Raw genomic sequence first — 72,089 nt, 5'->3', positions numbered from 1 at the left:
GACTACTACGGGGTAGGGTGAGGCTGAGGTGCCAGGGGGAATGGGACCCGGGGGAGGACTGGTGGCTTCTGGGAAGGGAACATGGGGCTTCTGAGGCCGGGGGAAGAACAGCAGCCAACAAAACACAGCGGCATGGTAGGGTGCTGGGGATGACCTCCGTGTCTCTACCCCTGGTGTCTCAGGGATGAGGAGGCCACTAGGATGGGGCCTCCAGGGGTTGCGATGTGAGCTGATCCCCAAAGGGGTGACGGACGGCACCCTGAAAACCAGGTGCCTGGGTGGGGGCCATGGGGGCATTAAGGGGACCTGGGGGCAGGTTGCATGGCTGTGACTGGAGGAGGACACACATTGATCCGATGAGGGTCTGAAGGGTCAGAGTGACACCCACCCTCGGTGCTTTATATATTTCTAAATTCTATGCATTTAATTTGAGACAACTTGCAATTTGTAAACATACATAGTATGATGACCCCCAGATAATGCGCCCAGTCCAGCCAGGGCCCTGAACTGACCACACGGGGCCCCTGAGGCAGGTGTCACAATAAACCTAAGACTGTGGTCGCCTTTATCTGTAGATGTCTTGGTGTGCATCTTAGAGAAAGGGGATGCCCTGTGTCTGCAGGCCCCCCACGCCATCCCCTTCATTCCCCACCCACACACTATCCCCCTACATCATTATCCCTCATGGCATCCCCCCTACACCATCCCCCTCAAACCCACACACCCCCACACAAACCCCACCCACACTATACCCCAACACCATCCCCCATACACCATCCCCCTCAATCCACCACCATCATACCCCTGCCCACACACCATCCACTCACACACCATCGCCCCTCAGCAAGGACCCGGTGCAGCTGCCCCCTGTGGGACATGGTCAGCCTCCCCATGGTTCTCTGGACAGCCTGCTACCATCAGAAGCCCGGTGTCCCATAGTGTATCCAGGGGTTGCAGGGAGGAGGAAAGACAGGGAGCCCCCGACAGGGTGGGTGCAGGTGCATGGAGCAGAGGAAGCACTGTGCCCTGCCTCCTCCTACTCTTCCTCCTGGAGGGCGGCACAACCTGCACAGGACACCAGCCCCTAACCCAGAGGGACCTGGGCTGACTTGGGCCTAGGCTCTTTGGGGGCTGGGTTGATTTGAGCCCACACCAGTCCCAACTCAAAGACTAATGGAATCAGGCCCCCATGGCCCTGGCCAGCCCTGGATTCTGGCCCTGGGCTGAGTGAGCCCTCTCAGAGCTGGATGTGGCCTCCTGGGCCCTGGGCGTGCCCCACAGATCCAGGTCGCTGATCTAGGGCAGCCCTGGGGATCCCAGGACCCACCAGTGTGGGGAGAGGAAGGGTAAGCCGGTGGGGCCCACCCACACCCACACCAGGAGGCAGACTCCTCCAGGTGCTCCAGCCCCAGAGAGCCTGAAGCCGGGGTCCTGATGCCCTGCAGGGACCCAGAGCAGGAGGCCATGAGCGACAGATCCAGGTCAGCTCTGCTATCCTCAGAACCGTCAATCAGGGTGAAACCTCAGGACACTTGCCCCCACCCGGAGTCCACACATTCTCCCAGGTGGGGGACTCCAGCACCCGCCCCCCCACCCCGTGTGATTCTTGCCCCCCCTTAAAGGACAGAAAGGTCTCCTTCCCCAGGGGAAGGCACGAACTCATGGCTCTGAGCCTTTGCTGTAGAAAGCCAATAAAGTGTTGTGGTGTGAAAATTCAGAGCCAACCCATTTCTGTGTCTCCCAGAACTATGTGCACGGGGCATGGAGAGACCCCCAGAAAGGAGGAGGGAGCACCACCTAGGCGCTAACCAGCCCCTGCAAGGGCACCTCCAGGCACACACAGCTGACCTCCCCACGTGCCTTCTAGGGGAGGCCGTACCCACTGCTGTACATGGGAATGTGGCTGAGCCGGAACTTCCAGCTCTGCTGACCTTCCAGCTGAAAGTTCCTGCATGAGTGAGCCCCATCATGGCAACAGAGCCCAGCTAGCTGCCCAGCGCCAGCACCAGAAATGATGTTCTGCCAACAATTTCGGGGTTTTGGGTGACCCAGCCAGAGGATCTGATGGCTGCATGGGATAGCTGCATGTGATAGACACACACGCAGCTCAAAACCACAAAAGTCGGAATCCCCCCAATGTTGTCAAACAGCAGCCAGATGGTTACATACACTACAATGTTGTCCCCAATAGGATATTTGGAAAACGCTATAAGTCATGACTGCAGAGGTGTTGGAGGTACGGAGATGTCTTTGCTGTGTTCCAGAAAGGAGGACAGAGGGGCAGGAAGCATCCTCCGGAGGCGGGGGGCCCTCCTAGGAAAGGAAACCAGGTCCCTATGAAGGCTACGGAGGGTGAAATCTTTCCTCCTCTCTTTCAGCTTCTGCTTTTTCAACCTAAATGCCATTTTCCTCAATCATAATAGCAAAAATTTATTTTATGTTTTTAAATTTCTTTTTATTGGAGTCCAATTTGTATGAATTCTTTCTTCAGCAAGGGTGTCATACAGGAGAGAAGGAGGGAGAAAGATTTTCCCAGACAGGCAACATATAAAGGAGTTCATGACCAATTAACCAGTCCAGTACGGAATTTTAAGATGGACTCTTCTAGTGGGGGAAAAAAAGAGACCAAAAGCAACAAAGACGAGAAAGGCCCAGAGAACGTCACCAGAAACACCAACTCTTCCGGTAACACAAATGCACAAAGTTCATATCTTTGAATAATCACTCTGAATGCTGATAGACTAAATGCTCCAATAAAAAGATATATGGTATCAGAGGGGCTTAAAAAACAGGATCCGGGATGTCTGGGTTGCTCAGGGGTTGAGCCTCTGTCTTTGAATCAGGGTGTGATCCTGGAGTCTTGGAACGAGTCCCATATTGGGCTCCTGGTGGGGAGCCTGTTTCTCTCTCTGCCTAATTTTCTGCCTCTCTCTCTCTCTCTCTCTCTCTCTCTCTCGCTCTCTCTCACACTATCATAAATAAAATTATTATTAAAAAAACAACATCCATCTGTACGCTGACTACAAGATGCTCACCTTAGACCTATAGACACCAACAGATTGAAAGTCAGGGGATAGAAAATAATCTATGATGCTAATGGATATCAAAAGAAAGCTGGAGGACCCATACTTATATCAGACAAATGAGATTTGAAACCAAACCCTGGGGGACACCTGGTGGCTCAGTGGTTGAGCATCTGCTTTCGGCTCAGGTGTGATTCTGGGATCCAAGGATCAAGTCCCACATCAGCCTCCCTTTGGGGAGCCTGCCTCTCACTCTATGTTCCTTCCTCTGCTTCTCTGTGTAATTCTCATGAATAAATAAATAAATATTTTAAATTTCAAAAAAGAAAGAACAAATACTGTAAAAGAGATGAAGAAGGGCATTATTTCATAATTAAAAAGACTCTCTATCATGATCAAACAACAAAATATTTATGCTGCCAACATGGGAGTACCTAAATATAGAAACCACTGTTGGTGGGAATGTGAACTGGTGTAGCCACTCTGGAAAACTCTGTGGAGGTTCCTCAATGAGATAAAAATAGAATGGCACAACGACCCAGAAATTGCACTGTTGGGGATTTACCGCAAAGATTCACATGCAATGAAACGCCGGGACACCGGCACCTCGATGTTTATATTAGGAATGTCCACAATAACCAAGCTGTGGAAGTAGCCTCGGTGTCCATTGAAAATTGAATGGATAAAGAAGATGTGGTTTATGTATACAATGGAATATTACTCAGCCATTAGAAAAGACAGATACCCACCATTTAATTCAACATGGATGGAACTGGAAGGTATTATGCTGAGTGAAGTAAGTCAATCGGAAAAGGACAAACAGTGTATGTTCTCATTCATTTGGGGAATATAAATAATAGTGAAAGGCAATATAAGGGAATGGAGAAGAATTGTGTAGGAAATATCAGAAAGGGAGACAGAACATAAAGACTCCTACTCTGAGAAATGAACTAGGGGTGCTAGAAGGGGAGGAGGGCGGGAAGTGGGGGTGAATGGGTGATGGGCACTGAGGGGGACACTTGATGGGATGAGCACTGGGTGTTATTCGGTATGTTGGTCAATTCAACACCAATAAAAAAAAATTTATTTAAAACAAAGATCCAACAACTAAATATTTATGCTGCCAACATGGGAGTACCTAAATAATAAAAACCAATTAACAACAAACGTACAGGAACTCACTGATAATAATACAATGACAGGGGATTTTAACACCCACTTATTGTAATGGACCGATCGTCTATGCAGAAAATCAACAGGTGAACAATAGCCTTGACACACTGGACCACAGGGACTCAACACATATAGTCTGAATATTTTTTCCTAAAGCAGAATACACATTCCTTTCAAGTGCACATGGGACATTCTCCAGAACAGATCATATCATGGCCCACAAATCAGCCCTCAACAGGTACAAGAAGGTTGATATCACACTCTGTATATTTTCGGACCACGACGCTATAAGACTTGAAGCCAAAAGTAAGAAAAAAAATTGGACAGACCAAAAATACGTGGAGATTATGAACATCCTACTAGAGAATGAATGGATCAACCAGGAAATTAAAGAGGAAATTTAAAACAAATGAAAATGTAAACATGTTTCTCCAAAACTCTGGGATTTAGCAAAGGCAGTCCTAACTGGGAAGTACAAAGCAATACAGGCCTACCTCAAGAAACAAGAAGTCTCCAAAACACAACCTAACCCTATACCTAAAGGAGCTGGTAAAGGAATAGCAAACAAAGCCTAAAGCCTACAGAAGAAGGGAAAAAATAAAGATGAGAGCAGAAATAAACAATACAGAAACAACAAAACAGTAGAATGGAATAACGAATCTAAGAGCTGGTTATTCAAAATAATTAATAAAATGGATCAAACCATAGCCAGCCTTATCAATGAGAAAAGAGAAAAGACCTAAATAAATAAAATCACAAATGAGATAAGAGAGATCTCAATCAACAGCAGAAAAATTAGACAATTATAAGGGAATACTATGAAATTATATGCAAACAAATTGGGAGACCTGGAAGAAATGGACAAATCCCTTGAAATGTGCAAATGAGCAAAACTGAAATAGGAAGAAATAGGAAATGTGAACAGACCCATAACTAGCAAAGGAATTGCTAGCTAGGAATTGCACCTAGTCACCTAGGTGCCTCAGTGGTTGAGCATCTTCTTTGGCTCAGGTCATGTTCCCAGGGTCCTAGGGGATCACATCACACATCAGGCTCCCTGCATGGAGCCTCATTTTCCCTCTACATATACCTCTGCCTCTCTGTGTTTCTCATGAATAGATAAATAAAATCTTTAAAAAAGAAAAAAGATAAAAAGATGAGAAAGGACCCAAATAAAATCACAAATGAGAAAAGAGAAATATCAACCAACACTACAGAAAAACAAACGATTATAAGAGAACATTAAGAAAAATTATATGCCAGCAACCTAGAATCTGGAAGAAATAGATCAATTCCTGGAAATATATAACATAGCAAAAATGAAAAAGGAAGAAATAAGAAACTTGAACCGACATATAACCAGCAGAGAAATTGAATTAGCAATCAAGAATCTCCCAACAGGAGACACTTAGATCAATAGAACAGAATGGAAAGCCGAAACAAGATACAAACCTGTAACTCTATGATCCATTAATCGACAACGAGGCAGGAAGGAATATCCAAAGGCACAAAGACAGTCTCTTCAAGAAACCCTAACCCTGACCCCAGGAAAAGAACAAATAGTGTTGGGAAAACCAGGCAGCCACATGCAGAAGAATCAAAGTGGACCACTTTCTTACACCATATATATAAAAAATAAATTCAAAATGGATGAAAGACCTAAATGTGAGACCTGAAACCATACAAAGAAGAAAAGATAGGCAGCAACGTCGTTGACATTGGCCATTGGATCATCTTTCTAGATATGCCTCTGAGGTGAGGGAAACAAAAGCAAAAATACTATTGGGACTTCATCAAATTGAAAAGCTTCTGCAAAGTGAAAGAAACAACCAAAGCTAAAAGGTAACATACAGGAGGAGGGGCAAGATGGCGGAAGAGAAGTGTCCCCAAGTCACCTGTCCCCACTAAATTACCTAGATAACCTTCAAATCATCCTGAAAATCTAGGAATTTGACCTGAGATTTAAACATATGCCAGCTGGAATGCTACAGTGAGAAAAGTTTGTGCTTCTATGAAGGTAGGAAGATGGGAAAAAGAAATAAACAAAAGGCATCTAAGGGGGAGAGGCCACCGAGGAGCCGGGCTAAGGCCAGGGCAAGTGTCCCCCGGTCAGGAGAGCTCTGTCCCAGAGAATCAGGAGCTGCACCAATCTTCCAGGGTGGAATGGCGCTCGCAACAATTCAGAGCAGGACCCCAGGAGGGTGGGGAACCCTTGGGGCTCCCTGGGACACTAACAGAGACCTGCACTCCCAGGAGAGTGCACCGAGCTCCCTAAGGGCTGCAGGGCACATGCATTGACCAGGGAGTAGCACTGAGGGGCTCCGGTGGTGGCTCTGCGTGTAGGAGTTTGAGCGGCCCCGGGAGCACCTTGGCGGTGGCGCCACCTGCAAAGGAAGAGGCGCCGTGTGGAGGGGGCTGCGCAGCTCCAGGAGGAACTCGGAGGGGCTCGGGCGGTGGCTCTGCAGTGAGGCAGCTGTATGGCCAGGAGCGAGAATCCAACAGCGCAGGCCCCGGAGCACAGGGCGCCAGGACACAACCCAGGATTTGGCCTCTGCTGGGACAGGCAGAGGCACGGAGGGCCCAGGATAGCAAGGACGCTCCTGCTCAGAGCTGAGCAGATCAGCGGCCCTGCCCAAGAGCCTCCAGGCCCTGCAGATGGACTGCTCCTGAGTTACTGCGGGGGCTGAATAGAGGTTTCCAGAGCTGACCGCTGCCACTGGGGTTGTTCCTCCTGGGGCCTCACGGGGTAAACTAACTGCACTGAGCCCTGCACCAGGCAGGGGACAGAGCAGCTCCCCCACGTGCTAACACCTGAAAATCAGCACAACAGGACCCTCCCCCAGAAGACCAGCTAGACGGACAAGTCCAAGGGAGGTCAAGGGACTTAAAGTATACAGAATCAGAAGATACTCCCCCATGTTTTTTTTTTATTTCTGATTGCTTCCCCCACCCTCTTTCTCCACTTTCTTTCTTTTCTTTCTCTTTTTTCCTTCTTTCTTCATTTATTCTTTTTCCTTTTTCTCTTTTCTTTCCTTCTTTCTCTCCTCTCTTTTTGTCCTTTTCCCAATTCAATTTGTTTTTGGCCACTCTGCACTCAGCAAAATGACTAGAAGGAAAACCTCACCTCAAAAGAAAGAATCAGAAACAGTCGTCTCTCCCACAGAGTTACAAAATCTGGATTACAATTCAATGTCAGAAAGCAAATTCAGAAGCACTATAATACAGCTACTGGTGGCTCTAGAAAAAAGCATAAAGGACTCAAGAGACTTCATGACTGCAGAATTTAGATCCAATCAGGCCGAAATTAAAAATCAATTGAATGATATGCAATCCAAACTAGAAGTCTAAAGGACGAGGGATAACGAGGTGGAAGAACGAGTGAGTGACATAGAAGACAAGTTGATGGCAAAGAGAGAAACTGAGGAAAAAAGAGACAGACAATTAAAAGACCATGAAGATAGATTAAGGGAAATAAACGACAGCCTGAGGAAGAAAAACCTATGTGTAAATGGGTTTCCTGAGGGCGCTGAAAGGGACAGCGGGTCGGAATGTGTATTTGAACAAATCATACCTGAAAACTTTCCTAATCTTGGAAGGGAAACAGGCATTCAGATCCAGGAAATAGAGAGATCCCCCCCTAAAATCAATAAAAACCATCCAACACCTCGACATTTAATAGTGAAGCTTGCAAAATCCAAGGATAAAGAGAAGATCCTTAAAGCAGCAAGAGACAAGAAAATCCTGAACTTTATGGGGAGGAGCATTAGGGTATCAGGAGATGTCTCCAAAGTGACCTGGCAGGGCAGAAAGGGCTGGCAGGATATATTCAGGGTCCTCCATGAGAAGAACATGCAACCAATAATACTTTATCCAGCAAGGCTCTCATTCAAAATGGAAGGAGAGATAAAGAGCTTCCAAGAAGGGCAGGAACTGAAAGAATATGTGACCTCCAAACCAGCTCTGCAAGAAATTTTAAGGGGGACTCTTAAAATTCTCCTTTAAGAAGAAGCTCAGTGGAACAATCCACAAAAACAAGAGCTGAAAAGATATCATGATGACACTAAACTCATATCTGTCGATAGTAACTCGAAACGTGAATGGGCTTAATGACCCCTTCAAAGGCGCAGGGTTTCAGACTGGATAAAAAAGTAGGACCCAACTATTTGCTGTCTACAAGAGACTCATATTAGACAGAAGGACACCTACAATCTGAAAATAATGTGTTGGAGAACCATTTACCATTCAAATGGTCCTCAAAAGAGAGCAGGGTTAGCCATCCTTATATCAGGTAAACTAAAATTTACCCCGAAGACTGTAGTGAGAGATCAAGATGGACACTAAATCATACTTAAGGATCTATCCAACAAGAGGACCTACCAATCCTCAATATATACGCCCCGATGTGGGACTGCCAAATATTTAAACCAAATAATAATGAAAGTGAAGAAATATTTAGATAATTATTATCTTATACTTGGTGACTTCAATCTAGGTCTTTCTACCCTCAATACGTCTTCTAAGCACAACATCTCCAAAGAAACGAGATCTTTAAATGATACACTGGAGCAAATAGATTTCACAGATATCTACAGAACTTTACATCCAAACTGAATTGAATAAACATTCTTCTCAAGTGCACATGGAACTTTCTCCAGAATAGACTACATCCTGGGTCACAAATCGCATCTGAACCGATACCAAAAGATTCAGATCGTCCCCTGCACATTCTCAGACCATAATGCCTTAAAATTAGAACTAAATCACAACAAGAAGTTTGGAAGGACTTCACACACTGGAGGTTAAGGACCATCCTGCTTAAAGATGAAAGGGTCAACCAGGAAATTGAGGAAGAATTAAAAAGATTCATGGAAACTAATGAGAATGAAGACACAAACGTTCAAAATCTTTGGCATGCAGCAAAAGCAGTCCTAAGGAGGAAATACATCACAAAACAAGCATCCATTCAAAAACTGGAAAGAACTCAAATACAAAATCTCACCTTACTCATAAAGGAGCTAGAGAAAAAAACAGCAGCTAGATCCTACACCCAACAGAATAAGAGAGTTAATGAAAATTTGAGCAGACCTCAAGGAAATCGAGACCAGAAGAAATGTGGAACAGATCAACAAAACCAGGAGTTGGTACTTTGAAAGAATTAATAACATACATAAACCATTAGCCAGTCTTATTAAAAAGAATAGAGAGAAGACTCAAATTAATAAAATCATGAATGAGAAAGGAGAGATAACTACCACCACCAAGGAAATACAATCGATTTTAAAAACATATTATGAACAGCCATACGCCAATAAATTAGGCAATCTAGAAGAAATGGACGCATTCCTGGAAAGCCCCAAACAACAAAAACTGGAACAGGAAGAAATAGAAAACCTAAACAGGCCAATACCCAGGAAGGAAATTGAAGCAGTCATCAAAAACCTCCCAAGACACAAAAGTCCAGGGCCAGATGGCTTCCCAGGGGTATTCTATCAAATGTTTAAAGAAGAAACCATACCTATCCTACTAAAGCTGTTTGGAAAGATAGAAAGAGATGGAGTCCTTCCAAATTCGTTCTATGAAGCCAGCATCACCTTAATTCCAAAACCAGACAAAGACCCCACCAAAAAGGAGAATTACAGACCAATAGCCCTGATGAACATGGATGCAAAAATTCTCGACAAGATCCTAGCCAATAGGATCCAACAATAAATTAAGAAAATTATTCACCATGACCTAGTAGGATTTATCCCCGGGACACAAGACTGGCTCAACACTCGTAAAACAATCAATGTGATTCATCATATCAGCAAGAGAAAAACCAAGAACCATATGATCATCTCATTAGATGCAGAGAAAGCATGTGACAAAATAGAGCATCCATTCCTGATCAAAACACTTCAGAGCGTAGGGTAGAGGGAACAATCCTCGACATCTTAAAAGCCATCTAGGAAAAGCCCACTACAAATATCATTCTCAATGGGGCAGCACTGGGAGCCTTTCCCCTAAGATCAGGAACAAGACAGGGATGTCCACTCTCACCATTGCTATTCAACGTAGTATTGGAAGTCGTAGCCTCAGCAATCAGACAACAAAAGGACATTAAAGGCATTCAAATTGGCAAAGAAGTCAAACTCTCCCTCTTCGCCGATGACATGATACTCTACCTAGAAAACCCGAAGCCCTCCCCCGCAAGATTGCTATAACTCATAGCAATTTGGTAGCGTTGCAGGATACAAAAATCACTGCCCAGAAATCAATGGCATTTCTATACACTAACAATGAGACTGAAGAAAGAGAAATTAAGGAGTCAATCTCATTTACAATTGCACCCAAACCATAAGATACCTAGGAATATACCTAACCAAGGAGGTAAATGATCTATACCCTAAAAACTATAGAAAACTTCTGAAAGAAATTGAGGAAGACACAAAGAGATGGAAAAATATTCCATGCTCATGGATTGGCAGAATTAATATTGTGAAAATATCAATGTTACCCAGGCAATTTACACGTTTAATGCAATCTCTATCAAAATACCATGGACTTTCTTCAGAGAGTTAGAACAAATTATTTTAAGATTTCTGTGGAATCAGAAAGGACCCCGAATATTCAGTGGGATTTTATTTTATTTTTTTAAGATTTATTTATTTATGATAGACATAGAGAGAGAGAGGCAGAGACACAGGAGGAGGGAGAAGCAGGCTCCATGCAGGAGCCTGATGTGGGACTCGATCCCAGGTCTCCAGGATCATGCCCTGGGCTGCAGGCAGCACTAAACTGTTGCGCCACTGGGGCTGCCCAGTCAGTGGGTTTTTAAAAAAGAAAACCATATCTGGGGGCATCACAATGCCAGATTTCAGGATGTACTACAAAGCTGTGGTCATCAAGACAGTGTGGTACTGGCACAAAAACACACATAGATCAATGGAACAGAATAGAGAACCCAGAAGTGGACCTTGAACTTTATGGTTAACTAATATTCGATAAAGGAGGAAAGACTATCCGTTGGAAGAAAGACAGTCTCTTCAATAGATGGTGCTTGGAAAATTGGACTTCCACCTTCAGAAGAATGAAACTAGACCACTCTCTTTCACCATAAACAAAGATAAACTCAAAATGGATGAAAGATCTAAATGTGAGACAAGAGTCCATCAAAATCCTAGAGGAGAACACAGGCAACACCCGGTTTGAACTTGGCCACAGCAAGTTTATGCAAGGTACATCCATGAAGGCAAAAGAAACAAAAGCAAAAATGAACTATTTGGACTTCATCAAGATAAGAAACTTTTGCACAGCAAACGATACAGTCACCAAAACTAAAAACAACCTTCAGCATGGGAGAAGATATATGCAAAAGACGTATCAGATAAAGGGCTAGTTTCCAAGATCAATAAAGAACTTCTTAAAATCAACACCAAAGAGACAAACAATCCAATCATGAAATGGGCAAAAGACATGAAGAGAAATCTCACAGAGGAAGACATTGACATGGCCAAAATGCACATGAAAAATGCTCTGCCTCACTTGCCATTAGGGAACTACAAATCAAAAACCACAATGAGATAGCACCTCACACCAGTGAGAATGGAGAGAGAAAATTAACAAGGCAGGAAACCGCAAATGTTGGGAGAGGATGCGGAGAAGAAAAGGGAACCCTCTTACATGTTTGGTGGGAATGTGCCACTGGTGCAGCCACTCTGGAAAACTGTGTGGAGGTTCCTCAAAGAGTTAAAAATAGACCTGTCCCTAGACCCAAAAATTGCAGTGTTGGGATTTTATCCAAATATTCAGATGCAATGAAACGCGGGGACACCTGCACCCGATGTTATAGCAGAATGTCCACAATAGCCAAACTGAGGATGGAGCCATGGTGTCCATCGAAAGATGAATGGATAAAGAAGATGTGGTTTTATGTATACAATGGAATATACTCAGCCATTAGAAACGACAAATACCCACATTTGCTTCAACGTGGATGGAACTGGAGGGTAGTATGCTGAGTTGCAGTAAGTCAATCGGAGAAGGACAAACTGTATGTTCTCATTAATTTGGGGAATATAAATACTAGTGAAAGGGAATATACGGAAGGGAGAAGAAACTGTGTGGGAATATCAGAAAGGGAGACAGATCATAAAGACTCCTACTCCTGGGAAATGAACTAGGGGTGATGGAAAGGGAGGAGGGGCTGGGGTGGGGGTGATGACGGGTGATGGGCACTGAGGGGGGCACTTGATGGGATGAGCACTGGGTGTTTATTCTGTATGTGGGCAAATTGAACACACACAGTCAAAAATAAATTTATTATGAAAAAAAAGAGAGAGAAAAAAGTGTGTCGACCTCGGGTGGCTCAGTCAGTTAAGCTTCTGACTTAGGCTCAGATCATGATCCAGGTCCCAGGAGACTCCCTATTCAGCAGGGAACCTTGCTTCTCACTTCTTCCTCTGCCCCTCTCACTCATGGTTTTCTCTCCTCTCTCTCTCAATTAATTAAATAGCGTCTTTGAAAAAGACACAAACAAACCCAGAATGAAGAGAAATCTCCCATGTAGAAGAATTTCAAACAATTTGTGCAGACATTCCACCCTCAAGTTCATGAGCATACCTTCCCACTCTTATGTGTGCAATACACATAGTAACTTCCTTCTATAAAATATATTATGAAAAACCTTAAAAATAATAATATAATATTAATAATAATAATAACAATAACAATAAAGAATCACTTTACTACGGAGAAAGCTGACAAACACTACATCAGCAAGATGATCAGATGGATACCAAGACTGATAAATTATGTTGATAGTATCTATCCTTTATATGATAATAATAAAAAATCAGTATATCTCTGTATATAATCCACAAAAACAGTTCAATCATGAGATAACAGACATGTCCCACTGAGGGAAATTTTACAAAATACTCTACTTCTCAAAGCATTCCAGTTCAAAGACAACAAGGAAAGACTGAAAGACTGTCACAATCCAGAGGAGACTAAGAAAACATGAGGACAAATGGAGTGTGATATGAGGAATGGTAACTTAGCAAAAACTAAGGAAATCTGAATAAAGCATTGTCCTTGGTTAATGCAAATATTTTAATATTGATTCATTAGCTAATATTTGAACCATACTAATATATCAATAATTGGAAAAATTGAGTGCAAGTGAATGAGAATTCTCTTACTATCTTCTCAATTTCCCTATAAATCTTTGTTTTTATTCCAATAAACAAGATTTATTTTGAAAATTGAGTTAAATAAATCAGGCTCCAAGTGTGAAGACATTTCAAGAATAGTTGAAGTAACTTTTGCCTTATTCTTAGAGAGTTCCTTCATTGGGAACAAAGTAAAAATTTTATATCAGAAGGAAAGAAAAACACTTATGAACACGTACAATGCATTCTCAACCTGAAAAGCAGGAAAGGATAATAAATAGCAAAAATCAGATTAAAAAACTTCTATTATAATAGACACCAATTTGCAAGTGCATTTAAAATTAGCAAGGCATAACATTTATCTCCTTGACATTTGTCTTCCAAAGAGTTCACAGTGTTTCAGTGTCAGTTGAAACAGGGGGAAGAATTTCAGGGAAGAATCCTTCACATAATAATAGGACCATTGGTAATAATGTCTCTCAGTTATTTCCAAATCCATAAAGATGCATTTTCTGATGAGTGACTGAGCTGTGAAGAAATAGTTGAGAAAGCCTCATCCCTCTGAATTACTAGTGTCAGAATATATTAACAATACTACTACGGATAGTACATTATCCATATTAAAAGTCAATACGTCTCAGATTGGAATCTGAGCAATCAGATGGGCAGAGAAAAAATGCTTTGACTTGCTCCTCATCTTTTAAAGGCAAAGGAGAACTTTTCTATGTACAAAGTCAGTTGTCAAGATAGCCTTAGGGAATAAGAGTCTGCAGCATCAAATCACGCTGCATAGCTGATACGCCGATCTCCAGGTCTTCCTGATCGCAAATCCGGGGCTTGTCCCCCAACACAGGCTGCCACGTTGAGGTCATTTGCAATTGCTCTCTTAGGAGCTCTGGGGAGGGCGGGCAGGAGCTAGAGAGTATGGGACGGGACGTGGGGAGGCCGAGAACATTACGGCCATTCCACTTTAAGTTCAGCATTTGCACACAGCCAGCAATCCCAGGCCCCTGTGAAGAAGAGCTGAAATTTACATTACTTCAGATACAGGAAAAAAAACAAAAATTTACAGCTAATGTCCAGAATGCCCCAGAATAGAATAAAAACTGAGCCGAATCCAAGGGCTGGAAGCCCCTATTAGAATGAGAAGAGTGCTCAATGCCCTTGAAGGCCCCATATCAAAAAGTGAACAGAACTTGAGGAATTGCTCCAGCCCTTCTGGATTCCCCAAGACCAGGCCCTTAAAACTAAGTTAAAACCGTCCTCGGTGTCCAACTCCCTGCTCTACTCTGTGGGGTACACTTGGACCCATGCTCGAGTTTGTAAAACAACTCTCATTTGTTTGCATCAGTGTCGGCTCCTTAGTGGTTTTTCGGATTCGCCATCTTGTGCACAACACCCCCATGTCCCCTTCCCACCTGGACTGACCTCCTGTCCCCTCCCACCCAGGCTGAACCTCAGTCACCTCCCCGCCCACAACAGCTGGGCACAGGCCCTCACACAGGTCCATGGGCATGCTGGGCACTCCCGCCGTCCCCAACTTCCCAGGGGAAGGAAGGAGGATTCCGCAGGACACAATCCCATGGTGGCCCCTGGGCTCCCTGCCCAGGATGGCACCTGGTGACATGTCAGGGTCTGAGTCCCTGACGCTGGCTCCTCCTCCATGGTATTCACACAGGAAATGAAATAAGAGGCCCTGGTCTCCTCCAGGGACATCAAGCAGGTGGACCTGGACATCAACATGACGTTCAGCAGTCACATCATGTTTTGGGACTACTACGGGGTAGGGTGAGGCTGAGGTTCCAGGGGAATGGGACCCGGGGGAGGACTGGTGGCTTCTGGGAAGGGAACATGGGGCTTCTGAGGCCGGGGGAAGAACAGCAGCCAACAAAACACAGCGGCATGGTAGGGTGCTGGGGATGACCTCCGTGTCTCTACCCCTGGTGTCTCAGGGATGAGGAGGCCACTAGGATGGGGCCTCCAGGGGTTGCGATGTGAGCTGATCCCCAAAGGGGTGACGGACGGCACCCTGAAACCAGGTGCCTGGGTGGAGGCCATGGGGGCATTAAGGGGACCTGGGGGCAGGTTGCATGGCTGTGACTGGAGGAGGACACACATTGATCCGATGAGGGTCTGAAGGGTCAGAGTGACACCCACCCTCGGTGCTTTATATATTTCTAAATTCTATGCATTTAATTTGAGACAACTTGCAATTTGTAAACATACATAGTATGATGACCCCCAGATAATGCGCCCAGTCCAGCCAGGGCCCTGAACTGACCACACGGGGCCCCTGAGGCAGGTGTCACAATAAACCCCAGACTGTGGTCGCCTTTATCTGTAGATGTCTTGGTGTGCATCTTAGAGAAAGGGGATGCCCTGTGTCTGCAGGCCCCCCACGCCATCCCCTTCATTCCCCACCCACACACTATCCCCCTACATCATTATCCCTCATGGCATCCCCCCTACACCATCCCCCTCAAACCCACACACCCCCACACAAACCCCACCCACACTATACCCCAACACCATCCCCCATACACCATCCCCCTCAATCCACCACCATCATACCCCTGCCCACACACCATCCACTCACACACCATCGCCCCTCAGCAAGGACCCGGTGCAGCTGCCCCCTGTGGGACATGGTCAGCCTCCCCATGGTTCTCTGGACAGCCTGCTACCATCAGAAGCCCGGTGTCCCATAGTGTATCCAGGGGTTGCAAGGAGGAGGAAAGACAGGGAGCCCCCGACAGGGTGGGTGCAGGTGCATGGAGCAGAGGAAGCACTGTGCCCTGCCTCCTCCTACTCTTCCTCCTGGAGGGCGGCACAACCTGCACAGGACACCAGCCCCTAACCCAGAGGGACCTGGGCTGACTTGGGCCTAGGCTCTTTGGGGGCTGGGTTGATTTGAGCCCACACCAGTCCCAACTCAAAGACTAATGGAATCAGGCCCCCATGGCCCTGGCCAGCCCTGGATTCTGGCCCTGGGCTGAGTGAGCCCTCTCAGAGCTGGATGTGGCCTCCTGGGCCCTGGGCGTGCCCCACAGATCCAGGTCGCTGATCTAGGGCAGCCCTGGGGATCCCAGGACCCACCAGTGTGGGGAGAGGAAGGGTAAGCCGGTGGGGCCCACCCACACCCACACCAGGAGGCAGACTCCTCCAGGTGCTCCAGCCCCAGAGAGCCTGAAGCCGGGGTCCTGATGCCCTGCAGGGACCCAGAGCAGGAGGCCATGAGCGACAGATCCAGGTCAGCTCTGCTATCCTCAGAACCGTCAATCAGGGTGAAACCTCAGGACACTTGCCCCCACCCGGAGTCCACACATTCTCCCGGGTGGGGGACTCCAGCACCCGCCCCCCCCACCCCGTGTGATTCTTGCCCCCCCTTAAAGGACAGAAAGGTCTCCTTCCCCAGGGGAAGGCACGAACTCATGGCTCTGAGCCTTTGCATGTAGAAAGCCAATAAAGTGTTGTGGTGTGAAAATTCAGAGCCAACCCATTTCTGTGTCTCCCAGAACTATGTGCACGGGGCATGGAGAGACCCCCAGAAAGGAGGAGGGAGCACCACCTAGGCGCTAACCAGCCCCTGCAAGGGCACCTCCAGGCACACACAGCTGACCTCCCCACGTGCCTTCTAGGGGAGGCCGTACCCACTGCTGTACATGGGAATGTGGCTGAGCCGGAACTTCCAGCTCTGCTGACCTTCCAGCTGAAAGTTCCTGCATGAGTGAGCCCCATCATGGCAACAGAGCCCAGCTAGCTGCCCAGCGCCAGCACCAGAAATGATGTTCTGCCAACAATTTCGGGGTTTTGGGTGACCCAGCCAGAGGATCTGATGGCTGCATGGGATAGCTGCATGTGATAGACACACACGCAGCTCAAAACCACAAAAGTCGGAATCCCCCCAATGTTGTCAAACAGCAGCCAGATGGCTACATACACTACAATGTTGTCCCCAATAGGATATTTGGAAAACGCTATAAGTCATGACTGCAGAGGTGTTGGAGGTACGGAGATGTCTTTGCTGTGTTCCAGAAAGGAGGACAGAGAGGCAGGAAGCATCCTCCGGAGGCGGGGGGCCCTCCTAGGAAAGGAAACCAGGTCCCTGTGAAGGCTACGGAGGGTGAAATCTGTCCTCCTCTCTTTCAGCTTCTGCTTTTTCAACCTAAATGCCATTTTCCTCAATCATAATAGCAAAAATTTATTTTATGTTTTTAAATTTCTTTTTATTGGAGTCCAATTTGTATGAATTCTTTCTTCAGCAAGGGTGTCATACAGGAGAGAAGGAGGGAGAAAGATTTTCCCAGACAGGCAACATATAAAGGAGTTCATGACCAATTAACCAGTCCAGTACGGAATTTTAAGATGGACTCTTCTAGTGGGGGAAAAAAAGAGACCAAAAGCAACAAAGACGAGAAAGGCCCAGAGAACGTCACCAGAAACACCAACTCTTCCGGTAACACAAATGCACAAAGTTCATATCTTTGAATAATCACTCTGAATGCTGATAGACTAAATGCTCCAATAAAAAGATATATGGTATCAGAGGGGCTTAAAAAACAGGATCCGGGATGTCTGGGTTGCTCAGGGGTTGAGCCTCTGTCTTTGAATCAGGGTGTGATCCTGGAGTCTTGGAACGAGTCCCATATTGGGCTCCTGGTGGGGAGCCTGTTTCTCTCTCTGCCTAATTTTCTGCCTCTCTCTCTCTCTCTCTCTCTCTCTCTCGCTCTCTCTCACACTATCATAAATAAAATTATTATTAAAAAAACATCCACCTGTACGCTGACTACAAGATGCTCACCTTAGACCTATAGACACCAACAGATTGAAAGTCAGGGGATAGAAAATAATCTATGATGCTAATGGATATCAAAAGAAAGCTGGAGGACCCATACTTATATCAGACAAATGAGATTTGAAACCAAACCCTGGGGGACACCTGGTGGCTCAGTGGTTGAGCATCTGCTTTCGGCTCAGGTGTGATTCTGGGATCCAAGGATCAAGTCCCACATCAGCCTCCCTTTGGGGAGCCTGCCTCTCACTCTATGTTCCTTCCTCTGCTTCTCTGTGTAATTCTCATGAATAAATAAATAAATATTTTAAATTTCAAAAAAGAAAGAACAAATACTGTAAAAGAGATGAAGAAGGGCATTATTTCATAATTAAAAAGACTCTCTATCATGATCAAACAACAAAATATTTATGCTGCCAACATGGGAGTACCTAAATATAGAAACCACTGTTGGTGGGAATGTGAACTGGTGTAGCCACTCTGGAAAACTCTGTGGAGGTTCCTCAATGAGATAAAAATAGAATGGCACAACGACCCAGAAATTGCACTGTTGGGGATTTACCGCAAAGATTCACATGCAATGAAACGCCGGGACACCGGCACCTCGATGTTTATATTAGGAATGTCCACAATAACCAAGCTGTGGAAGTAGCCTCGGTGTCCATTGAAAATTGAATGGATAAAGAAGATGTGGTTTATGTATACAATGGAATATTACTCAGCCATTAGAAAAGACAGATACCCACCATTTAATTCAACATGGATGGAACTGGAAGGTATTATGCTGAGTGAAGTAAGTCAATCGGAAAAGGACAAACCGTGTATGTTCTCATTCATTTGGGGAATATAAATAATAGTGAAAGGCAATATAAGGGAATGGAGAAGAATTGTGTAGGAAATATCAGAAAGGGAGACAGAACATAAAGACTCCTACTCTGAGAAATGAACTAGGGGTGCTAGAAGGGGAGGAGGGCGGGAAGTGGGGGTGAATGGGTGATGGGCACTGAGGGGGACACTTGATGGGATGAGCACTGGGTGTTATTCGGTATGTTGGTCAATTCAACACCAATAAAAAAAATTTATTTAAAACAAAGATCCAACAACTAAATATTTATGCTGCCAACATGGGAGTACCTAAATAATAAAAACCAATTAACAACAAACGTACAGGAACTCACTGATAATAATACAATGACAGGGGATTTTAACACCCACTTATTGTAATGGACCGATCGTCTATGCAGAAAATCAACAGGTGAACAATAGCCTTGACACACTGGACCACAGGGACTCAACACATATAGTCTGAATATTTTTTCCTAAAGCAGAATACACATTCCTTTCAAGTGCACATGGGACATTCTCCAGAACAGATCATATCAGGGCCCACAAATCAGCCCTCAACAGGTACAAGAAGGTTGATATCACACTCTGTATATTTTCGGACCACGACGCTATAAGACTTGAAGCCAAAAGTAAGAAAAAAAATTGGACAGACCAAAAATACGTGGAGATTATGAACATCCTACTAGAGAATGAATGGATCAACCAGGAAATTAAAGAGGAAATTTAAAACAAATGAAAATGTAAACATGTTTCTCCAAAACTCTGGGATTTAGCAAAGGCAGTCCTAACTGGGAAGTACAAAGCAATACAGGCCTACTTCAAGAAACAAGAAGTCTCCAAAACACAACCTAACCCTATACCTAAAGGAGCTGGTAAAGGAATAGCAAACAAAGCCTAAAGCCTACAGAAGAAGGGAAAAAATAAAGATGAGAGCAGAAATAAACAATACAGAAACAACAAAACAGTAGAATGGAATAACGAATCTAAGAGCTGGTTATTCAAAATAATTAATAAAATGGATCAAACCATAGCCAGCCTTATCAATGAGAAAAGAGAAAAGACCTAAATAAATAAAATCACAAATGAGATAAGAGAGATCTCAATCAACAGCAGAAAAATTAGACAATTATAAGGGAATACTATGAAATTATATGCAAACAAATTGGGAGACCTGGAAGAAATGGACAAATCCCTTGAAATGTGCAAATGAGCAAAACTGAAATAGGAAGAAATAGGAAATGTGAACAGACCCATAACTAGCAAAGGAATTGCTAGCTAGGAATTGCACCTAGTCACCTAGGTGCCTCAGTGGTTGAGCATCTTCTTTGGCTCAGGTCATGTTCCCAGGGTCCTAGGGGATCACATCACACATCAGGCTCCCTGCATGGAGCCTCATTTTCCCTCTACATATACCTCTGCCTCTCTGTGTTTCTCATGAATAGATAAATAAAATCTTTAAAAAAGAAAAAAGATAAAAAGATGAGAAAGGACCCAAATAAAATCACAAATGAGAAAAGAGAAATATCAACCAACACTACAGAAAAACAAACGATTATAAGAGAACATTAAGAAAAATTATATGCCAGCAACCTAGAATCTGGAAGAAATAGATCAATTCCTGGAAATATATAACATAGCAAAAATGAAAAAGGAAGAAATAAGAAACTTGAACCGACATATAACCAGCAGAGAAATTGAATTAGCAATCAAGAATCTCCCAACAGGAGACACTTAGATCAATAGAACAGAATGGAAAGCCGAAACAAGATACAAACCTGTAACTCTATGATCCATTAATCGACAACGAGGCAGGAAGGAATATCCAAAGGCACAAAGACAGTCTCTTCAAGAAACCCTAACCCTGACCCCAGGAAAAGAACAAATAGTGTTGGGAAAACCAGGCAGCCACATGCCCAAGAAGGAAACTGGACCACTTTCTTACACCATCTATATAAAAAATGAATTCAAAATGGATGAAAGACCTAAATGTGAGACCTGAAACCATACAAAGAAGAAAAGATAGGCAGCAACGTCGTTGACATTGGCCATTGGATCATCTTTCTAGATATGCCTCTGAGGTGAGGGAAACAAAAGCAAAAATACTATTGGGACTTCATCAAATTGAAAAGCTTCTGCAAAGTGAAAGAAACAACCAAAGCTAAAAGGTAACATACAGGAGGAGGGGCAAGATGGCGGAAGAGAAGTGTCCCCAAGTCACCTGTCCCCACTAAATTACCTAGATAACCTTCAAATCATCCTGAAAATCTAGGAATTTGACCTGAGATTTAAACATATGCCAGCTGGAATGCTACAGTGAGAAAAGTTTGTGCTTCTATGAAGGTAGGAAGATGGGAAAAAGAAATAAACAAAAGGCATCTAAGGGGGAGAGGCCACCGAGGAGCCGGGCTAAGGCCAGGGCAAGTGTCCCCCGGTCAGGAGAGCTCTGTCCCAGAGAATCAGGAGCTGCACCAATCTTCCAGGGTGGAATGGCGCTCGCAACAATTCAGAGCAGGACCCCAGGAGGGTGGGGAACCCTTGGGGTCCATGGAACACTAACAGACACCTGCACTCCCAGGAGAGTGCACCGAGCTCCCTAAGGGCTGCAGGGCACATGCATTGACCCAGGAGCAGCTCTGAGGGGCTCGGGTGGCGGCTCTGTGCGGAGGGGGCTGTGGGTCCCTGGAAGGAGCTAGGTGGCAGCACCTAGGACAAAGGAAGAGGCTCTGTGTGGAGGGGGCTGCGCGGCTCCTGGAGCAGCTCAGAGGGGTTAGGGCGGCGGCTCTGTGGAGAGGTGGCTGCACGGCGGGGAGCGAGAATCCAACAGCGCTGGCCCCAGAGCACAGGGCGCCGAGACACAGCCCAGGATTCGGCCTCCCCCGGTACAGGCAGAGGCCCGGAGGGCCCAGGACAGCAAGGACGCTCCTGCCAAGAGCTCAGCAGACCAGCAGCCCCACCCCGGAGCCTCCAGGCCCTGCAGATGGATTTCTCCGGAGTTACTGCAGGGCTGAATACCGGTTTTCAGACCTGGCCACTGCCACTGGGGTCGTTCCTCCTTGGGCTTCACGGGGTAAACAACCTCCACTGAGCGCTTCACCAGGCAGGGGGAGAGGAGCTCCCCCAAGGGCTAACACCTGAAAATCAGCACAACAGGCCCCTCCCCCAGAAGACCAGCTAGACGTACAACTTCCAGGGGAAGTCAAGGGACTTAAAGTATACAGAATCAGAAGATACTCCCCCACGTTTTTTTTTATTTCTGATTGCTTCCCCCACCCTTTTTCTCCCCTTTTCTTTCTATAATTTCTCCTTTTATTCTTTTTAGCTTTTTTTCTTCCTTTTTACTTTTTTCTTTTTCTCTTCTCTTTCCTTCTTTCTCTCCTCTCTTTTTTTCTTAAGCCCAACAACTTGTTTTTGGCCACTGTGCACCGAGCAAAATGACTAGAAGGAAATGCTCACCTCAAAAGAAAGAAACAGTCCTCTCTCCCACAGAGTTACAAATCAGGATTACAATTCAATGTCAGAAAACCAATTCAGAAGCACTATTATACAGCTACTGGTGGCTCTAGGAAAAAGCATAAAGGACTCAAGAGACTTCAGGACTGCAGAATTTTGATCCAATCAGGCCGAAATTAAAAATCAATTGAATGAGATGCAATCCAAACTAGAAGTCCTAATGACGAGGGATAAGGAGGTGGAAGAACGAGTGAGTGACATAGAAGACAAGTTGATGGCAAAGAGAGAAACTGAGGAAAAAAGAGACAGACAATTAAAAGACCATGAAGATAGATTAAGGGAAATAAACGACAGCCTGAGGAAGAAAAACCTATGTGTAAATGGGTTTCCTGAGGGCGCTGAAAGGGACAGCGGGTCGGAATGTGTATTTGAACAAATCATACCTGAAAACTTTCCTAATCTTGGAAGGGAAACAGGCATTCAGATCCAGGAAATAGAGAGATCCCCCCCTAAAATCAATAAAAACCATCCAACACCTCGACATTTAATAGTGAAGCTTGCAAAATCCAAGGATAAAGAGAAGATCCTTAAAGCAGCAAGAGACAAGAAAATCCTGAACTTTATGGGGAGGAGCATTAGGGTATCAGGAGATGTCTCCAAAGCGACCTGGCAGGGCAGAAAGGGCTGGCAGGATATATTCAGGGTCCTCCATGAGAAGAACATGCAACCAATAATACTTTATCCAGCAAGGCTCTCATTCAAAATGGAAGGAGAGATAAAGAGCTTCCAAAAGGGCAGGAACTGAAAGAATATGTGACCTCCAAACCAGCTCTGCAAGAAATTTTAAGGGGGACTCTTAAAATTCTCCTTTAAGAAGAAGCTCAGTGGAACAATCCACAAAAACAAGAGCTGAAAAGATATCATGATGACACTAAACTCATATCTGTCGATAGTAACTCGAAACGTGAATGGGCTTAATGACCCCTTCAAAGGCGCAGGGTTTCAGACTGGATAAAAAAGTAGGACCCAACTATTTGCTGTCTACAAGAGACTCATATTAGACAGAAGGACACCTACAATCTGAAAATAATGTGTTGGAGAACCATTTACCATTCAAATGGTCCTCAAAGAGAGCAGGGTTAGCCATCCTTATATCAGGTAAACTAAAATTTACCCCGAAGACTGTAGTGAGAGATCAAGATGGACACTAAATCATACTTAAGGATCTATCCAACAAGAGGACCTACCAATCCTCAATATATACGCCCCGATGTGGGACTGCCAAATATTTAAACCAAATAATAATGAAAAGTGAAGAGAAATATTTAGATAATTATTATCTTATACTTGGTGACTTCAATCTAGGTCTTTCTACCCTCATACGTCTTCGAAGCACAACATCTCCAAGAAGAAACGAGATCTTTAAATGATACACTGGAGCCAATAGTTTCACAGATATCTACAGAACTTTACCTCCAAACTGAATGAAATAAACATTCTTCTCAAGTGCACATGGAACTTTCTCCAGAATAGACTACATCCTGGGTCACAAATCGCATCTGAACCGATACCAAAAGATTCCAGATGGCCTGTTAGCTTCGGAAACATCTCACTGAAATGGAGCCCAACCCCCGGATTCCCCAGAAATACTAAAGATAAGGAATTGTAGCCACAGGACACGAAATGAAATGTGGACCAGACTTTTACCACGTCCTGCAAAACTCACTCAACCCTCTTCCACTGTGGGTGGGACTGCGGGCTAGTGTAGCCGCCCTGGACAGTGTGGAGGCTCCTCAGGAAGTTACAAATAGAGCCGCCCTGCGACCAGCAGGTGAAAGGCCTGGAGCTCACTCCGAAGATACAGATGCAGTGAGACTCGGGACACCTGCACCCCAATTTCCACTGCAGCCGGGTCCACAGTAGCCACACTGTGGGAGGAGACTTGGTGCCATCGGGCAGATGATGGATAAAGAGGACAGGAGATAGATGATGGTCATAGAGAGAGGAATGGTACTCAGCTATCAAAGAGAAGGAAATCTTGCCATTTGCAATGATGTGGATAGAACTAGAGAAATCATGTTAAGTGAAATAAATCAGTCGGGAAAGAGAATGACCGTGTGGTGTCATTCATAGGTGGAATTAAAGAAGCAAAGCAGATAACAACTGTAAAGGGAAGGAAAAACAAATATGATAAAAACAGATGCAGGAAATACAGACTCTTAATGATAGGAACAAACTGAGGGCCGCTGGAGGTTGGGATAACAGGGGACCAGCATGAAGGAGGGCACATGATGTCATGAGCACTGCTGTTATCTCCAACTGGTGAATCCCTGAATTCTTCCTCTGAAAGTATAATACACTATACATTAATTAATTGGGTTTAAATTAAATTAAGTTAAAAAATCATTTGTATCAGAGCACATTTCCTTCTAGACTCTCAGTTTTGCTCATTCAGCTTATACCGGGACCACCCACCGTGGGTCCTGTTTGTCTAAATAGGCTCCATGCCTCATCCATGGCCCAGCCCAGGGCTAGAACTCATGACCCCTGAGATCAGGACCAGAGGTGAGGTCAGGAGTCGGATGCTTAACCAACAGAGCCAGCTGGGGCCCGAGAACCACACTGCTTTATCCTGTGTCTCTGTGACATCATTTGAAATAGGGAAAGTGCTGCGTTCTGCTCTCTCCTGCTTCTCCAATACTGATTTGCTGTCCTGGGTCATTTGTGGGGGCAGATGGATGTTATGGGTTTTTTTTTTTACTATTTCGAAGATCTGCCACCATGATTTTGATAGGAGTGACATTGAATCTGAGGGTGGATTCAGGAACTGCGGACATTTTCACAAGATGAGGCTCTCACCCAACGAGCCCAGGATGGCCTCCCAGAGCCTGGTATGGCTCAGTGCAGAAGTCTTGTGCTCCTTTGGTTCAGTCTCATTATTAATTCTCCTTGATGCTCCTGAGAAGGGAGTCACAACTTCATTTTTTTCCTGAGTGCTCATTGTCGGGACACAGCAAGGCTACTCTGCTCTAGGGTCAGTTTGTGTCGTGACTTTACTGAACTCACTCCTTAGTTCTAAAAGGTTTTGGTAGAGGCTCTCGGGTTTCCTTCTTCTAGCACCGCATCTTCAGCATATAGGGACAGTGTACGTCCCCCTTCCAGGTGTGGAACCTTTGCTGTTTACAGTTTAATGACCTAGAAAGCTCCACAATAGAATCAAAAACTGAGCCCAGGACAAGGACAGGAAGGCCTATTAGAATGAGAACAGAACTCAATGCCCTTGAAGGCCCCATATCAAAATGTAAACAGAAGTTGAGGAATTGCTCCAGCCCTTCTGGAGGTCCCCAAGACCAGCCCTTAAAACTAAGCAAAAACCCACATCGGGGTCCAAGTCCCTGCTCCACTCTGTCGGGTATACTAGGACACTATCTTGATCTTGTAAATAAACCCTCATGTGTTTGCATTCGTGTCGGCTTCTCAGTGATTTCTCGAATTCGCAATCTTGGGCACAACAGACTGAGATAAAAAACAAAACCAAAAGAAACTCGGATGAGGGCAGAGTGAAAGCAGGATTCTGAGAGAAGCAGCAGAGACCCGGGGGCTTGGCGGCTCTTCTGTGGTGGGCCTGCAGACTGGGGGGCGGGATGCTCAGCCCCAGAGCTAGAGGACCCAGCGTCCCCACCCGCATCCCTCCCATTAGCACGGAGTCTCAGGGAGGCAGCACAGTGCCACCCGCTGGAGGCCGAGGCGCTGAAGCCCACCCCACCTCTGACCCCACAGGTGCATCTCCCAGGCAGATGTGCACCTGACAATCAGCGCCATGGGCCATTCCCAGACCACGCACAGACCACTTGCTGCCACCAAGTTGTTGGACCGCAGAGGCTGCAGAGCTTCAGCTCTGCCTGGAAAGTAGGGTCTAGCTTCCTTTGTACTTTGTGCTTTATTTTCATGTATTTTCTTTGATTCTAGTTTATAAATTGCCTTATTTTAAATTTTATGTATGTACCTTATATATTTCTTATGTTTAGTTTCATGGTACTTTAATTGTGTTTCTTATTTTGGGATTTAGAATCTTTTAACAAGCAGGCCAAAATAATCTGGTGTTCTTTTAGGAGGGCAAATTTATTGTTTTTCTTGGTTTTCTTTTTTCTTCCTTCTTTTTTTTTTTTTGGAAAAAAATAATGAGATGGAGAAATTCACCTTCATAAAATAACATGAGGTAGTACTCACAGCCAGGAAGTTCATCCATTCACATATATGATGTCTAAATACAGTTTAAAAACAATGATTATAAAGACAGCAGCTGGGCTGGAAAAAGAGCACAGAAGAAAACTGGAGAATCCCTTCCTGTAGAAATAAAAGAACTAAATCTAGTCAAGCCAACATTAAAAATGCTATAACTGAGATGCAGTCCCAAGTGGAAGCCTTAAAAACAAGGAAGGTTTATGGACCACAGAGGCAGACATAGGGAACTCAGCCACTTATTAAAGCAATAACATTCATATCATAGGAGACTCAGAAGATGAAGAGAGAGAAAAGGTGGGCCTTGATCAGCCATTATAAATGGCAAATACCCACCATTTGCTTCAACGTGGATGTAACTGGAAGGCATTATGCTGAGTGAAATAACTCAATCGGAGAAGGACAAACATTGTATGTTCTCATTCACTTGGGGAATATAAATAATAGTGAGAGGTAATATAAGGGAAGGGAGAAGGAATGTGTGGGAAATATCAGAAAGGGAGACAGAACATAAAGACTCCTAACTCTGGGAAACGAACTAGGGGTGATGGTAGGGGAGGAGGGCTGGGGTGGGGGTGAATGTGTGATGGGCACTGAGGGGGGCACTTGATGGGATGAGCACTGGGTGTTATTCTGTATGTGGGCAAATTGAACACACACACAAAAATAAATTTATTATTAAGAAAAAAAAAAGAAGGAAGAAAAAGTGGCACCTGGGTGGCTCAGTCAGTTAAGCTTCTGACTTAGGCTCAGATCATGATCCAGGTCCCAAGGAAGACTCCCTATTCAGCAGGGAACCTGCTTCTCCTTCTTCCTCTGCCCCTCTCACTCATGGTTTTCTCTCCTCTCTCTCTCAATTAATTAAATAGCGTCTTGAAAAAGACACAACAAACCCAGAATGAAGAGAAATCTCCATGTAGAAGAATTTCAAACAATTTGTGCAGACATTCCACCCTCAAGTTCATGAGCATACCTTCCCACTCTTATGTGTGCAATACACATAGTAAACTTCCTTCTATAAAATATATTATGAAAACCTTAAAAAATAATGATAATATAATATTAATAATAATAATAACAATAACAATAAGAATCACTTTACTACGGAGAAAGCTGACAAACACTACATCAGCAAGATGATCAGATGGATACCAAGACTGATAAATTATGTTGATAGTATCTATCCTTTATATGATAATAATAAAAAATCAGTATATCTCTGTATATAATCCACAAAAACAGTTCAATCATGAGATAACAGACATGTCCACTGAGGGAAAATTTTACAAAATACTCTACTTCTCAAAGCATTCCAGTTCAAAGACAACAAGGAAAGACTGAAAGACTGTCACAATCCAGAGGAGCCTAAGAAAACATGAGGACAAATGGAGTGTGATATGAGGAATGGTAACTTAGCAAAAACTAGGAAATCTGAATAAAGCATTGTCCTTGGTTAATGCAAATATTTTAATATTGATTTATTAGCTAATATTTGAACCATACTAATATATCAATAATTGGAAAAATTGAGTGCAAGTGAATGAGAATTCTCTTACTATCTTCTCAATTTCCCTATAAATCTTTGTTTTTATTCAATAAACAAGATTTATTTTGAAAATTGAGTTAAATAAATCAGGCTCCAAGTGTGAGACATTTCAAGAATAGTTGAAGTAACTTTTGCCTTATTCTTAGAGAGTTCCTTCATTGGGAACAAAGTAAAAATTTTATATCAGAAGGAAAGAAAAACAGTTATGAACACGTACAATGCCTTCTCAACCTGAAAAGCAGGAAAGGATAATAAATAGCAAAAATCAGATTAAAAAACTTCTATTATAATAGACACCATATTGCAAGTGCATTTAAAATTAGCAAGGCATAACATTTATCTCCTTGACATTTGTCTTCCAAAGAGTTCACAGTGTTTCAGTGTCAGTTGAAACAGGGGAAGAATTTCAGGGAAGAATCCTTCACATAATAATAGGACCATTGGTAATAATGTCTCTCAGTTATTTCCAAATCCATAAAGATGCATTTTCTGATGAGTGACTGAGCTGCTGAAGAAATAGTTGAGAAAGCCTCATCCCTCTGAATTACTAGTGTCAGAATATATTAACAATACTACCTACGGATAGTACATTATCCATATTAAAAGTCAATACGTCTCAGATTGGAATCTGAGCAATCAGATGGCAGAGAAAAAATGCTTTGACTTGCTCCTCATCTTTTAAAGGCAAAGGAGAACTTTTCTATGTACAAAGTCAGTTGTCAAGATAGCCTTAGGGAATAAGAGTCTGCAGCATCAAATCACGCTGCATAGCCGATACGCCGATCTCCAGGTCTTCCTGATCGCAAATCCCGGGCTTGTCCCCCAACACAGGCTGCCACGTTGAGGTCATTTGCAATTGCTCTCTTAGGAGCTCATGGGAGGGCGGCAGGAGCTAGAGAGTATGGGACGGGACGTGGGGAGGCCGAGAACATTACGGCCATTCCACTTTAAGTTCAGCATTTGCACACGTCCAGCAATCCCAGGCCCCTGTGAAGAAGAGCTGAAATTTACATTACTTCAGATACAGGAAAAAAACAAAAATTTACAGCTTAAAATCCAGAATGCCCCAGAATAGAATAAAAACTGAGCCGAATCCAAGGGCTGGAAGCCCTTTTAGAATGAGAAGAGTGCTCAATGCCCTTGAAGGCCCCATATCAAAAAGTGAACAGAACTTGAGGAATTGCTCCAGCCCTTCTTGAGGTCCCCGAGACCAGGCCCTTAAAAGTAAGTTAAAACCGTCCTCGGGGTCCAACTCCCTGCTCTACTCTGTGGGGTATACTTGGACCCATGCTCCAGTTTGTAAAACACCCCTCGTTTGTTTGCATCAGTGTCGGCTCCTTAGTGGTTTTTCGGATTCGCCATCTTGTGCACAATACCCCCATGTCCCCTTCCCACCTGGACTGACCCCCTGTCCCCTCCCACCCAGGCTGACCCTCAGTCACCTCCCCGCCCACAACAGCTGGGCACAGGCCTTCACACAGGTCCATGGGCATGCTGGGCACTCCCGCCGTCCCCAGCTTCCCAGAGGAAGGAAGGAGGATTCGGCAGGACACAATCCCATGGTGGCCCCTGAGCTCCCTGCCCAGGATGGCACCTGGTGACATGTCGGGGTCTGAGTCCCTGACGCTGGCTCCTCCTCCATGGTATTCACACAGGAAATGAAATAAGAGGCCCTGGTCTCCTCCAGGGACATCAAGCAGGTGGACCTGGACATCAACATGATGTTCAGCAGTCACATCATGTTTTGGGACTACTACGGGGTAGGGTGAGGCTGAGGGGCCAGGGGGGATTGGGACCCGGGGGAGGACTGGTGGCTTCTGGGAAGGGAACATGGGGCTTCTGAGGCCAGGGGAAGAACAGCAGCCAACAAAACACAGCGGCATGTTAGGGTGCTGGGGATGACCTCCGTGTCTCTACCCCTGGTGTCTCAGGGATGAGGAGGCCACTAGGATGGGGCCTCCAGGGGTTGCCATGTGAGCTGATCCCCAAAGGGGTGACGGATGGCACCCTGAAAACCAGGTGCCTGGGTGGGGGCCATGGGGGGCATTAAGGGGACCTGGGGGCAGGTTGCATGGCTGTGACTGGAGGAGGACACACATTGATCCGATGAGGGTCTGAAGGGTCAGAGTGACACCCACCCTCGGTGCTTTATATATTTCGAAATTCTATGCATTTAATTTGAGACAACTTGCAATTTGTAAACATACATAGTATGATGACCCCCAGATAATGTGCCCAGTCCAGCCAGGGCCCTGAACTGACCACACGGGGCCCCTGAGGCAGGTGTCACAATAAACCTAAGACTGTGGTCGCCTTTATCTGTAAATGTCTCGGTGTGCATCTTAGAGAAAGGGGATGCCCTGTGTCTGCAGGCCCCCCACGCCATCCCCTTCATTCCCCACCCACACACTAACCCCCTACATCATTATCCCTCATGGCATCCCCCCTACACCATCCCCCTCAAACCCACACACCCCCACACAAACCCCACCCACACTATACCCCAACACCATCCCCCCTACATCATCCCCCTCAATCCACCACCATCATACCCCTGCCCCCACACCATCCACTCACACACCATCACCCCTCAGCAAGGACCCGGTGCAGCTGCCCCCTGTGGGACATGGTCAGCCTCCCCATGGTTCTCTGGACAGCCTGCTACCATCAGAAGCCCGGTATCCCATAGAGTGTCCAGGGGTTGCAGGGAGGAGGAAAGACAGGGAGCCCCCGACAGGGTGGATGCAGGTGCATGGAGCAGAGGAAGCACTGTGCCCTGCCTCCTCCTACTCTTCCTCCAGGAGGGCGGCACAACCTGCACAGGACACCAGCCCCTAACCCAGAGGGACCTGGGCTGACTTGGGCCCAGGCTCTTGGGGGCTGGGTTGATTTGAGCCCACACCAGTCCCAACTCAAAGACTAATGGAATCAGGCCCCCATGGCCCTGGCCAGCCCTGGATTCTGGCCCTGGGCTGAGTGAGCCCTCTCAGAGCTGGATGTGGCCTCCTGGGCCCTGGGCGTGCCCCACAGATCCAGGTCGCTGATCTAGGGCAGCCCTGGGGATCCCAGGACATACAAGTGTGGGGAGAGGAGGGGTAAGCCGGTGGGGCCCACCCACACCCACACCAGGAGGCAGACTCCTCCAGGTGCTCCAGCCCCAGAGAGCCTGAAGCCGGGGTCCTGATGCCCTGCGGGGACCCAGAGCAGGAGGCCATGAGCGACAGGTCCATGTCAGCTCTGCTGTCCTCAGAACCGTCAATCAGGGTGAAACCTCAGGATACTTGCCCCCACCCGGAGTCTACACATTCTCCCAGGTGGGGGACTCCAGCACCAGCCCACCCCCCCCGTGTGATTCTTGCCCCCCCTTAAAGGACAGAAAGGTCTCCTTCCCCAGGGGAAGGCACGAAATCATGGCTCTGAGCCTTTGCTGTAGAAAGTCAATAAAGTGTTGTGGTGTGAAAATTCAGAGCCAACCCATTTCTGTGTCTCCCAGAACTATGTGCACGGGGCATGGAGAGACCCCAGAAAGGAGGAGGGAGCACCACCTAGGCGCCAACCAGCCCCTGCTGGGGCACCTCCAGGCACACACAGCTGACCTCCCCACGTGCCTTCTAGGGGAGGCCGGACCCACTGCTGTACATGGGAATGTGGCTGAGCCAGAACTTCCAGCTCTGCTGACCCTCCAGCTGAAAGTTCCTGCACGAGTGAGCCCCAGCATGGCCAGGAGAGCCCAGCTAGCCGTCCAGCGCCAGCACCAGAAATGATGTTCTGCCAACAATTTCGGGGTTTTGGGTGACACAGCCAGAGGATCTGATGGCTGCACGGGATAGCTGCATGTGATAGACACACACGCAGCTCAAAACCACAAAAGTCGGAATCCCCCCAATGTTGTCAAACAGCAGCCAGATGGTTACATACACTACAATGTTGTCCCCAATAGGATATTTGGAAAACGCTATAAGCCATGACTGCAGAGGTGTTGGAGGTACAGAGATGTCTTTGCTGTGTTCCAAAAAGGAGGACAGAGGGGCAGGAAGCATCCTCCGGAGGCGGGGGGCCCTCCTAGGAAAGGAAACCAGGTCCCTATGAAGGCTACGGAGGGTGAAATCTTTCCTCCTCTCTTTCAGCTTCTGCTTTTCCTCCTAAATGCCATTTTCCTCAATCATAATAACAAAAATTTATTTTATGTTTTTAAATTTCTTTTTATTGGAGTCCAATTTGTATGAATTCTTTCTTCAGCAAGGGTGTCATACAGGAGAGAAGGAGGGAGAAAGATTAACCCAGACAGGCAACATATAAAGGAGTTCATGACCAATTAACCAGTCCAGTACGGAATTTTAAGATGGACTCTTCTAGTGGGGGAAAAAAAGAGACCAAAAGCAACAAAGACGAGAAAGGCCCAGAGAACGTCACCAGAAACACCAACTCTTCCGGTAACACAAATGCACAAAGTTCATATCTTTGAATAATCACTCTGAATGCTGATAGACTAAATCCTCCAATAAAAAGATATATGGTATCAGAGGGGCTTAAAAAACAGGATCCGGGATGTCTGGGTGGCTCAGGGGTTGAGCCTCTGTCTTTGAATCAGGGTGTGATCCTGGAGTCTTGGAACGAGTCCCATATTGGGCTCCTGGTGGGGAGCCTGTTTCTCTCTCTGCCTAATTTTCTGCCCCCCTCTCTCTCTCTCTCTTGCTCTCTCTCACACTATCATAAAGAAAATTATTATTAAAAAAACAACATCCATCTGTACGCTGACTACAAGATGCTCACCTTAGACCTATAGACACCAACAGATTGAAAGTCAGCGGATAGAAAAGAATCTATGACGCTAATGGATATCAAAAGAAAGCTGGAGGACCCATACTTATATCAGACAAATGAGATTTGAAACCAAACCCTGGGGGACACCTGGTGGCTCAGTGGTTGAGCATCTGCCTTCGGCTCAGGGTGTGATTCTGGGATCCCAGGATCAAGTCCCACATCAGCCTCCCTTTGGGGAGCCTGCCTCTCACTCTATGTTCCTTCCTCTGCTTCTCTGTGTAATTCTCATGAATAAATAAATAAATATTTTAAATTTCAAAAAAGAAAGAACAAATACTGTAAGAAGAGATGAAGAAGGGCATTATTTCATAATTAAAAAGACTCTCTATCATGATCAAACAACAAAATATTTATGCTGCCAACATGGGAGTACCTAAATATAGATACCACTGTTGGTGGGAATGTGAACTGGTGTAGCCACTCTGGAAAACTCTGTGGAGGTTCCTCAATGAGATAAAAATAGAATGGCACAACGACCCAGAAATTGCACTGTTGGGGATTTACCCCAAAGATTCAGATGCAATGAAATGCCGGGACACCGGCACCTCGTTGTTTATATTAGGAATGTCCACAATAACCAAACTGTGGAAGGAGCCTCGGTGTCCATTGAAAATTGAATGGATAAAGAAGATGTGGTTTATGTATACAATGGAATATTACTCAGCCATTAGAAATGACAGATACCCACCATTTAATTCAACATGGATGGAACTGGAAGGTATTATGCTGAGTGAAGTAAGTCAATCGGAAAAGGACAAACAGTGTATGTTCTCATTCATTTGGTGAATATAAATAACAGTGAAGGGGAATATAAGGGAATGGAGAAGAATTGTGTAGGAAATATCAGAGAGGGAGAGAGAACATAAAGACTCCTAACTCTGAGAAATGAACTAGGGGTGCTAGAAGAGGAGGAGGGCGGGAAGTGGGGGTGAATGGGTGATGGGCACTGAGGGGGACACTTTATGGGATGAGCACTGGGTGTTATTCGGTATGTTGGTAAATTCAACACCAATAAAAAATAAATTTATTTAAAACAAAGATCCAACAAATAAATATTTATGCTGCCAACCTGGGAGTACCTAAATATAAAAACCAATTAACAACAAACGTACAGGAACTCACTGATAATAATACAATGACAGGGGATTTTAACACCCACTTATGGTAATGGACCGATCGTCTATGCAGAAAACCAACAGGTGAACAATAGCCTTGACACACTGGACCACAGGGACTCAACACATATAGTCTGAATATTTTTTCCTAAAGCAGAATACACATTCCTTTCAAGTGCACATGGGACATTCTCCAGAACAGATCAAATCATGGCCCACAAATCAGCCCTCAACAGGTACAAGAAGGTTGATATCACACGCTGTACATTTTCGGACCACGACGCTATAAGACTTGAAGCCAACAGTAAGAAAAAAAATTGGACAGACCAAAAATACGTGGAGATTATGAACATCCTACTAGAGAATGAATGGAGCAACCAGGAAATTAAAGAGGAAATTTAAAACAAATGAAAATGTAAACATGTTTCTCCAAAACTCTGGGATTTAGCAAAGGCAGTCCTAACTGGGAAGTACAAAGCAATACAGGCCTACCTCAAGAAACAAGAAGTCTCCAAAACACAACCTAACCCGATACCTAAAGGAGCTGGTAAAGGAATAGCAAACAAAGCCTAAAGCCTACAGAAGAAGGGAAAAAATAAAGATGAGAGCAGAAATAAACAATACAGAAACAACAAATCAGTAGAATGGAATAACGAATCTAAGAGCTGGTTCTTCAAAATAATTAATAAAATGGATCTAACCATAGCCAGCCTTATCAATGAGAAAAGAGAAAAGACCTAAACAAATAAAATCACAAATGAGAGAAGAGAGATCTCAATCAACAGCAGAAAAATTAGACAATTATGAGGGAATACTATGAAATTATACGCAAAGAATGTGGGAGACCTGGAAGAAATGGACAAATCCCTAGAAATGTGCAAATGAGCAAAACTGAAATAGGAAGAAATAGAAAATGTGAACAGACCCATAACTAGCAAAGGAATTGCTAGCTAGGAATTGCACCTAGTTACCTAGGTGCCTCAGTGGTTGAGCATCTTCTTTGGCTCAGGTCATGATCCCAGGGTACTAGGGGATCACATCACACATCAGGCTCCCTGCATGGAGCCTCATTTTCCCTCTACCTATACCTCTGCCTCTCTGTGTTTCTCATGAATAGATAAATAAAATCTTTAAAAAAGAAAAAAGATAAAAAGATGAGAAAGGACTCAAATAAAATCACAAATGAGAAAAGAGAAATATCAACCAACACTACAGAAAAACAAACGATTATAAGAGAACATTAAGAAAAATTATATGCCAGCAACCCAAAATCTGGAAGAAATAGATCAATTCCTGGAAATATATAACATAGCAAAAATGAAAAAGGAAGAAATAAGAAACTTGAACTGACATATAACCAGCAGAGAAATTGAATTAGCAATCAAAAATCTCCCAACAGGAGACACTTAGATCAATAGAACAGAATGGAAAGCCGAAACAAGATAGAAACCTGTAACTCTATGATCCATTAATCGACAACGAGGCAGGAAGGAATATACAAAGGCACAAAGACAGTCTCTTCAAGAAACCCTAAACCTGACCCCAGGATAAGAACAAATGGTGTTGGGAAAACCAGGCAGCCACATGCAGAAGAATGAAACTGGACCACTTTCTTACACCATCTATATAAAAAATAAATTCAAAATGGATGAAAGACCTAAATGTGAGACCTGAAACCATACAAAGAAGAAAAGATAGGCAGCAACGTCTTTGACACTGGCCATTGGATCTTCTTTCTAGATATTCCTCTGAGGTGAGGGAAACAAAGCAAAAATACTATTGGGACTTCATCAAATTGAAAAGCTTCTGCAAAGTGAAGGAAACAAGCAAAGCTAAAAGGCAACATACAGGAGGAGGGGCAAGATGGCGGAAGTGTAGAGTCCCCAAATCACCTGTCCACACCAAATTACCTAGATAACCTTCAAATCATCCTGAAAATCTACGAATTTGGCCTGAGATTTAAACAGAGCCCAGATCGAATGCTACAGTGACAAAAGTTCGTGATTCTATCAAGGTAGGAAGACGGGAAAAAGAAATAAAGAAACAAAGGCATCCAAGTGTGAAGGGCCCTGAGAGGAGCCCGGCTAAGGCCGGGGTGAGTGTCCACAGGACAGAAGAGCTCTGTCCTGGGAGAAGGAGGAGCTGCACCAATCTTTCAGGGTGGAATGGCACCTTCAAGGAGTCAGAGAAGAACCCCAGGAGGGCGGGGATGCTGTAGAGCTCCCTGGGACACTAACAGAGACCTGCACTCCAGGAGAGTGCACCGAGCTCCCTAATGGCTGCAGGGCACATGCATTGACCAGGGAGTAGCACTGAGGGGCTCCGGCGGTGGCTCTGCGTGTAGGGGTTTGAGCGGCCCCGGAAGCACCTTGGCGGTGGCGCCTCCTGCAAAGGAAGAAGCGCCGTGTGGAGGGGGCTGCGCGGCTCCAGGAGGAAATCAGAGGGGCTCGGGCGGTGGCTGTGCAGTGAGGCAGCTGTATGGCCAGGAGCGAGAATCCAACAGCGCAGGCCCCGGAGCACAGGGCGCCAGGACACAGCCCAGGATTTGGCCTCTGCTGGGACAGGCAGAGGCACGGAGGGCCCAGGATAGCAAGGACGCTCCTGCTCAGAGCTGAGCAGATCAGCGGCCCTGCCCAAGAGCCTCCAGGCCCTGCAGATGGACTGCTCCTGAGTTACTGCGGGGGCTGAATAGAGGTTTCCAGAGCTGACCGCTGCCACTGGCGTTGTTCCTCCTGGGGCCTCACGGGGTAAACTAACTGCACTGAGCCCTGCACCAGGCAGGGGACAGAGCAGCTCCTCCACGTGCTAACACCTGAAAATCAGCACAACAGGCCCCTCCCCCAGAACACCAGCTAGACGGACAAGTCCAAGGGAGGTCAAGGGACTTAAAGTATACAGAATCAGAAGATACTCCCCCATGTTTTTTTTTTATTTCTGATTGCTTCCCCCACCCTCTTTCTCCACTTTCTTTCTTTTCTTTCTCTTTTTATTCTCTTTTTTCCTTCTTTCTTCCTTTATTCTTTTTCCTTTTTCTCTTTTCTTTCCTTCTTTCTCTCCTCTCTTTTTGTCCTTTTCCCAATTCAATTTGTTTTTGGCCACTCTGCACTCAGCAAAATGACTAGAAGGAAAACCTCACCTCAAAATAAAGAATCAGAAACAGTCGTCTCTCCCACAGAGTTACAAAATCTGGATTACAATTCAATGTCAGAAAGCAAATTCAGAAGCACTACTATACAGCTACTGGTGGCTCTAGAAAAAAGCATAAAGGACTCAAGAGACTTCATGACTGCAGAATTTAGATCCAATCAGGCCGAAATTAAAAATCAATTCAATGAGATGCAATCCAAACTGGAAGTCCTAACGACGAGGGATAACGAGTTGGAAGAACGAGTGAGTGACATAGAACACAAGTTGATGGCAAAGAAGGAAACTGAGGAAAAAAGAGACAGACAATTAAAAGACAAGGAAGACAGATTAAGGGAAATAAACGACAGCCTGAGGAAGAAAAACCTACGTGTAATTGGGGTTCCCGAGGGTGCCAAAATGGACAGAGGGCCAGAATATGTATTTGAACAAATCCTAGCTGAAAACATTCCTAATCTGGGAAGGCAAACAGGCATTCAGATCCAGGAAATAGAGAGATCCCCCCTAAAATCAATGAAAACTGTCCAACACCTCGACATTTAATAGTGAAGCTTGCAAATTCCAAAGATAAAGAGAAGATCCTTAAAGCAGCAAGAGACAAGAAAATCCTGACCTTTATGGGGAGGAGCATTAGGGTAACAGCAGACCTCTCCACAGTGACCTGGCAGCCCAGAAAGGGCTGGCAGGATATATTCAGGGTCCTCCATGAGAAGAACATGCAACCGAGAATACTTTATCCAGCAAGGCTCTCATTCAAAATGGAAGGAGAGATAAAGAGCTTCCAAGATAGGCAGGAACTGAAAGAATATGTGACCTCCAAGCCAGCTCTGCAAGAAATTTTATGGGGGACTCTTAAAATTCCCCTTTAAGAAGAAGTTCAGTGGAACAATCCACAAAACAAGAGCTGAAAAGATATCATGATGACACTAAACTCATATCTGTCGATAGTAACTCTGAACGTGAACAGGCTTAATGACCCCATCAAAAGGCGAAGGGTTTCAGACTGGATAAAAAAGCAGGACCCATCTATTTGCTGTCTACAAGAGACTTATATTAGACAGAAGGACACCTACAACCTGAAAATGAAATGTTGGAGAAAAATTTACCATTCAAAGGGTCCTCAAAAGAGAGCCAGGGTAGCCATCCTTATATCAGATAAACTAAAATTTACCCAGAAGACTGTAGAGAGAGATGGAGACGGACACTAAATCATACTTAAGGGATCTATCCAACAAGAGGACTTTACAATCCTCAATATATGCCCAGAATGTGGGAGCTGCCAAATATTTAAACCAAGTAATAACCAAAGTGAAGAAATACTTAGATAATAATACACTTATACTTGGTGACTTCAATCTAGCTCTTTCTACCCTCGATAGGTCTCTAAGGACAACATTTCCAAAGAAAGAAGAGCTTTAAATGATACACTGGAGCAGATGGATTTCATAGAAATCTACAGAACTTTACATCCAGACTCAACTGAATACACATTCTTCTCAAGTGCACATGGAACTTTCTCCAGAATAGACCACATACTGGGTCACAAATAGGGTCTGAACCAATACCAAGGGATTGGGATCATCCCCTGCATATTCTCAGACCATAATGCATTGAAATTAGAACTAAATCACAACAAGAAGTTTGGAAGGACCTCAAACATGTGGAGGTGAAGGATCATCCTGCTAAAAGACGAAAGGTTCAACCAGGAAATGAAGGAAGAATTAAAAAGATACATGGAAACTAATGAGAATGAACATACAACCGTTCAAAATTTTTGGGATGCAGCAAAAGCAGTCCTAAGGGGGAAATACATCACAATACAAGAATCCATTCAGAAACAGGAAACTACTCAAATACAAAAGCTAACCTTATACATAAAAGGGCTAGAGGAAGAAAAAGCAGATAGATCCTACACCCAACAGAAGAAGAGAGTTAATTAAAATTCGAGCAGAACTCAAGGAAATCGAGACCAGAAGAACTGTGGAACAGATCAACGGAATGAGTAGTTGGTTCTTTGAACGAATTAAGAAGATAGATAAACCATTAGCCAACCTTATTAAAAAGAAGAGAGAGAAGACTCAAATTAATAAAATCATGAATGAGAAAGGAGAGGTCACTACCAACACCAACGAAATACAATTGATTTTAAAAACATTATGAACAGCCATACGCCAATAAATTAGGCAATCTAGAAGAAATGGACGCATTCCTGGAAAGACACAAACTACCAACTGGAACAGGAAGAAATAGAAAACATGAACAGGCCAATAACCAGGGAGGAAATTGAAGCAGTCATCCAAAACGTCCCAAGACACAAAAGTCCAGGGCCAGATGGCTTCCCAGGGGAATTCTATCAAACGTTTAAAGAAGAAACCATACCTATCCTACTAAAGCTGTTTGGAAAGATAGAAAGAGATGGAGTCCTTCCAAATTCGTTCTATGAAGCCAGCATCACCTTAATTCCAAAACCAGACAAAGACCCCACCAAAAAGAATTATAGATCAATAGCCCTGATGAACATGGAGCAAAAATTCTCAACAAGATACTAGCCAATAGGATCCAACAGTACATTAAGAAAATTATTCACCATGACCTAGTAGGATTTATCCCCGGGACACAAGGCTGGTTCAACACTCGTAAAACAATCAATGTGATTCATCATATCAGCAAGAGAAAAACCAAGAACCATGTGATCATCTCATTAGATACAGAGAAAGCATTTGACAAAATAGAGCATCCATTCCTGGTCAAAACACTTCAGAGCATAGGGATAGAGGGAACATTCCTCGACATCTTAAAAGCCATCTATGAAAAGCCGACTACAAATATCATTCTCAATGGGGCAGCACTGGGAGCCTTTCCCCTAAGATCTGGAACAATACACGGATGTCCACTCTCACCACGGCTATTCAACATAGTACTGGAAGTCCTGTCTCAGCAATCAGACAACAAAAAGAAATAAAGGCATTCAAATTGGCAAAGAAGAAGTTAAACTCTCCCTCTTCACCGATGACATGATATTCTACATAGAAAACCCAAAAGCCTCCACCCCAAGGTTGCTAGAACTCATACAGCAATTTAGTAGCATTCAAGGATACAAAATCAATGCCTGGAAATCAATGGCATTTCTATACACTAACAATGAGACTGAAGAAAGAGAAATTAAGGAGTCAATCTCATTTAAAATTGCACCCAAAAGCATAAGATACCTAGGAATAAACCTAACGATGGAGTTAAAGGATCTATACCCTAAAAACTGTAGAACACTTCTGAAACAAATTGAGGAAGACACAAAGAGATGGAAAAATATTCCATTCTCATGGATTGGCAGAATTAACATTGTGAAAATGTCAATTTTACCAAGGCAATGTTCACCTTTAATGCAAACCCTATCAAAATACCATGGACTTTCTTCAGAGAGTTTGAACTAATTATTTTAATATTTGTGTGTAATCAGGATCCCTGGGTGGCGCAGCCATTTGGCACCTGCTTTTGGCCCAGGGCACGATCATGGAGACCTGGGATAGAATCCCATGTCAGGCTCCTGGTGCATGGAGCCTGCTTCTCCCTCTGACTGTGTCTCTGCCTCTGTGTGTGTGTGTTGTGTGTGACTATCATAATAAAAAAAGATTGTGTGGAATCAGAAAAGACCCTGAATAGCGAGGCGAATTTTAAAAAAGACAGCCATATCTGGGGCTTCACAATGCCAGATTTCGGGGTGTACGACAAAGCTGTGGTTCAAGACAGTGTGGTACTGGCACAAAAACAGACTCATAGATCAATGGAACAGAAGAGAGAACCCAGAAGTGGAACCTGAACTTTATGGTCAACTAATATTCAATAAAGGTGAAAGACTATCGATTGGAAGAAAGACAGTCTCTTCAATAAATGGTGCTGGGAAAATGGATATACACATGCAGAAGAATGAAACTAGACCACTCTATTTCAGCATACACAAAGATAATCGCAAAATGGATGAAAGATCTAAATGTGAGACAAGAGTCCATCAAAATCCTAGAGAAGAACACAGGCAACATGTTTTTTGAACTTGGCCACAGTAACTTCTTGGAGATACATCCACAAAGGCAAAAGAAACAAAAGCAAAAATGAACTATTGTGATTTCATCAAGATAAGAAGCTTTTGCATAGCAAAGGATACAGTCAACAGAACTAAAAGACAACCTAAAGAATGGAGAAGATATTTGCAAATGACGTATCAGATAAAGGGCTAGTTTCAAAGATCGATAAAGAACTTCTTAAAATCAACAACAAAGAGACAAAGAATCCAATCATGAAATGGGCAAAAGACATGAAGAGAAATCTCACAGAGGAAGACATTGCCATGGCCAACATGAACATGAAAAAGTGCTCTGCATCACTTGCCATTAGGGAAATACATATCAAAACCACAATGAGAACCACCTCACACCACTGAATGGGGATAATTAAGGCAAGAAAAAACAAATGTTGGAGAGGATGCACAGAAAAGGGAAGACTCTTAATCTTTTGGTTGGAATGGGAACTGGTGCAACCACTCTGGAAAACTCTGTGGAGGTTCCTCAAAGAGTTAAAAATAGACCTGCCCTACTACCCAGCAATTGCACTGTTGGGGATTTACCTCAAAGATTCAGATGCAATGAAACGCGGGGACACCTGCACCCCGATGTTTATAGCAGCAATGTCCACAATAGCCAAAATGTGGAAGGAGGCTTGGAGTCCTTTGAAAGATGAATGGATAAGGAACATGTGGTTTATGTATACAATGGAATATTACTGAGCCATTAGAAACGACAAATACCCACCATTTGCTTCAACGTGGATGGAACTGGAGGGTATTATGCTGAGAGAAGTAAGTCAATCGGAGAAGGACAAACATATGTTCTCATTCAATTGGTTAATATAAATAATAGTGAAAGGGAATATAAGGGAATGGAGAAGAAATGTGTGGGAAATATCAGAAAGGGAGACAGAACATAAAGACTCCTAACTCTGAGAAAGAAACAAGGGATGCTGGAAAGGGAGGAGGGCAGGGGGTACGGGTGAATGGGTGATGGGCATTGAGGGGGGCACTTGCCTAGATGAGCATGGGTGTTACTCTGCTTGTTGGTAAATTGAACACCAATAAAAAATAATTAAAAAAAAAAGTCCAAACAACTAAATATTTATGCTGCCAACATGGGAGTACCGAAATATAGAAACCAATTAACAACAAACGTAAAGGAACTCACTGATAATAATACAATGACAGGGGATTTTAACACCCACATATGGCAATGGACCGATCGTCTATGCAGAAAATCAACAGGGGAACAACAGCCTTGACACACTGGACCACAGGGACTCAAAGATATAGTCTCAACATTTCATCCTAAAGCAGAATACACATTCCTTTCAAGTGCACATGGGACATTCTCCAGAACAGATCATATCACGGCCCACAAATCAGCCCTCAACAGGTACAACAGGTACAAGAAGGTTGGTATCACATCATATACATTTTTGGACAATGAGGCTATGAAACTCGAAGTCGACAGTAAGAACAAATTTGGACAGACCAAAAATACGTGGAGATTATGAACATCCTACTAGAGAATGAATGGAGCAACCAGGAAATTAAAGAGGAAATTTAAAACAAGTGAAAATGAAAACATGTTTCTCCAAACCTCTGGGATGTAGCAAAGGCAGTCCTAAGAGGGAAGTAGATAGCAATACAGGCCTACCTCAAGAAACAAGAAGTCTCCAATACACAACCTAACCCTACACCTAAAGGAGCTGGTAAAGGAATAGCAAAAAAAGCCTAAAGCCTACAAAAGAAGGGAAAAAATAAAGATGAGAGCAGAGATAAACAATACAGAAACAACAAAACAGTAGAATGGAATAGCGAAACTAAGAGCTGGTTCTTCAAAATAATTAATAAAATGGATCAAGCCCTAGCCAGCCTTATCAACGAGAAAAGAGAAAACCTAAATAAATAAAATCACAAGTGAGAGAAGAGAGATCACAATCAACACCAGAAAAATAAGACAATTATAAGCGAATACTATGCAAGATTATACGCTAACAAACTGGGAGAACTGGAAGAAATGGACAAATCCCTAGAAATGTGCAAATGAGCAAAACTGAAATAGGAAGAAATAGAAAATATAAACAGATCCATAACTAGCAAAGGAATTGAATCAGCAAGGCACCTGGGTGCCTCAATGGTTGAGCATCTGCTTTGGCTCAGGTCATGATCCCAGGGTCCTGGGGAATCAAGTCACACATCAGGCTCCCCGCATGGAGCCTCATTTTCCCTCTGCCTATACCTCTGCCTCTCTGTGTCTCTCATGAATACATAAATAAAATCTTTAAAAAAGACAAAAAGACATAAAGACAAAAAGATGAGAAAGGACCCAAATAAAATCACAAATGAGAAAAGAGAAATAACAACCAACACTAGAGAAATAGAAACGATAAGAGAATATGATGAAAAATTATATGCCAACAACCGAGAACCTGGAAGAAATAGATCAATTCCTAGAAATATATAACATAGCAAAAATGAAAAAGGAAGAAACAAGAAACTTGAACAGACAGATAACCAGCAGAGAAATTGAATCAGCAATAAGGGATCTCCCAACAGGAGATGCTTAGATCGATAGAACAGAATGGAAAGCCAAAACAAGATAAATACATGTAACTCTATGATCCATTAATGGACAACAAGGCAGGAATGAATATCCAATGGCACAAAGACAGTCTCTTCAAGAAACCCTAAACCTGACCCCAGGATAAGAACAAATGGTGTTGGGAAAACCAGGCAGCCACATGCAGAAGAATGAAACTGGACCACTTTCTTACACCATCTATATAAAAAATAAATTCAAAATGGATGAAAGACCTAAATGTGAGACCTGAAACCATACAAAGAAGAAAAGATAGGCAGCAACATCGTTGACATTGGCCATTGGATCTTCTTTCTAGATATGCCTCTGAGGTGAGGGAAACAAAAGCAAAAATACTATTGGGACTTCATCAAATTGAAAAGCTTCTGCAAAGTGAAAGAAACAACCAAAGCTAAAAGGTAACATACAGGAGGAGGGGCAAGATGGCAGAAGAGAAGGGTCCCCAAGTAACCTGTCCCCACCAAATTACCTAAATAACCTTCAAATCATCCTGAAAATCTAGGAATTTGACCTGAGATTTAAACATATACCAGCTGGAATGCTACAGTGAGAAAAGTTTGTGCTTCTATGAAGGTAGGAAGATGGGAAAAAGAAATAAACAAAAGGCATCTAAGGGGGAGAGGCCACCGAGGAGCCAGGCTAAGACCAGGGCAAGTGTCCCCCGGTCAGGAGAGCTCTGTCCCAGAGAATTAGGAGCTGCACCAATCTTCCAGGGTGGAATGGCGCTCGCAACAATTCAGAGCAGGACCCCAGGAGGGTGGGGAACCCTTGAGGTCCATGGAACACTAACAGACACCTGCACTCCTTGGAGAGTGCACCGAGCTCCCTAAGGGCTGCAGGGCACATGCATTGACCCAGGACCAGCTCTGAGGGGCTCGGGTGGCAGCTCTGTGCGGAGGGGGCTGTGGGTCCCTGGGAGGAGCTAGGTGGCAGCACCTAGGGCAAAGGAAGAGGCTCCGTGTGGAGGGGGCTGCGCGGCTCCTGGAGCAGCTCAGAGGGGCTAGGGCGGCGGCTCTGTGGAGAGGTGGCTGCACGGCGGGGAGCGAGAATCCAACAGCGCTGGCCCCAGAGCATAGGGCGCCGAGACACAGCCCAGGATTCGGCCTCCCCCGGTACAGGCAGAGGCCCGGAGGGCCCAGGACAGCAAGGACGCTCCTGCCAAGAGCTCAGCAGACCAGCAGCCCCACCCCGGAGCCTCCAGGCCCTGCAGATGGATATCTCCGGAGTTACTGCAGGGCTGAATACTGGTTTTCAGACCTGGCCACTGCCACTGGGGTCGTTCCTCCTTGGGCTTCACGGGGTAAACAACCTCCACTGAGCGCTTCACCAGGCAGGGGGAGAGGAGCTCCCCCAAGGGCTAACACCTGAAAATCAGCACAACAGGCCCCTCCCCCAGAAGACCAGCTAGACGTACAACTTCCAGGGGAAGTCAAGGGACTTAAAGTATACAGAATCAGAAGATACTCCCCCACGTTTTTTTTTATTTCTGATTGCTTCCCCCACCCTTTTTCTCCCCTTTTCTTTCTATTTCTTTCTCTTATTATTCCCTTCCAAATTCGTTCTATGAAGCCAGCATCACCTTAATTCCAAAACCAGACAAAGACCTCACCAAAAAGGAGAATTACAGACCAATAGCCCTGATGAACATGGATGCAAAAATTCTCGACAAGATCCTAGCCAATAGGATCCAACAATACATTAAGAAAATTATTCACCATGACCTAGTAGGATTTATCCCCGGGACACAAGGCTGGTTCAACACTTGTAAAACAATCAATGTGATTCATCATATCAGCAAGAGAAAAACCAAGAACCATATGATAATCTCATTAGATGCAGAGAAAACATGTGACAAAATAGAGCATCCATTCCTGATCAAAACACTTCAGAGCGTAGGGTAGAGGGAACAATCCTCGACATCTTAAAAGCCATCTATGAAAAGCCGACTACAAATATCATTCTCAATGGGGCAGCACTGGGAGCCTTTCCCCTAAGATCAGGAACAAGACAGGGATGTCGACTCTCACCACTGCAATTCAACGTAGTATTAGAAGTCCTAGCCTCAGCAATCAGACAACAAAAAGACATTAAAGGCATTCAAATTGGCAAAGAAGTCAAACTCTCCCTCTTCGCCGATGACATGATACTCTACCTAGAAAACCCGAAGCCCTCCCCCGCAAGATTGCTATAACTCATAGCAATTTGGTAGTGTTGCAGGATACAAAAATCACTGCCCAGAAATCAATGGCATTTCTTTTTTTTTTTTTTAAGTTTTTTTTTTCAATTTTTATTTATTTATGATAGTCACAGAGAGAGAGTGAGAGAGAGAGACAGAGACACAGGCCGAGGGAGAAGCAGGCTCCATGCACCAGGAGCCCGATGTGGGATTCGATCCCGGGTCTCCAGGATCGCGCCCTGGGCCAAAGGCAGGTGCCAAACCGCTGCGCCACCCAGGGATCCCTCAATGGCATTTCTATACACTAACAATGAGACTGAAGAAAGAGAAATTAAGGGTCAATCTCATTTACAATTGCACCGAAACCATAAGATACCTAGGAATATACCTAACCAAGGAGGTAAATGATCTATACACTAAAAACTATAGAAAACTTCTGAAAGAAATTGAGGAAGACACAAAGAGATGGAAAAATATTCCATGCTCATGGATTGGCAGAATTAATATTGTGAAAATATCAATGTTACCCAGGCAATGTACACGTTTAATGCAATCTCTATCAAAATACCACGGACTTTCTTCAGAGAGTTAGAACAAATTATTTTAAGATTTCTGTAGAATCAGAAAAGACCCCGAATAGTCAGTGGGATTTTATTTTTTTTAAGATTTATTTATTTATGATAGACATAGAGAGAGAGAGGCAGAGACACAGGAGGAGGGAGAAGCAGGCTCCATGCAGGAGCCTGATGTGGGACTCGATCCCAGGTCTCCAGGATCACGCCCTGGGCTGCAGGCAGCACTAAACTGCTGCGCCACTGGGGCTGCCCAGTCAGTGGGATTTTAAAAAAGAAAACGATATCTGGGGGCATCACAATGCCAGATTTCAGGATGTACTACAAAGCTGTGGTCATCAAGACAGTGTGGTACTGGCACAAAAACACACATAGACCAATGGAACAGAATACAGAACCCAGAAGTGGACCTTGAACTTTATGGTTAACTAATATTCGATAAAGGAGGAAAGACTATCCGTTGGAAGAAAGACAGTCTCTTCAATAGATGGTGCTTGGAAAATTGGACTTCCACCTTCAGAAGAATGAAACTAGACCACTCTCTTTCACCATAAACAAAGATAAACTCAAAATGGATGAAAGATCTAAATGTGAGACAAGAGTCCATCAAAATCCTAGAGGAGAACACAGGCAACACCCGGTTTGAACTTGGCCACAGCAAGTTTATGCAAGGTACATCCATGAAGGCAAAAGAAACAAAAGCAAAAATGAACTATTGTGACTTCATCAAGATAAGAAACTTTTGCACAGCAAAGGATACAGTCACCAAAACTAAAAACAACCTTCAGCATGGGAGAAGATATATGCAAAAGACGTATCAGATAAAGGGCTAGTTTCCAAGATCAATAAAGAACTTCTTAAAATCAACACCAAAGAGACAAACAATCCAATCATGAAATGGGCAAAAGACATGAAGAGAAATCTCACAGAGGAAGACATTGACATGGCCAAAATGCACATGAAAAAATGCTCTGCATCACTTGCCATTAGGGAAATACAAATCAAAACCACAATGAGATAGCACCTCACACCAGTGAGAATGGAGAAAATTAACAAGGCAGGAAACCGCAAATGTTGGAGAGGATGCGGAGAAAAGGGAACCCTCTTACACTGTTGGTGGGAATGTGAACTGGTGCAACCACTCTGGAAAACTGTGTGGAGGTTCCTCAAAGAGTTAAAAATAGACCTGCCCTACGACCCAAAAATTGCAGTGTTGGGGATTTATCCCAAATATTCAGATGCAATGAAACGCGGGGACACCTGCACCCCGATGTTTATAGCAGAATGTCCACAATAGCCAAACTGCGGATGGAGCCATGGTGTCCATCGAAAGATGAATGGATAAAGAAGATGTGGTTTATGTATACAATGGAATATTACTCAGCCATTAGAAACGACAAATACCCACCATTTGCTTCAAAGTGGATGGAACTGGAGGGTAGTATGCTGAGTGCAGTAAGTCAATCGGAGAAGGACAAACTGTATGTTCTCATTAATTTGGGGAATATAAATAATAGTGAAAGGGAATATAAGGGAATGGAGAAGAAACGTGTGGGAAATATCAGAAAGGGAGACAGATCATAAAGACTCCTACCTCTGGGAAATGAACTAGGGGTGCTGGAAAGGGAGGAGGGCGGGGGGTGGGGGTGAATGGGTGACGGACACTGAGGGGGACACTTGACGGGATGAGCACTGGGTGTTATTCTGTATGTTGGTCAATTGAACACCAATAAAAAATAAATTTGGGATCCCTGGGTGGCGCAGCGGTTTGGTGCCTGCCTTTGGCCCAGGGCACGATCCTGGAGACCCGGGATCGAGTCCCACATCGGGCTCTCAGTGCATGGAGCCCGCTTCTCCCTCTCCCTCTGTCTGTGCCTCTGCCTCTCTCTCTCTCTCTCTCTCTCTCACTGTGTGCCTATCATAAGTAAATAAAAATAAATAAAAATAAAAAAATTTATTTAAAAAAAAGACCAAACAACTAAATATTTATGCTGCCAACATGGGAGTACCTAAATATACAAACCAATTAACAACAAACGTACAGGAACACACTGATAATAATACAATGATAGGGGATTTTAACACCCACTTATGTCATGGACCGATCGTCTATGCAGAAAATCAACAGGGGAACAACAGCCTTGACACACTGGACCACAGGGACTCAACAGATATAGTCTGAACATTTCTTCCTAAAGCAGAATACACATTCCTTTCAAGTGCACATGGGACATTCTCCAGAACAGATCATATCATGGCCCACAAATCAGCCCTCAACAGGTACAACAGGTACAAGAAGGTTGGTATCACACCATATACATTTTTGGACAATGAGGCTATGAAACTCAAAGTCGACAGTAAGAACAAATTTGGACAGACCAAAAATACGTGGAGATTATGAACATCCTACTAGAGAATGAATGGAGCAACCAGGAATTTAAAGAGGAAATTTAAAACAAATGAAATTGAAAACATGTTTCTCCAAACCTCTGGGATGTAGCAAAGGCAGTCCTAAGAGGGAAGTACATAGCAATACAGGCCTACCTCAAGAAACAAGAAGTCTCCAATACACAACCTAACCCTACACCTGAAGGAGCTGGTAAAGGAATAGCAAACAAAGCCTACAGAAGAAGGGAAAAAATAAAGATGAGAGCAGAAATAAACAATACAGAAACAACAAAACAGTAGAATGGAATAGCGAAACTAAGAGCTGGTTCTTCAAAATAATTAATAAAATGGATCAAGCCCTAGCCAGCCTTATCAACGAGAAAAGAGAAATGACATAAATAAATAAAATCACAAATGAGAGAAGAGAGATCTCAATCAACACCAGAAAAATAAGACAATTATAAGGGAATACTATGCAAGATTATACGCTAACAAACTGGGAGAACTGGAAGAAATGGACAAATCCCTAGAAATGTGTAAACGAGCAAAACTGAAATAGGAAGAAATAGAAAATATGAACAGAACCATAACTAGGAAAGAAATTGAATCAGCAAGGCTACTGGGTGCCTCAGTGGTTGAGCATGTGCTTTGGCTCAGGTCATGATCCCGGGGTCCTGGGGGAGCACGTCCCACATCAGGCTCCCTGCATGGAGCCTCATTTATCCCTGCCTATACCTCTGCCTCTCTGTGTCTCTCATGAATACATAAAGGTGAAGCCACTGTGGAAAACAGTCTGGAGGGTCCTCGAGAAGTTAAAAATAGGGGATCCCTGGGTGGCACAGCCGTTTGGCACCTCCCTTTGGCCCAGGGCGTGATCCTGGAGACCCGGGATCGAATCCAACATCGGACACCCAATACATGTAGCCTGCATCTCCCTCTGCCTGTATCTCTGCCTCTCTCTCTGTGACTATCACAAAAAAACTTAAAAAAAAGAAGTTAAAAATAGAGCTACCCTACGATACCAAAATTGCACAGCTAGGTATTTACCCTGAGGATACAAAAGTAGTTTAGTAGATTTGAAGAGGAACACACAGCCTAGTGTTGGTAGCAGCATTATCAACAACAGCGAAACTGTGTATACATCCCAGATGTCCATCGACAGATGAATGGGCAGAGACGATGTGGTAAATATACACACTGCGACATCACTCGGTCATCAGAAGGGATGAAAGGAAGCCATTTACAATGACGTGGGAGAAGTGGAAGGGACCTATGCTAAATGAACTCAGTCAGTCAGAGAAAGACAGATACCAAATACCATACAATTGCATTCACATGTGAATTTTAAGAAACCAAACAAACTGGCAAAGGGGCCAAGGGAGGGATGAGAGATGCAAACCAAGAAACACATTTTAACCACAGTGAATAAACTAATAAATACCAGAGGAAGGAGGGGAGATGGGGAATCAGGGGATGGGGATAGTGGAGGTCACCTCTGACCAGAACCAGGCGTTGGATTCAAGGGTTGAATCACTATGTGTAAACCTGAAACTACATCATACTGTGTTTATAAAGAGGAATTCAAATAAATCTTTAAAATAATAATTGGGAGTATAGAGGAAACATGTGCACACAAGAGATAAAGTCAGAAAGGCAACTGAAAATCCAAACAAAGAGTCTTTAGAGCCACAAATCCCCTCCTTAGCTCAGCTCAGGAGAATCCTGCCATGCCTATTCTCACCCCAGCAGAAGCATGGATTTTGATTCTCTGGGGAGACCACTGACTTGGTGGAGTCAGGCTATCTTTGAACCCAAAACCTAAATAGAGTGCATAAAACTAAACTGCCCAAGATGCTAGGAGTCCCAGTGCAGGCACATGCCAAGACACAAACTCTAACCATACACAGACATAAGCCTAACCCTCCACTTAAGTCTAATGTTAACATAACCCTTCAACAAGAACTATCACTAATCAAAAACCAAACCCAAACCCCAAGACCGAAACACATTCACTGAACCTCCCTGCCAACCCTCACCCTAACTCCTAAACCTATTCTAAACCCTTAACCCTGACCCTTACCTTAAATCTAACCCTAACCCTAACCTCTAACCCTAACCTTATCTTAATGTACTCAAATCCTATTCCTAACCTTAACCTGTACCCTAACCCTAACCCTCTAATACTAATCCTATCTCATATCCCAAAGTGTACCCTAAACCTATCCTAAAAGAAATCCCTAACCCACTGCCTAACCCTCTCTTACCCTTTTCCAAAACCGTGCCCTGACCCTGACCTAACCCTAACCATAACCCCTAATCAAACACTAACCCTAACCCTAGCCCTAACCCCTATCCTAAAACTAACCCTCGCCCTAACCCTAAACCTAGCCCTAACTTTAACTCTAAACCCTAAACCTAACCCCTAACCCTAACTCACACCCTAACCCCTAACCCCAACTGCAAACCTAGCCTAAACCTAACTCTAACCATAACCCAAACCCCAACTCGTAACCTCCTGCCCTAATCCCTAAAGTCTAAACCCTAACCCTAACTCTAACTCCTGTCCCTAATCCAAACCCCGATCCTAACTCCTAACAACTGAACCTTACCCTTATCCCTCACCCTAACCTTTAATCCATAACCATAAGCATAATCACTAACCCCTAACATCTAACCTAAGACTAACCACCAACTGCCTCCCCTCCCCTGTCTTACCATTCATTCTACCCATTCACTTACCCAGGGTTCTGAGGAGTCCCTTCTGACATGGACATGGCCCCCAACGGCGCCTCCAGAGTCCTCCAGGGGGTCCTGAGGAAGCCGGGCTCCTGTGAGTGGGGACGTGGCCCCACGTGTTCCTGAGTCATAGTCAGCGGGTCCTGAGGACCCGGGTCTCCTGTCAACCTGGATTATGCCTCACATACTCTGGAAGCCTCACAGCAGGTTCTCAGGATGCTGGAGGCTCTTGTCAGCCTGGACACGGACCCACGTCCCCCAGAAAACTCACAGTGGGTCCTGAGGAGGCTGTGGGTTCCTGTCAGCCTAGACGCAGCCTCATGTGTCCCGAAGCCAAAGTGCAGGTCCTGAGGAGGACATGGCCCCACATTTTCCTCAGCCTCACCATAAGACTTGAGGAGCTTGGGAGCTCCTGTCAGCACGGACGTGGCCCCAAATCATCCCGATCCTTCACAGTGTGTCCTGAGGAGGCTGGAGACTCCTGTCAGTGTGGATTCAGCATCCACATCTTCCTTAGGCCTCACCACAGGCTCTGACAAGGCTGGGGTCTTCTTTCTGCATGGACGCATCCCCATATTTCCTGAAGACTACACCGGGTGTCCTGAGGACATCAGCGTCTGTTGTGTGGACGTGGCCCCACGTCCTCCCAAAGCGACACCGCAGGTTCTGAATGGCTGGGGCTCCTGTCACTTTAGATGCTGCCCCCAGCTTCCAGAAGCCTCAACTTATGTCCTGAGGAGCCAGTTAGCTCCTGCCAGAGTGGACACAGCGCCACATCTTTCAGAAGCCTCCAGGCATGTCCTCAGGTGGCCCAGGGGCTCCTGTCAGCGTGGATGCAGGCCCACATCTTACTGAAGCCTCCCTGCGGGTCCTGAGGCAGCCCAGGGGCTCCTGTCAGGGTGGGTGCGGGCCCACAATTTCCTGAAGCCTCCCCGCAGGGCCGGAAGCGGCCCAGGGTCTCTTGTCAGGGTGGATGTTGTCTCACATCTTCCTGAAGCCTCACCGTGTGTCCTGAAGAGACTGAGGCTCCTGTCATCATGAACGCTGCCCAATATCCCCCTGAAGACTCTGCGTAGTTTCTGAGGAGGCTGTGGCTCATCCACGTGGATGTGTCCCCACGTCTTCCTCAGGCCTCCCCAGCACAGGCTGGCTCCTGTTAGTGCAGGCAAAGGAGGCCTACTGTGCATGCGTGCCCCCTGGGCGGTGCCTGGGCTCGGGCACCCACTGCGGGATGCTCAGTCGCTACAGGAGGCTGTGCAGGAGGCAGCGTGCCCGTCTCTGGGCCAACCTCTGCCTCCTTCCAGGCTCTAGCTGTGGCCTGTTATCTTCAGAAACATCTGCCTGAAAAAGAGCCCAACACCCGGCTTCCCCAAAAATACTTAAGGAGAAAGAATTGGAGCCCAAAGGACGCGAAATGAAATGTGGACCAGACTTTTACCACGTCCTGTAAAACTCACTCAACCCTCTTCCACTGTGGGCGGGACCGTGGGCTGCTGCAGGCACCCTGGAAACAGTGTGGAGGCTCCTCAGGAAGTTGCAAATAGAGCCGCCCTGCGACCAGCAGGTGTACGGCCTGGAGCTCACTCCGAAGATACAGATGCAGTGAGACGTGGGACAACTGCACCCCAATGTCCACAGCAGCGGGGTCCACATTGCCACACTGTGGGAGGAGCCTCGGTGCCCTGTGGCAGATGAGGGATAAAGAGGATGGGAGATAGATGATGGTCATAGAAAGAGGAATGGTACTCAGCTATCAAAGAGAAGGAAATCTTGCCATTTGCAATGTCATGCATAGAACTAGAGGGATCATCCTAAGTGAAATAGGTCATTCGGAAAACAGAATGACCCTGTGGTGTCATTCATAGGTGGAATTAAAGAAGCAAAGCAGAACATCTGTGAAGGGAAGGAAAAACAAATAAGATGAACACAGATGCAGGAAATACAGACTCTTAATTATAGGAAACAAACTGAGTGTTGCTGCAGGGGAGGGGACGGGGGAGGGGATAACAGGGGACCAGCATGAAGGAGGGCACGTGATGTCACGACCACTGCGGTTATATCCAACTGGTGAATCCCTGAATTCTTCCTCTGAAAGTATAATACACTATATGTTAATTAATTTGGTTTAGATTAAATTAATTTTAAAAAATCAGTTGTATCAGAGCACGTTTCCTTCTGGACACTCTGTTCTGCTCCTTCAGCTTATGCTGGGACCAACCCTCGTGGGTCTGGTTTGCTTAAGTAGGCGTCAGGCCTCATCCATGGACCAGCCCAAGGTTAGAACTCACGACCCTGTGATCAGGACCGGAGGTGAGGTCAGGAGCCGAATGCTTAACTTACAGAGCCAGGTGGGATCCCGAGGACAACACTGCTTTATCCTGTGTCTCTGTGACATCGTTTGAAATAGGAAAGTGCTGCGTCCCGCTCTGTCCTGCTTCTCCAATACTGATTTGCTGTCCGGGGTCATTTGTGGGGGCGGATGGATGTCACAGGGTTTTTTTTTTTTCCTATTTATAGGATCTGCCACCATGATTTGACAGGAATGACATTGAAATTGAGGGTGGCTTCAGGAACTGCGGACATTTTCACAAGATGAGGCTCCCAACCCACGAGCCCAGGACGGCCTCCCAGAGCCTGGAATGGCTCAGTGCACAAGTCTTGTGCTCCTTTGGTTCAGTCTCATTATTTATTCTCTGTGATGCTCCTGAGAAGGGAGTCATGTCCGTCATTTCCTTCCTGAGTGCTCATTGTCAGGACACAGCAAGCCCAACAGTAGAATAAATACTGAGCCCAGGCCAAGGGCAGGAAGGCCCTATTAGAACAGCTCTCAATGCCCTTGAAGGCCCCATATCAAAATGTAAACAGAACTTTAGTAATTGATCCACCCTTCGGGAGTTCCCCGAGACCAGCTCTTAAAACTAAGCTAAAACCCACCTGGGGGTCCAAGTCCCTGCTCCACTGTGTCGGGTATACTTGGACACAAGCTCGAGCTTGTAAATAAACCCTCGTGTGTTTGCATCAGTGTTGGCTTCTGATGGTTTCTCGGATTCGCAATCTTGGGCTCAACAGTCTGAGATAAAAAACAAAAACAAAAACAAAAGAAGCTCGGACACAAGTCGAGTGAATGCAGGGTTCTGAGAAAAGAGGCGGAGACCCGGGGGCTTGGGGGCTCTTCTGTGGAGGCCCCAGCAGACTGGGGGGCGGGATGCTCAGCCCCAGAGCCAGAGGACCCAGCGTCCCCACCCGCATCCCACCCATCAGGGCCGGGTCTCAGGGAGCAGCACAGCACTGCCCGCTGGAGCCCAGAGACGCTGATGCCCACCACGCCTCTGCCCCCGCAGGTGCAACTCCCAGGGAGATGTGCACCTGACAATCAACACCACGGCCCATCCGCACACCCACACAGACCATTCGCTGCCACTAAGTTGTCGGACCACAGAGGCTGCAGAGCTTCAGCTCTGCCTGGAAAGTAGGGTCTAGATTCCTTTGTACTTTGTGCTCTATTTTCAATCATTTTCTTTGACTTTTTTTATTAATTGCCTTATTTTAATTTTTATGTATGTACCTTAGATATTTCTAATTTTTACTTTCATGGTACTTCATTGTGTTTTTTTTTAATTTTTTTCAATTTATTTATGATAGTCACAAACAGAGAGAAAAAGAGAGAGAGAGAGAGAGAGGCAGAGACACAGGCAGAGGGAGAAGCAGGCTCCATGCACTGGGAGCCCGACGTGGGATTCGATCCAGAGTCTACAGGATCATGCCCTGGGCCAAAGGCAGGCGATAAACCGCTGCGCGACCCACGGACCACCTTAATTGTTTCTATTTTGGGATTTAGAATCTTTTAACAAGCAGGCCAAAATAATCTATTGGTTTTTTTGTGGGGGGGAGGGAAGTTGTTATTGTTTTTCTTGTTTTTTCTTTTTCTTCCTTCTTTCTTTTCTGGAAGAAATAATGAGATGGAGAAATTCACCTCCATAAAATAACATGAGGTTCTACTCACAGCCAGGAAGTTCATCAATACACATATATGATGTCTAACTACAGTTTAAAACAATGATTATAAAGATAGCATCTGGGCTAGAAAAAGAGCACAGAAGAAAACTAGAGAATCCCTTACTGTAGAAGTAAAACAACTAAAATCTAGTCAGGCCAATGTTACAAATGCTATAACTGAGATGCAGTTCCAAGTGGAAGCCTTAAAAACAAGAAAGGTTCTGGACCACAGACACAGAAGTAGGGAAGTCAGTCACTTATTAAAACAGTAACATTCATACCATAGGAGACTCAGAAGATGAAGAGAGAGAAAAGGTGGGCCTTGCTCAGACATTAGAAACGACAAATAACCACCATTTGCTTCAACGTGGATGTAACTGGAAGGTATTATGCTGAGTGAAGTAAGTCAATCAGAGAAGGACAAACATTGTATGTTCTCATTCATTTGGGGAATATAGATAATAGTGAAAGGGAATATAAGGGAATGGAGAAGAAATGTGTGGGAAATATCAGAAAGGGAGACAGAACGTAAAGACTCCTAACTCTGGGAAACAAACTAAGGGTGATGGAAGGGGAGGAGGGCGGGCGGTGGGGGTGAATGTGTGATGGGCACTGAGGGGGGCACTTGACGGGATGAGCACTGGGTGTTTTTCTGTAGGTTGGCAAATTGAACACCAATTCAAGAATAAAATTATTATAAAAAACAAGAAAGAAGAAAGAAAGAAAGAAAGAAAGAAAGAAAGAAAGAAAGAAAGAAAGAAAGAAAGAAAGAAAGAAAGAGTGGCACCTGTGTGGCTCAGTTAGTTAAGCTTCTGCATTAAACTCAGATCATGATCCAGGTCACAAGGCAGGCTCCCTGTTCAGAAAGGAACATGCTTTTCCCTCTCCCTCTGCCCCTCTCACTCATGCTTTTTCTCTCCTCTCTCTCTCAAATAAATAAAAAACATCTTTGCAGAAGAAACAAACCCACAAGGAAGAGAAATCTCCCATGTAGAAGAATTTTAAACAATTTGTGCAGACATTGCACCGTCAAGTTCATGAGCATAGCTTCCCACTCTTAAGTGTGGAATACACATAGTAACTTCCTTCTACAAAATATAATATGAAAAAGTTAAAATAATATTGATAATATAATAATAATAAAAATAATAATTAATAATAATAATAAAGAATCAGTTTACTGTGGAGAAAGCTGACAAACACTACCACAGCAAGGTGACGAGATCGATACCAAGACTGCTAAATCATGTTAGTATCTATCCCTTATATGATATAATAAAAATGGCAGTATATCTCTGTATATAATCCACAAAACAGTTCAATTATGAGATAAATGACAGACATGTCCCAACTGAGGGAAAGTTTACAAAATACTCTACTTCTCAAAGTGTTCCAGTGCAACAACAACAAGGAAAGGCTGAAAGACTGTCACAATCTAGAGGAGCCTAAGAAAACAGGAGGACAAATGGAATGTGATATGAGGGATGGTAACTTGGCAAAAACTAAGGAAATCTGAATAAACTATGGTCTTTGGTTAATGCGACTATTTTAAATTTGATTCCTTAGCTAATATTTGTACCGTAGTAATATAAGATATCAATAATTGGAGAAATTGAGAGCAAGTGCATGTGAATGCACTGTAGTATCTTCTCAATTTCTCTATAAATCTTTGTTTTTTTCCTAATTAATAAGATTTATTATGAAAATCGACTTAAATGAATCAGGCTCCAAGTGTGAAGACATTTTAAGAATCGTTGAATTAACTTTTGCCTTATTCTTAAAGAGTTCCTTTGATGGAAACAAAGTAAGAATTTTAGATCAGAAGGAAAGAAAGACACTTATGAACACGTATAATGCCTCCTCAACCTGAAAAGCAGGAACAGATAATAAATAGCAAAAATAAGATAAAAATACTTCTAGTATAATAGACACCATATTGCAAGTGCATTTAAAATTATCAATGCATAACATTTATTTCCTTGACATTTGTCTTCAAAAGAGTTCACAGTGTTTCAGTGTCAGTTGAAACAGGGGAAGAATCTCAGGGAAGAATCCTTCACAAAATAATCGGACCATTGGTAATAATGACTCTCAGTTCTTTCCAAATCCATAAAGATGCATTTCCTGAGGAGTGACTGAGCTGTGAAGAAAGAGATGAGAAACCCTCATCCCTCTGAATTACTTGTGTCAGAATATTTTAACCATAGTACTACGGATAGTAAATTATCCTTATTAACAGGAAATATGTCTCAGATTGGAATCTGAGCAATTAGATGGCCAGAGTAAAAACACTTTGACTCGCTCTTCATCTTTTAAAGATAAAGGAGAGCTTTTCTATATACAAACTCAGTTGTCTAGATAGCCTTAGGGAATAAGAGTCTGCAGCATGGAATCCCGCTGCACAGCTGGGACGCCCACGAGCCAGGTCTTCCTGATCCCAAATCCCTGGGCCTGTCCCCCAACACACGCTGCCAAGCTGAGGTCATTTGCTCTCTTAGGAGCTCCGGGGAAGGGGGAAAGAGCTAGATAGGATGGGATGGAATGCAAAGAGGCCGAGAAAATGAAGGCCTTTCTACTTTAAGTTCAGTGTTCGTACAAGTCCAGCCATCCCAGGCCCCTGTGAAGAAGAGCTGAAATTTACATTATTTCAGTTACAGGAAAAAAACAAAGTTTACAGCTTAATGTCTTTGAAAGCCCCACAACAGAATGAAACCGAGCCCATGCCAAGGGTTGGAAGTGCCTATTAGAATGAGAGCAGAGCTTAATACCCTTGAAGGCCCCATATCAAAATGTAAACAGAACTTGAGGAATTGCTCCAGCCCTTTTGGAGGACCCCGAGACAAGTCCTTAAAACTAAGTTAAAACCCACCTCGGGGTCCAAGTCCCTGCTCCGCTGTGTTGGGTGTACTTGGTCGCAAGCTCGAGTTTGGAAATCAACCCTTGTGTGTTTGCATTGGTGTCAGCTCCTTAGTGGTTTCTCGGATTCGCAATCTTCGCACAACACCCCATGTCCCCTCCCACCTTGACTGAAACCCTATCCCCTCCCACCCAGGGTGAAACTCAGTCACCTCCCTGCCTACAACAGCTGGGCACAGGCCGTCACACAGGTCCCACGGGCACGGTGGGCACTCCCGCCTTCCCTGGCCTCCCAGAGGAAGGAAAGAGGTTTCGGCCGGACACACTACCATGGTGGCCCCAGGGCTCCCTGCCCAGCACGGCACCTTGTGACAGGTCGGGTCTCTGTTCCTGACGCCTGCTCCTCCTCCCCGGTTTTCCCACAGGAAATGAAGCAGGATGCCCTGGTCTCCTCCAGGGACATCACGCAGGTAGACCTGGACGTCATCAGGAAGTTCAGCAACCACATCATGTTTTAGGACTGCTAGGCGGACGGGTGAGGCTGCTGGGCCAGGGGGCTTCCGGGCCTCGGAGGCTTTTGGGTAAGGTAAACGGGGCCTCTGAGGCCAGGGGGAGCAATAGCAGCCAACAACACATGGCTCCATGGTAGGGTGATGGGGATGACCACACCACCCCCCCGGGGCCTCAGGGATGAGGAAGCCACAAGGATGGGGCCTCCAGAGGTTCCCATGGGAGCTGAACACCAAAGGGGAGAGGGACGGCCCCCTGAGAAGCAGGGGATGGGGTGGCAGACATGGGGGGTAGGAACCGGACCTGGGGGCCGTGCGGCATGTCCGCGGCTGGAGCAGGACACACATTGATCCCATGAGGGTCAGACGGTTCAGAGTGACACCCACTCTCAGTGTTTTATATATTTCTAAATTCTGTGCATTTAATTTGAGACAATTTGCAATTTGAAAACATACATATTATGATGACCCCCAGATAATGCCCCTGGTACAGCCAGGGCCTTGCACTCACCACATGGGTCCACAGGGGCAGGTGTTACAACAAACCCCAGAATGGGGTCACCTTTATTTGTAGACGTCTCTGTGTACATCTTAGAGAAAGAGGATGCCCTTTGTCTGCCGGCCCCCCACGCCATCCCCCCATTCCCCAGACCCACACCATCCCCCTACCTCATCATCCCCCATGGCATCGCCCCTACCCCATCCCCCTCAAACACACACAGCCTCACACAATACCCAACCACAGTATACCCCAACATCCCCCCTACACCATTCCCCACATTCCACTACCATCATACCCATGCCCCCACACCATCCACCACCACACCATCGGCCCCGAGCAAGGACCCAATCTAGCTACCCCCTGTGGGACATGATCAGCCTCCCCGGGGTTCTCTGGATACCCTGCTCCCATCAGAATCCCGGGTGTCCCATAGAGTACCCAGGGGTTGCAGGGAGGAGGGACGGCAGGGAGCCCCTGACAGTGTGTGAGCAGGTGAGTGAATCAGAGGAACCACTGTGCCCTGCCTCCACCCACTGTCACTCCTAGAGGGCAGGACACCCTGCACAGGACACCAGGCCCTAAACCAGAGGTACCTGGGCTGATTGGGCCCAGGCTCTGTGGGGGCTGGGTTGACTTGAGCCCCCACCAGTCTCAACACAAAGACTAATGGAATCAGGTCCCCATGGCCCTGGCCAGCCCTGGATTCTGGCCCCAGGCTGAGCAAGCCCTCTCACAGCTGGATGTGGCCTGCAGGGCCCTGGGCGTGCCCCACAGATCCAGGTCGCTGATCTAGGGAAGCCCTGGGGATCCTGGGACACCCCAGTGTGGGGAGAGGAGGGGCAAGCTGGTGGGCCCCACCCACACCCACACCAGGAGGCAGGCTCCTCCAAGTGCTGGGGCCCAAAGAGGCTCCAAGGCCGGGATCCAGCTGCCCTTCAGGGACCCGGCACAGGAGCCCATGAGTTGCAGGTTCAGGTCAGCTCTGATGTCCTCAGTACCATCACTCAGGCTGAAACCTCAGGACACACGCCCCCACCCGGAGTCCACACATGCTCCCAGCTGGGGGACTCCAGCACCTGCCCCCCCACCCTGTGTGATTCTTGCCCTCCCCTTAAAGGACAGAAAGGTCTCCCTCCCCAGGGGAAGACACACAACCACGGCTCTGAGCCCGCTGCTGTAGAAAGTCAATAAAGTGTTGTGGTGCGAAAATGCACAGCCAGCCCGTTTCTGTGTCTCCCAGAACTCTGTGCACGGAGCGTGTAGAGACCCCCAGAGAGAGGAGGGGGCACCACCTTGGCCCCAACAAGCCCGTGCAGGGGCGCCACCAGGCACACACAGCTGAAGTCCCCACGTGCCTTCTAGGAGTGGCCAGACCCACTGCCGGACATGGGAATGTGGCCGAGCTGGAACTTCAAGCTCAGCTGACCCTCCAGCTGAAAGTCACTGCACAAGCGAGCCCCGGCACTGCCAGGAGAGCCCAGCTAACTGCCCAGAGACAGGACCAGAAATGATTTTGTGCCAACCATTTCGGGGTTTTTTGGTGACCCAGCCAGAGGATCCGATTGCTGCACAGGAGCTGCATGTGATAGAGACACACACACCTCAAAAGCAACAAAAGTCGGAATCCCCCCAATGTTGTCAGACAGTAGCCAGATGGTTACATACACAATGCTGTGGTCCCCAATAGGATACATGGAAAACGCTATAAACCACGACTGTAGAGGTGCTGGAGCTGTGCCTGCTGTGTTCCAACAAGGAGGGCAGAGGAGCAGGAAGCATCATCCTGAGGGGGGGCCACTCCTAGGAAAGGAAACCAGGTCCCTGTGAAGGCTACGGAGGGTGAAATCCATCCTCCTCTCTTTCTGCTTCTGGTTTTCATCCTAAATACATTTTCCTCAATTATATTAGCAGAATTTACTTTATGTTTTTAAATTTCTTTTTATTGCCATCCAATTTGTATGAATTATTTCTTCAGCAAGGGTGTCATTCAGGAGAGATAAAGATTTTCCCAGACAGGCAACATATAAAGGAGTTCATGACCACTTAACCAGTCCAGTAAGGAATTTTAAGAGGGACTCTTCTAGTGGGGGAAAAAAGAGACCAAAAGCAACAAATACTAGAAAGTACCAGAGAACGTCACCAGAAATACCAACTCTTCCGGTAACACAGAGGCACAAAGTTCATATCTTTGAATAGTCACTCTGAATGATGATGGACTAAATGCTCCAATAAAAAGATATAGGGTGGGATCCCTGGGTGGCACAGGGGTTTGGCGCCTGCCATTGGCCCAGGGCGTGATCCTGGAGACCCTGGATTGAGTCCCACATCGGGCTCCTGGTGCATGGAGCCTGCTTCTCCTTCTGCCTGTGTCTCTGCCTCTCTGTCTCCCTCTGTGTGACTATCATGAATAAATAAATAAATAAATCTTTAAAAAAAAGATATAGGGTATGGAGTAGTTAAGAATCAGGATCCGGGATGCCTGGGTGGCTCAGGGGTTGAGCCTCTGCCTTTAACTCAGGGTGTGATCCTGGAGTCTGGGATTGAGTCCCATATTGGGCTCCTGGTGGGGAGCCTGCTTCTTTCTCTGCATAATTTTCTGCCTCTCTCTCTCTCTCTGTCTCTCTGATAAATAAAATTATTATTAAAAAAACAACATCCATCTGTACGCTGACTACAAGATGCTCACCTTAGACCTATAGACACCAACAGATTGAAAGTCAGGGGATGGAAAATCATCTATCACGCTAATGGATATCAAAAGAAAGGTGGAGGACCCATACTTATATCAGACAAACGAGATTTGAAACCAAACCCTGGGGGACACGTGTTGGCTCAGTGTTTGAGCATCTGCCTTCGGCTCAGGGTGTGATCCTGGGATCCAGGATCAAGTTGTCATCGGCCTCCCTTAGGGGAGTCTGCCTCTCACTCTGCTATGTTTCTTCCTCTGCTCCTCTGTGTATCTCTCACGAATAAATAAATAAAATATTTAAATTTCTAAAAAGAAAGAACAAATAGTGTAAGAAGAGATGAAGAAGGGCATTATTTCATAATTAAAAAGACTCTCTATCAAGATCAAACAACTAAATATTTATGCTGCCAACATGGCAGTACCTAAATATAGAAAACAATTAACAACAAACGTACAGGAACTCAATGATAATAATACAATGAAAGGGGATTTTTACACCCACTTATTTCAATGGACCAATCGTCTACGCAGAAAATCAACAGGGGAACAATAGCCTTGACAAACTGGACCACAGGGACTCAACAGATATAGTCTGAACATTTCATCCTAAAGCAGAATACACACTCCTTTCAAGTGCACATGGGACATTCTCCAGAACAGATCATATCATGGCCCACAAATCAGCCCTCAACAGGTACAACAGGTACAAGAAGGTTGATATCACATCATGTACATTTTCAGAACACGACGCTATGAAACTTGAAGTCGACAGTTAGAAAAAAAATTGGACAGACCAAAAATACGTGGAGATTATGAACATCCTACTAGAGAATGAATGGAGCAACCAGGAAATTAACAAGGAAATTTAAAACAAATGAAAATGAAAACATGTTTCTCTAAACCTCTGGGATGTAGCAAAGGTGGAGGGGCAAGATGGCAGAAGTGTAGGGTCCCCAAATCACCTGTCCCCACGAAATTACCTAGATAACAATCAAATCATCCTGAAAATCTATGAATTCAGCCTGAGATTTAAACAGAGACCAGTTTGAATGCTACAGTGGAAAAGTTCGTGATTCTATAAAGGTAGGAAGACGGGAAAAAGAAATAAAGAAACAAAAGGCATCCAAGGGTGAGGGGCCCTGTGAGGAGCCTGGCTATGGCCGGGGCCAGTGCTCACAGGGCAGAAGAGCTCTGTCCTGGGAGAAGGAGGAGCTTCACCAATCTTCCAGGGCAGAATGGCCCCTTCAAGGAGTCAGAGCAGGACCCCAGGAAGGCGGGGATGCCCTAGGGCACCCTGGGACACTAATAGAAACATGCACTCCCAGGAGAGTGCAGCGAGCTCCCTAAGGGCTGCAGGGCACATCCATTGACTGGGGAGCAGCTCTGAGGGGCTCAAGTGGTGGCTCTGCACAGAGGTGTTTGCACGGCCCAGGAGCAGCTTGGCAGCGGCGCCTCCTGCAACGGAAGAGGCTCCATTCAGAGTGGGATGTGGAGCTCTGGGAGCAACTTGGAGGAGCTCGGGCGGTGGCTCCACAGTGAGGTGGCTGTACAGCCGGGAGCGAGAATCCAACAGTGCAGGCCCCGGAGCACAGGGCACCGGGAAACAGCCCAGGATTCGGTCTCCCCCAGGACAGGCAGAGGCCCAGAGGGCCTAGGACACCAAGGACGTTCCTGTCCAGAGCTGAGCAGATCAGCGGCCCAGCCCCAGAGCCTCCAGGGCCTGCAGATGGACTGCTCCTGTGTTACTGCAGGGGCTGAATACAGGATTCCAGAGCTGGTCGCTGACACTGGGGTTGTTCCTCCTGGGGCCTCACGGGGTAAACTACCCCCACCGAGCCCTGCACCAGGCAGGGGACAGAGCAGCTCCCCCACGTGCTAACTCCTGAAAATCAGCACAACAGGCCCCTACCCCAGAAGACCGGCTAGACGGACAAGTTCCAGGGGAAGTCAAGGAACTTAAAGTATACAGAATCAGAAGATAACCCCCATGTTGTTTTTATTTATGATTGCTTCGCCCTCCACTTCCCCCCTTTCTTTCTTTTTCTTTCTCTTTTTATTCTCTTTTTTCCTTCTTTCTTCCTTTATTCTTTTTCGTTTTTCTCTTTTCTTTCCTTCCTTCTCTCCTCTCTTTTTCTCCTTTTCCCAATACAATTTGTTTTCGCCACTCATCACTCAGCAAAATGACTCGAAGGAAAACCTCACCTCAAAAGAAAGAATCAGAAACAGTCGTCTCTCCCACAGACTTACAAAATCTGGATTACAATTCAATGTCAGAAAGCAAATTCAGAAGCACTATTATACAGCTACTGGTGGCTCTAGGAAAAAGCATAAAGGACTCAAGAGACTTCAGGACTGCAGAATTTAGATCCAATCAGGCCGAAATTAAAAATCAATTGAATGAGATGCAATCCAAACTAGAAGTCCTAATGACGAGGGATAACGAGTTGGAAGAACGAATGAGTGACATAGAACACAAGTTAATGGCAAAGAGAGAAACTGAGGAAAAAAGAGACAGACAATTAAAAGACAAGGAAGACAGATTAAGGGAAATAAACGACAGTCTGAGGAAGAAAACCCTACGTGGAATTGGGGTTACCGAGGGTGCCAAAATGGACAGAGGGCCAGAATATGTATTTGAACAAATCATAGCTGAAAACTTTCCTAATCTGGGAAGGGAAACAGGCATTCAGATCCAGGAAATAGAGAGATCCCCTCTAAAATCAATAAAAACTGTCCAACACCTCGACATTTAATCGTGAAGCTTGCAAATTCCAAAGATAAAGAGAAGATCTTTAAGCAGCAAGAGACAAGAAAATCCTGACCTTTATGGGGAGGAGCATTAGGGTAACAGCAGACCTCTCCACAGTGACCTGGCAGCCCAGAAAGGGCTGGCGGGATATATTCAGGGTCCTCCATGAGAAGAACATGCAACCAAGAATACTTTATCCAGCAAGGCTCTCATTCAAAATGGAAGGAGAGATAAAGAGCTTCCAAGACAGGCAGGAACTGAAAGAATATGTGACCTCCAAACCAGCTCTGCAAGAAATTTTATGGGGGACTCTTAAAATTCCCCTTTAAGAAGAAGTTCAGTGGAACAATCCACAAAACAAGAGCTGAAAAGATATCATGATGACACTAAACTCATATCTGTCGATAGTAACTCTGAACGTGAACAGGCTTAATGACCCCATCAAAAGGCGTAGGGTTTCAGACTGGATAAAAAAGCAGGACCCATCTATTTGCTGTCTACAAGAGACTCATATTAGACAGAAGGACACCTACAACCTGAAAATGAAATGTTGGAGAAAAATTTACCATTCAAAGGGTCCTCAAAAGAGAGCTGGGGTAGCCATTCTTATACCAGATAATCTAAAATTTACCCCGAAGACTGTAGTGAAAGATGAAGAGGGACACTAAATCATACTTAAACGATCTATCCAATAAGAGGACTTAACAATCCTCAATATAAATGCCCCGAATGTGGGAGCTGCCAAATATTTAAACCAATTAATAGCCAAAGCGAAGAAATACTTAGATAATAATACACTTGCTTACTTCAATCTAGCTCTTTTTTTAAAAGATTTTATTTCTTCATGATAGACACAGAGAGAGAGAGAGGCAGAGACACAGGCAGAGGGAGAAGCAGGCTCCACGCAAGGAGCCCGATGTGGGACTCGACCCTGGGACTCCAGGATCACACCCTGGGTTGAAGGCAGGCGCTAAACCGCTGAGCCACCCAGGGATCCCCTCAATCTAGCTCTTTCTACCCTCGATAGGTCTTCTAAGCAAAACATCTCCAAAGAAACGATACCTTTAAATCATACACTGGACCAGATGGATTTCACAGAAATCTACAGAACTTTACATCCAAACTCAACTGAATACACATTCTTCTCAAGTGCACATGGAACTTTCTCCAGAATCGACCACATACTGGGTCACAAATCGGGTCTGAACCGATACCAAATGATTGGGATTGTCCCCTGCATATTCTCAGACCATAATGCCTTGAAATTAGAACTAAGGTATCCCTGGGTGGGCGCAGCAGTTTGCCGCCTGTCTTTGGCCCAGGGCGCGATCCTGGAGACCCGGGATTGAATCCCACGTCGGGCTCCCAGTGCATGGAGTCTGCTTCCACTCTGCCTATGTCTCTGCCCCCCCCCCTCTATCTCTCTCTCTCAGTGTGGCTATCATAAATAAATTAAAAAAAGAAAAAAAAAAGAAAAAAACACACCTTTACTACAATCAAGCAATTGCACTGTTGGGGATTTACCCAAAGATTCAGATGCAATGAAATGCCGGGTCACCTGCACCCCGATGTTTATAGCAGGAATGTCCACAATGGCCAAACTGTGGAAGGAGCCTGGTGTCCATTAAACATGAATGGATAAAGAAGATGTGGTTTATGTATACAATGGAATATTAATCAGCCATTAGAAAAGACAAATACCCACCATTTGCTTCAATGTGGATAGAACTGGAGGGTATTATGCTGAGTGCAGTAAGTCAATCGAAGAAGGACAAACAGTGTATGTTCTCATTCATTTGGGGAATATAAATAATAGTGAAAGGGAATATAAGGGAATGGAGAAGAAACGTGTGGGAAATATCAGAAAGGGAGACAGAACATAAAGACTCCTAACTCTGGGAAATGAACTAGGGGTGCTGGGAGGGGAGGAGGGCGGGAAGAGAGGGTGAATGGCTGACGGCCACTGAGTGGGACACTTGACGGGATGAGCACTGGGTGTTATTCTGTATGTTGGTCAATTGAACACCAATAAAAAATAAATTTATTTTAAAAAAAAGTTCCAACAAATAAATATTTATGCTGCCAACATGGGAGTACCTAAATATACAAACCAATTAACAACAAACATACAGGAACTCACTGATAATAATACAATGACAGGGGATGTTAACACCCACTTACGTCAATGGACCGATCATCTATGCATTAAATCAACAGGGGAACAATAGCCTTGACACACTGGACCATAGGGACTCAACACATATAGTCTGAACATTTCAACCTAAAGTAGAATACACACTCCTTTCAAGTGCACATGGGACATTCTCCAGAACAGATCATATCATGGGCCACAAATCAGCCCTCAACAGGTACAACAGGTAGAAGAAGGTTGATATCACACCCTGTACATTTTCGACCACGACGCTATGAAACTCGAAGTCAACAGTTAGAAAAAATTTGGACAGACCAAAAATACTTGAAGATTATGAACATCCTACTAGAGAATGAATGGAGCAACCAGGAAATTAAAGAGGAAATTTAAAACAAATGAAAATGAAAACATGTTTCTCCAAACTTCTAGGATGTAGAAAAGGCAGTCCTAAGGGGGAAGTAGAATAGCAATACAGGCCTACCTCAAGAAACAAGAAGTCTCCAATACACTACCTAACACTACACCTAAAGAGTCTGGAAAAGGAATAGCAAAAAAAGCCTAAAGACTACAGAAGAAGGGGAAAAAAAGGTGAGAGCAGAAATAAACAATTCAGAAACAACACAGCAGTAGAATGGAATAATGAAACAAAGAGATGGTTCTTCAAAATAATTAAGAAAATGGATCAAGCCCTAGCCAGCCTTATCAACGAGAAAAGAGAAAAGACTTAATAAATAAAATCACAAATGAGAGAAGAGATCACAATCAACACCAGAAAAATTAGACAATTATAAGGGAATACTATGAATGATTATACGCTAACAAACTGGGGGACCTGGAAGAAATGGACAAATCCCTAGAAATGTGCTAATGAGCAAAACTGAAATGGGAAGAAATAGAAAATGTGAGCAGACCCATAATTTGCAAAGGAATTGAATCAGCAAGGTACCTTGGTGTATCAGGGGTTGAGCATCTGCTTTGGCTCAGATCATGATCCCGGGGTCCTGGGGAATCATGTCCAACATCAGGGCCAGCTGGAGCCTCATTTTCCCTCTGCCTTTACCTCTGCCTTTCTGTGTCTCACATGAATACATAAATAAAATATTTAAAAAAGAAAAAATATAAAAACTGAGAAAGGACCCAAAAAAATCACAAATGGGAAAAGAGAAATAACAACCAACACTAGAGAAATACAAACGATTATAAGAGAACATTATGAAAAATCATATGCCAGCAACCTCGAACCTGGAAGAAATAGATCAATTCCTAGAAATATATAACATAGCAAAAATGAAAAAGAAGAAATAAAAAACTTGAACAGGCAGATAACCAGCAAAGAAATTGAATCATCAATCAAGAATCTCCCAACAGGAGATGCTTAGATCAATAGAACAGAATGGAAAGCCGAAACAAGATACAAACCTGTAACTCTATGATGCATTAGTCGACCACAAGGCAGGAAGGAATATCCAATGGCACAAAGACAGTCTCTTCAACAAACCCTAACACTGACCCCAGGATAAGAACAAATGGTGTTGGGAAAACCAGGCAGCCAAATGCAGAAGAATGAAACTGGACCACTTTCTTACACCATATATATAAAAAATAAATTCAAAATGGATGAAAGACCTAAATGTGAGACCTGAAACCATACAAAGAAGAAAAGATAGGCAGCAACGTCTTTGACATTGGCCATTGGATCTTCTTTCTAGATATGCATCTGAGGCGAGCGAAACAAAAGCAAAAATCCTATTGGGAGTTCATCAAATTGAAAAGCTTCTGCAAAGTGAAGGAAACAAGCAATGCTAAAATGCAAAATACAAAATGAGAGGAGATATTTGTAAACAACACATCCAATAAACAGTTAGTATGCAAAATACATAAAGCAAATATAAATCTCAGCATCCTAAATACAAATTATCCAACTACAGATGGGCAGAAGAGATGAATGGACTTTGTCTCTGACAAGACATCCAGTTGGCCACCAGACACACTGAGAGACACTCAGCGTCACCCATCATCAGGGAAATGCAAACCACAATGAGATGTCACCTGACAGCCGTCAGAATGGCTAAAATTAACAGCACAAGAAACAACAGGTGTTGGTGAGGCTATGCAGAAGAGGGAGCCCTGTTACACTCCTGGTGTGCATGCGAACAGGTGCAGCCACTGTGAAAAACAGTGTGGAGGGTCCTCGACAAGTTAAAAGTCGGGGATCCCTGGGTGTCACAGTTGTTTGGCACCTGCCTTTGGCCCATGCACAATCCTGGACACCCAGGTTCGAATCGCACGTCGGACTCCTGGTGCATGGAGCCAGCTTCTCCCTCTGCCTGCGTCTCTGCCTCTCTCTCTGTGACGATCATAAATAAAAATAAAATAAAAAGAAATTAAAAATAGAGCTACCCTACGATTCCAAAATTGCACAGCTAGGTATTTACCACGAGGATACAAAAGTAGTTTAGTAGATTGGAAGAGGGACACGCAGCCCAGTGTTTCTAGCAGTGTTATCAACAAAAGCCAATCAGTGGATACAGCCCAGATGTCCATCGACAGAAGAATGGGCAGAGACGATGTGCTAAATATACACACTGTGACATTACTGGGTCATCAGAAGGAATGAAATGAAGCCATTTAAAATGACGTGGGAGAAGTGGAAAGGACTTATGCCAAATGAACTCAGTCAGTCAGAGAAAGACAGATACCAAATACCATACAATGGCATTCACATGTGAATTTTAAAAAAACAAACAAACTGGCAAAGGGGCAGAGGGGGGATGAGAGAAGCAAACCAAGATACACACTCTTAACCACAGAGAATAAGCTAATCAACACCAAAGGAAGGTGGTGGAATGGGGAATCAGGGGATGGGGATACTGGAGGGCACCTGTGACCAGTACCAGGCGTTGCATCCAAGGATTGAATCACTATGTGGTAAATCTGAAACCATATCATACTGTGTTTACAAACAGGAATTCAAGTAAAACTTTAAAATAATAATTGGTAGGATTGATGAAACATGTGCACACAAGAGATAAAATCAGAAAGGCAACTGAAAATCCAAATAGAGTATTTAGAGGCACAAATCCCCTCCTTAGCTCAGCTCGGGAGAAGCCTGCCATGTCTATTCTGACCCCAGCAGAAGGCTGGATTTTGATTCTCTGGGGAGGCCACTGACTTGGTGGAGTCAGGCTATCTTTGAACCCAAAACCTAAATAGAGTGCATAAAACTAAACTGCCCAAGATACTAGGAGTCCCAGGGCAGGCACAGGCCAAGACCCAAACTCTAACCATACACAGACATAACCCTAACCCTACACTTAATCCTAATGTTAACCTAACCCTTAAACAAGAACTATCACTAATTAAAAACCAAACACAAACCCCAAGACCGAAACACATTCACTGAATGTTCCTGCCAACCCTCACCCTAACTCCTTAAACCTATCCTAAACCCTTAAGCCTGACCCCTACCTTAAATCTAACCCTAAGCCTACCCTCTAACCCTAACCTTAACTTAATGTACTCAAATCCTATTCCTAACCTTACCCAGTACGCTAACCCTAACACTCTAATACTAATCCTATCTCATAACCCAAACTGTACCCTAACCTGTACCCTAAACCTAACCCCTTTCCCACTCCCTAACCGTATCTCTTACCCTTTTCCAAATCCATACCCTGACCATGACCTGACCCTAAACCTAACCCCTAACCAAACACTAACCCTAACCCTAGCCCTAATCCCTATCCTAACCCTAACCCTAACCCTCGCCCTAACCCTAAACCTAGCCCTTCTTTAACTCTAACCCCTAACCCTTAACCCTAACCCTAACTCACACCCTAACCCCTAACCTTAAATGCAAACCTAAGCCCAACCCTAACTCTAACCATAACCCTAACCCCAACTCCAAACCTCCTGCCCTAATCCCTAGAGCCTAAACCCTAACCCTAACTCTAAATCCTGTCCCTAACCCTAACCCCTATCCTAACTCTTAACTACTGACCCTTACACTTATGCCTCACCTAACCTCTAATCCGTAACCATAAGCATAATCATAACTCCTAACATCTAACCTAAGCCTAACCACCAACTGCCTCCCCTCCCCTGACCCTACCATTTATTCTACCCATTCACTTACCCTATGGTTGTGAGTAGTCCCTTCTGATGTGGACGTGGCCCCCAGTGGCGCCTCCAGAGTCCTCCACGGGGTCCTGAATAATCCAGGCTCATGTGAGTGCGGACGTGGCCCCACATGTTCCTGAGTCATAGTCAGCAGGTCCTGAGGACGCCGATTCTCCTATCACTGTGGACTATGCCTCACATCCTCTGGAACCCTCACAGCAGGTCCTCAGGAGGCCGGGGCTCCTGTCAGCCTGGGCATGGCCCCACGTCCCCCAGAAAACTCACCGCGAATCCTGAGGAGGCTGTAGGCTCCTGTCAGCATAGACGCATCCCCATACCTCCCGAAGCCAAAGTGCAGGTGCTGAGGAGGATGGGGGTCCTGTCACCGTGAATGGGGTACCTAGCTTCCAGAAGCCTCAACTTATATCCTGAGGGGGCTGGGAGCTCCTGCCAGAGTGGAAGCGGTGCCACATCTTCCTGAAGTGTCCCCGTGGGTCTTGGGGCGGCTCAGGGGCTCCTGTCAGCGTAGATGCGGGCCCACAATTTCCTGAAGCCTCCCCACGGGACCTGAGGTGGCCCAGGGCTCCTGGCAGTGTGGGTGCGGGCCCATATCTTCCTGAACTTCAAGGCTGGTCCTAAGGAGACCAGGGCTCCTGTCAGTGTGAAACGCGGC

General features: G+C 45.0%; 1 long non-coding RNA gene across 1 annotated transcript; it reads right to left on the bottom strand.

The window, feature by feature from the left end:
- Positions 1-29,093: 29,093 nt before the first annotated feature.
- On the bottom strand, positions 29,094-54,813 carry LOC119878331. Its single transcript, XR_005386782.1, has 3 exons — positions 54,779-54,813; positions 51,848-53,526; positions 29,094-29,224 (listed from the first exon to the last, which is right to left on the bottom strand). It is a non-coding gene; the product is annotated as an uncharacterized LOC119878331 (long non-coding RNA).
- Positions 54,814-72,089: the final 17,276 nt, after the last annotated feature.

The sequence above is a fragment of the Canis lupus genome, unplaced genomic scaffold, assembly GCF_011100685.1.
Source record: "Canis lupus familiaris isolate Mischka breed German Shepherd unplaced genomic scaffold, alternate assembly UU_Cfam_GSD_1.0 chrUn_S1484H1668, whole genome shotgun sequence".
NCBI lineage: Eukaryota > Metazoa > Chordata > Mammalia > Carnivora > Canidae > Canis > Canis lupus.
This window is presented reverse-complemented; position numbering and strand designations above follow the sequence as displayed.